Source organism: Chenopodium album, chromosome 6, assembly GCF_948465745.1.
Source record: "Chenopodium album chromosome 6, dcCheAlbu1.1, whole genome shotgun sequence".
NCBI lineage: Eukaryota > Viridiplantae > Streptophyta > Magnoliopsida > Caryophyllales > Amaranthaceae > Chenopodium > Chenopodium album.
The window spans coordinates 6,971,780-7,038,725 of NC_137839.1; the positions used below are offsets into that span (position 1 = coordinate 6,971,780).

The following is a 66,946-nucleotide window of genomic DNA, read 5'->3' on the forward strand; positions in this document are numbered from 1 at the left end:
TCACAATGATTTACTCCGTAGGAACATACACTTGTATTGTCGTACATGTTGGGCTTAGATTAGATCAAGTCAAATTGTGTATGTAACTACGTCATCATATAATTAACTTTCAATCTTCAAAGTGTTGTACTACTTAACCTCTGAATTGCACCATTATGTTGAGATACACTTATAAACTTCGTAGTTAATAACATGTTTATGTCAAGGTAATAAGGTGATTAAGGTCTAATTTAAGATGACTTCGGTTTGGGTCATCAACAGCTGGGCCATATTTGCATTGGTTTGGCATACTTAAATGTAGCCAATTTCAAGTTCACTAAAGGCTTATTTTAATTTGGGCTCCCAATATTATCAATTTAAATCATTATATTCGAGCGAAAATCAAATAAAATGGAAAGTAATTTAACTCTCGCGATTTATATGTATTAATTTTGACAGGTCTAATTTTCACATTTAATTCGTCCTGTTATATTATTATTATTATTATTATTATTATTATTATTATTATTATTATTATTATTATTATTATTATTATTATTATTATTATTATTATTATTATTATTATTATTATTATTATTATTATTATTATTATTATTATTATTATTATTATTATTATTATTATTATTATTATTATTATTATTATTATTATTATTATTATTAATAAAAAAAAAAAAAAAAACGTACAGAGTCAATCAATTTACAAGAAATTGGTAGGGAGCCGAGATACAATCTGGGCCCCCACCCCTCTAGCTATAGCGAACCCGATCCTGCTGAAGATGTGAGCAGCTGCACGAGCACCAATATCCTGAGTCTTAGCGAACGCCTGAACCCGCTTCAGCAACGCAATAGCATCCTTCTCTAATTCCCCCAACGAAGAAAAGGAGAAAGGAAGAAAACCATAGCCAATAGCCCTGCAACGCGCCCCATACTTGTCCCGCTTCCGCTGAGCCGCCGCCGACACAACACGACCAGGAACGAAGTCAGACAACCCTGATTGTGTTAATTATTATTATTATTATTATTATTATTATTATTATTATTATTATTATTATTATTATTATTATTATTATTATTATTTTATTATTTTATTATTATTATTATTATTATTATTATTATTATTATTATTATTATTATTATTATTATTATTATTATTATTATTATTATTATTATTATTATTATTATTATTATTATTATTATTATTATTATTATTATTATTATTATTTTCTTTTCTTTTGGATTATAGAGGTAATAGTTCAAAAAACTTGAAAAAGAAGCCTAGTTGGAAACAAAGGCTAAAACTTGATAAGTGATATTACTCTTTCATCACCAACATAATTGGTCCCCCTATATGAGCCTAGAGGGAATGCCTTGCCTAGCATTTACGTAACACACTTCACACTTCAGAGTATGTTTATGCATTGGTCCCAAATCAACGTTACAAATTTCATTTTTTTTGGAGTTGTATAATGAGGCTTAATTTGGTGAAGGATAACGATCGAATGAACTGTTCTATCTTAACGGTAATTTTGTCTAAAAATAATGATAGATAAATTAGTAAAGATTTCAAGCAAACATAGTATTTTGGGACGCGCTTTAAAGAATACGTGCATTATATTATGAGACGGAAGAAGTATGTATGATTTATAGAATCAAATTGAAGTTTTTTCTCATTGTTTTAGACTTTTTTAAAACCTAAACCCTTTTATGATTATGCATGAGATTTTTAGCAAGAGATGCAAAATTAGGAAAAAAATAAATAAATAAAGAGAAAAAAAAAATTTTTAAAAAAAAAAACAAACAAACAAACTAACCTATTAAGAAGATGAATAATAGTGGTCCACATACATGCACAAGAAGATTGCTGGCTTATTTTTGTTTGAAAATCATTAGGCATGGAACTGATACAAGTGTGAAGCGTGAATGTGATTGTTTTCTAGTCTTTTGCTCTTGTCTATTAACTCTATTTGAGATGTTTGTCTATGTAGTAGGTATTGAATTGGTAGGATTTGGATAAGAAATCATTAGGAAACTAGCTAGTAGTTAGATTTTAATTATAAATTGTATCCCTCAATAAATAGAGAAAAAAAAAAAAATTACGTCCATTCTTCTTGTTATTACATTAAAGGTGATATATATTCACCTAATTTACACTTATAAATTTACTTATATGGAGTATATTTGAATGTAATTAAAATTATATAAATTTACTTGATACCGCTTAAAACTTTATACAAATATGAACTTGTGTAGTTAGTATAGGTGCAAATTTTTTATTTGAATTTTTTAACCCTTGTCATAACTACTTATTTGAGCTTATAGAGTCATAGCTATAATTAAATGGAAATAAAGGTTAATTCAATGTTACTGATCTTACAAGATTCATGGTCCTGGGATGGAGATTGGTATGATATGGCGCCGAGTGCAGTAAGTAGTGCATTAGTGTTGGATAAATATAAATTGGATCAAAGTCATCAAACAATATGACAGTAAGCATAAGAACAACTAAGGCACGGCGACTAGTTCTCTTAAGAACAAATTTACAACCTCCGTTAATTATTATATGCAATAAAGGAATATTTTATGTCTCAGGTAGTACTTCTCCTTAAGTATTGTGTTTTATGAGACAGAACAATGAAGACTGATCACTTAGCAGGATAGTGTACTGTTTTTATAGGATCAAATTAAGGATTGAACATATTTACTTGTGCCTTGCGGCTTGGGCTGAGGTCCTTTTTTTTTTTTTTTTAAACTTTTCGGATGTTTTGGGCGAAAGGAATTGGGCCTTGAGGCACAACAATGTGATGCATGCTTTGCTTAGGAACTTGGAGACTTTTTTATGAAACTGCATGAGTAGTTCACTATCTCACTAGTCATATAGTTCTTTGACTTGCAGACTTGAGCTGATCAAAATGGCTTGATTAGGCTCTTTGTAAGATAGTCGAGAATATGTTTTATACGTACTCTTATCACATGAGAGGCTATTGGGCTTGAAGTGTAGATGGAGCATGGGACCTCATCATGCCCTGCGCAAAATATTCTACTTGAAAGTAGGGGGTGGATAAGATTTGAACCCTTGACTTTTTTGTCACGCTGGTTCTGATACCATATTAAAGGATTATCTCAACCAAAAGTTTAAGTTGATGGTTGAGGGTTTGAGGCGTAGGAATATGTTTTATAACCCCTAAGGATTTCACTAACTTTATCCGTATTTGTGAGCTAACAAATATATATTCGAACTTGGGGAAAAAACAAACAATTACTCCAGATCATTTTGTTACATTTGCTTAATGTGCGTATTTTTCATATACTTGTACTAAACAATTGACAAAGTAAGGGTATGTTTTCATACGATTATTTTCAGTTCAGTTCAGCTCTAATAAGTTCAGTTCAGTTCAACTCTAATAAGTTCAGTTCAGTTCAGCTCCTGATTTCCTTCTCTTATTAAATATTCATTTCATTTCAGTTCAGCTCTAATAAGTTCAATTCAATTCAGCTTTTATCAGTTCAGTTCAGCTCATTTCAGTCAATGAGAACATGCCCTAAGTAAGTAACCCAACGCAATAACCTGAATCTGATACTTCCTCCGTTTCCTTTTAATTGACACGTTTCTTTAGTCACGTTTGTCAATGCACAAATTCAATGATTAATATCTTTAATTACCAATAAGCAAAAATTATAAAAAGTTGATATTTTGTAAATATATATTATAAGTTTATAACGAATCTATCAAGATCCCACTTGAGTACTTAACTATATTTTTCTTCACATAAAAATCACAAAACATGGTCAAATGAAAGTGTATAAATAGTGCTAAAATAAAAACGTGTCAACTACGCTGCCATTCTTCAATCGGCTACTGTGGGTTTTGGTGGGGTAATGCGCGACCATATAGGTGATGTTGTGGTTGCTATGTGTATGAAGATGGATGGCTGCTTTGAGGTTGATGTCATGGAAGCAATGGCTATGAGGAACGCATTGCAAGTCACACTAGAGGCGGGTTTCTCGAGTGTTTGTTTGGAGACTGACTGTCTCAAGCTCTACTCGCACCTATCGAAGGCAATAGTCACCTCCACTGCTTTTGGGAGGATAGTCAACGACATTCTTATGTTAACTCGCTCATGCCAGGCATGCTCTTTCTCATTTGTGAAGCGTTCAGGCAACAAGGTGGCACATAGCTTAGCCAAATTGTGTTCTATTTATTTTGATTTTAGAGTTTGGTTGGAGGATTATCCTCATGATGTAGCTGAACTTGTGTTGGCTGATTTAAGCCAAATGTTTGATTAATAAAGTTGCCTAAGCTTCCCGTCAAAAAAAAAAAAAAAAAAAAAAAAACGTGTCAACTAATAACTAATAAAAAACGAAAGTAGTATAACACTATTACATGAATCATCTACTTCGTAGTTTCAACCTGAAAACGACCTAATGACCCAATTAACATCCAAGTGGCCCTAACCGGCTAGGAGCATAGGAGGGACCGAGGGAGTACTAAGTTAGTAGTTACAGTTTGCACGATAGCCGTTTAAAGCCCTTGTTCATAAATAAACAATTAAAATATTTATCACAGTTCATCAAGCTCCAAAAAAGAATATCCAATTTCATTCTATACAAAATTAAATTGTGATAATTCTCATTTATAGGAATTTCACAGAAGCATCACCACCCAATCAGGCAATCAGCAAGAACTCAGAAGCAGCACCCGCTATCACCGACACATAGGTAAAGAATTGTACTTTGAAAACCCTTCTTTCTCTCTCTTCTTGTTGCTAAATTTTGCTTGAATCTGTAGAAACCCAGATTTGAAATCTTGATTATAATGTAATTTTATGTAATTCCCACAAAATTTGGAAGTGAAAGTAAAATCTGGGTCTTTGAGACATAATGTCGAACAGGTAATGTGCATATTGTATTAGATGATTTAGATCAATGGGGTCTGATCTATTCTCCAAAAGGGTAGTTTTTTGGCATCATGATTTCTCTATTCTTTTCTATGATCTGCTAGTAATATGAATTATTGTTTTTTGGGTGGATTGATGAAATTAGATTACTTAAATGGTTGAGTAGTCTGAATGCAGATCAAATGTGATGAAATGTAGTGATTTGAAATATGATTGTTTGGGTAGATTGATGAAACTATCAAATGGGATGAATAGAAGTCAATATTGACTGCAAAATTGCTGTCAAATGGGATGAATAGAAGTGAATATTGAATGCAAACATGTTGTTTATTAGTATTGTAATTATTAAGAAGTGGGAAATGAACACTGAAATCTTCTTCCATGGTTGCAATTTGCAAACAAAGGTTTTGACTTGGGACCAAAATCTTCATTTTGGATTGAGATTACAAGATTTTATCATGTAGGTTCTTCGATATCATAGGCGATTTTCATTAGTGTTTGTGCAATTGTTAGTAAAAAGATTTCTTATGACATAACATTATTATTTTTCCCTGTGTTTTAACATCAACTATAGATTACAGTAACATTGATTTGTGCCGCCTGAAAATTGAAATGTCTGGATCTTCCACTGATAAACTGATTGTTGGGTGTCTGCAGATTTGGAAGTTGCCCTTTTATGCATTAAACATTATCTAAATCAGAGTTGAAGCTCTATCTGTGGTTGCTTCGATTCTGCCTCTTCCGTAATCATGGTTGACACCAATGCTGGTAATTTCACGCTTCATCCTTTCCTCCTTGATCTCTCATATTTTCTGTATGATTTGAATGATTTGATCTATATCGTCTTATTATCTTGATTTTGTTTCAGGTTCCTTCTTCTCTGAAAAATCGGCGAAGATTTTTGTAGCAGGTCATCGAGGGTTAGTGGGATCTGCCATAGTTCGCAAGCTGCAATCTTTTGGATTCTCCAACCTTGTTCTCCAGACACATTCTGAACTTGACCTCACTGTCCAATCTGCTGTTGATACTTTTTTCGCTTCTGAGAAGCCTAAATATGTTATACTTGCTGCTGCTAAAGTTGGGGGAATCCATGCTAATAACACTTACCCTGCCGATTTCATTGCCATTAACCTTCAGATTCAAACCAATGTCATCCACTCATCTTTCACCCATGGTGTCGAAAAACTCCTCTTTCTTGGCTCCTCCTGCATTTACCCTAAGTTTGCTCCTCAACCAATCACGGAATCTGCACTTTTAACTGGTCCTTTGGAACCCACCAATGAGTGGTATGCCATTGCTAAAATTGCAGGAATCAAGATGTGCCAAGCTTATCGAATTCAACATAATTGGGATGCAGTTTCTGGTATGCCCACTAATTTATATGGCCCTAATGACAATTTCCATCCTGAGAATTCCCATGTTTTGCCTGCGTTGATTCGGAGGTTTCATGAGGCGAAGGTGAGGGGTGATAAGGAGGTGGTTGTGTGGGGAAGTGGGTCTCCTTTGAGGGAGTTCTTGCATGTCGATGATCTTGCTGATGCTGTAGTGTTTATGATGGACAAGTATAGTGGGTTGAGCCACTTGAATGTCGGGAGTGGCAAGGAGGTGAGTATTAAGGAGTTGGCTGAGCTTGTGAAGGAGGTGGTTGGATTTGAAGGGGAGCTTGTTTGGGATAAGACTAAGCCTGATGGAACCCCAAGGAAGCTTATGGACAGCTCAAAGTTGATGGAATTGGGTTGGGAACCCAAAATTTCTCTTAAAGATGGTCTTGTAGATACTTACAAATGGTATCTGGAGAATTACGCTGCCAAGCATTAATGCTTGCATTACTCAGGTGAAGACTGTTCCCCAGCTTGGCAGATATTAGTTGCTTGTTTTGATACTGTTAATTTGTATCCATTACATGATAAAGCTATTTGTAGTACCTTTTTTGTTTAAAATTGTACCATTTCATATCATAAGTATTCTGAAAACCTTAATCTTATAAATGAATTATGTGACCATCCTTTTTTGAGCTAATTGCCATATTGATCAAACTGTTTCATTGAAAAAGGATTCTTTTCTGTTTATGCTTATGTCTTTTCTTTCTCCATTGAATAGATTTTGGCTTGAAGTTTTTTAGTTGATTTGACTTGTAGTTCACTAAATTTGATGCAAGGTAACCTACTTGTGCAAACTTTTTCTTGTTTGTTGATGTAGAACTATAAATGTTAATGTTGAAATCATTACAAACATGGGGATGCAGATTTATGATTATGATGTTGTGCATTGTAAGATGCCATAGTAATCGGTTATTTCATCTCATATTAATTAAAGAGTACCTGTTTAAAGGTCTCATGGGTTGGTTATTTGTTAGCTTCATAGTCTTGTTAGATGTTGTGTCAATCCTACTAAGTAATTTGGCTATTTTGGTGCATAGTAGAATTCTCAGGCACGTAGAAGAATATGAGCAAATGGCTAAGTAGTGAAGGCATGGGATGGCACATATATGTAGTAGACTAGTAGTATTAGTGTTGTGTACAAATGAGAACTCATAACCTCTTTTATAGGCTAGTTGTTCCTAATCTTCCTATACAAAGACCTTCTACCTAGAGCCTTTCTAGGCAAAATGATAGACAATCTTGCGAGAATTTTTTTTCAAATTATTACTGTTATTAAAAGGTTACACAAAAGTATCTTCACTAACCCCCAATAACGTCTGTTATGGAATTAAGTTCTTCTAGAGGTTTCCACAAAAACATCTTGAGGAACTACAGAAATGATAATAACACCTGTATCTGATTACCTATTTGGATTCACTATGCCCCAAATTCCGGATAGAAAATGCCACAAAAGCCTAAATTTCAAAACTATGCAAGTATTTGTTCCTAATTTCCTATGTTTCTGCAGTCCATGATAATCAAATGAGTGTTGTTACAGACTTATGGGTGAAATGGCTGCTTAGAGGCAGCAGAGGCAGCTTGGGGTTGCCCGCATGAGCTGCGATTGACATTGATGTCTTTTGTTATAATCTAAAGATTTAGCCTTGACGTGGTGGCTGCTACCTCATAATTTGATGACAAGATAGTTGCTTCCTAAATTGGTGCATTGTTTCAGGAGTTTATACACTGCAAGTACAGGTAGAGACAGGGACAAGGATTTCTGTGATTAGTTCTTTGATTGATAAACAAGAATTTTTTGGGTAAGGTTGTCTGGATACAATAATGCAGGTACTCTAATGTGAAAATTATTGCTGGTGTCAAGTGACTAGTCTATGAATTTCTGCAGGATAATGGGGATGAGGAATCAATTGTCTACATTTCTGCGTCCTTTCAAGTTATTCTGTTTAATTTTGTGAAGTATATATTTACAAGATTGCAAACGATTGGTAGAATGTCCAAGTTCTCGGTCTTCCCACTTCTTGTTAAGCTAGTTCAGTGTTTCCTAAAAAATGCAGTTTACAGGTGTAACTGGTTTAAGGTGTTGGGGTTGAATTTAAGTTTCATTGTGTACTTCCATGTTTCTACCTGACTGTTTTGTTGAAAAGAAGGCAATGGGAGTGTATCTTTAGACCGAAGAAGGCTCGGCAAAGGCCTTGCCCGATTGCGCCTGCTGTTGGTTTAATTGTTAACTTGCTTTATTTTTGGTTATGTGCTACAGAACAGTACTTACCAGAGTTACCACTTCGTATTTCGTATTACGCGAGTATTTTGGTGATATAGACTGGGCAAAGGATGCCTCCATTTCATAGTGTAGATTCATTTCCTCCCAGAAATAGGCCTGCTTATGCTAACATAATTCAAAAGAATTGAACTGGATCATCCTCCAGGATATCCAAGTGTGATCCTTAAGAGTCTAAGAGATCTGTTTCAATTCTCGACTAATTATTGAATGTACTTCGAGAACGATTAAACTAAACTAAGTCGGACACCCCTTGGAGCTGATCGAATTGGCCCAGGCTGGCTCCATTTAAGGCGGGTGTGGGCTGAGAATGCTTGGTAGTCAGGGAATCTAGCTCAAGAGTCTAGTTTGGCCTTAGATTCGTTTGGCTTGGCATGAATAATGCGGATTCAGGCAGAAATTTTAAGGCTGATGCCTGGACCCATAATGAGCCTGGACCATTAAAACAGAAGCTTTAGATTGGGAAATATGGGAAAATTTGAGGCATTATGGCTATATTTAGTTCATCAAGTCATCATGAAGTTTAGAATATCATTTCTAATGTCTATATTGCTTTGGATTCTGCTAATTTTTTACATGAAACATGTTGGAAAATGTTTTACACCCCTTTTTTATTTTTATTTTTATTTTTGAAGTTTTGTAGTTTGACAACCACAAAACTGTTTGATCGACTCTTTGGAAGGTATAACAAGATGCAAGTGAAGTAGACAATTAGTTGGGTTATAAAAGATGCATGTGGAGGAATTTTGAACTTGTGGTATCAAAAAATTACTAAAAGAAAATATAGTAGAGTTAATAGTACGTTTAAAATTTAAATATTATACTGCGTATGTAGTATGTTAGGGTAAAGAAAAATGTAGTAAATTGTTAAAATAAAAGTGTAACACTAAAAAAAATACTACCTAGTACCTACTGATTAACATTTTTTTTTTTTTGACAATAGCAACTGATTAACAATTGTAACAATTAAAAGAAATAGGCATTCTTATATGTATACAATTCCACATAAAGTTTTTTTACATAAGGATATTTTTTGGCTCATTCTCATTTTAAGATTTTGAAATTAGCAAAAGGTTAACCCGAGCATATGTAGAACTTTCAATTGAAAAATAGTGGAAATAATTTACTGATAGATGTTTTTTTACTTGTATTAGCAAATTGTACAAGCTCAGTTAACTTTCTAATGAGTTGCCAATCACTCTAATTTCGATTTTTAATATGAAGAATAGAATAATGGGTTATTCGTGATAAATAATGGATTATTCTTATATATTAAGTCTGATTTTAAGCAAATTCAAGTGATTTTTTAGGGAATACTGCCATTGAATAGTCTCAATACTTATTTTGTCAAAACTTATCTGGCTTTATTTTGTCTAGAAAAGAGACATATTTGTTGAACCATAAAACCCCTTTATAAATCAAATTAAAGGCCTATTTAATTCAGCTTATATTCAATTCAGTTCAGCTGCATCAGTTCAGTTTAGCTCTTAATTTCCTTCTCTCATAAATTATTCATTTCAGCCCTATTCAGTTCAGTTCAATAAATGTTAACAAGCCCTAAGCCAATATCAGATCTATTGTCAATTAATTTATTACGTAAAAAATAATTTTTAAGCCATGTTAGGTTACGACTTACAAGAAGGTTTAATAACTTGTTTATTTGTTAAAAGCATTATACTCCTTAATAAAAACAACTTATGACACCTACATTAACCTTAAAGTATGATAAAGGTGGTCTAACCCTAGCAATTAGGAGTAATATACTAGTCATAGCATATAATTTTATACCCTATATAAATTAGGATTTAGGAGTGATCTCTAACTTAAAAAATAAATTAATCATGAGATTATGATAAACTAAAGGGGAGTACTACTGTACTAGACTACTATAGTGTCCATTGTCCAACATCAAAACAAATATCGAGCCAAGTGAGACACTTGAAAGGACCCCACTAAAAATAAAAATTGAACAGTAGCACTATCACTAAAGATTTTTAAGTAAGTGCAAAAATACTTGTAATTATTTTGACATCAAAGGAAGAAGGAAAGAAAGAAAGGTTTCACGTGCACAGAAAAAACCGAAATATAGGAGCAACCCAATGTCCAACAGTTCCTGCTTTGTGCTTTGATTTGATAGGACACTTCTATGGCTGCTCCCTCCACATTTTTTCTTGTCCTTCTTTTTGTTCTTATTTTCATGCCTCATTCTGTAGAGACGTAAACGGAATTTGATCTCATGTCTTTCGGCAAAAATCAGTTAGAGTACGAATTAAGGGTCATGATTTACTAAACTGAACTGATTAAAGCTGAACTGAACTGGTTGGAGCTGAACTGAGCTGAAATTAAGCTAAAGAGAATAGGTCATAATCTTGTTTTTGTGTCTTGCTAATTGTATTATTACTCTATAAGTAATACTATACTCCGTATATACTTAAAATTGCTCTACATTGGGTTCCGACTTACGGAGTACTGTATGAGGGAGTAGAGTATATACGGAGTATAGTAAAATTTGGAACCCAATGTACGAGTAATTTTTAAAATTAAATAGAAATTGCATGTGGTCTAATTGGAAAAAAACTCTCCTCTCTGATATTATATTTTTTTTAACCATTTACTGACTAGTGACGAGTCATTGCCATCAATGTACGGAGTACTATTGCTACCAAATTTCAAAGACATTATGAGAAACCAATCAATGCAACATACATAAAAGCCAAAGGTTATAAATTATTTTTAAAAATAATTAGGAAAAATATCTAACAATGTACATAATAATAGAAAGATCGGGTTCGCTATAACTAGAGGGGTGGGGCCCAAATTGTATCTCGGCTCCCTACTAATTTTTTGTAAATTGATTGGATTTGTAGATTTTAATGATAATAATAATAATAATAATAATAGCAATTAAAAGAAAAAATGTATAACCCAATATTACTTAAACAATGTGCATATGTAAGATGTAACAATATAAATGTAACTAGTTCCAATGAACAAGAAAAGATACAAGAATGGTAAAAAAGACTAAAAGCCAAATAGAAAAATGACAATGGTTTTTTAGACTATGCTGCTCCACTGCTCAGAACATTGGACTCTGAATCCAACATTTTGAATCAACCATTTTTCAAACATACCTTTTTAAACCATACTTAATTAATTATAATTAATAATTCAATTTTTAATAATGAGATATTAACTTATTAAGAGTGTATGACCGATACATTAAACATTAATTTAACATTTATAACACTGATTGACGTATGATTTTGTAGTACTAAAGATATGGCGTAATCCCTTTGGTTGTGAATAACTAAAGTACTAAACCGTATTCTAATTAAGAGAATGGGTAATAATAATTTGCTAAATGAAGCTCAAATTAAGTGCAAAAAATGTTATGAAATCGGATCAAGAAAAGGGTACAAAAGTAAATAAAGGAAAATAGAAAAACACAGCAAATAATTATATCCAAATCAACTTCATATGAACAAGATTAAAATAATTAAAAACAAGGGAAAAAATAAAATTAAAAAAAAAAAGGTGGGAAATTTTACTAACAAATCATAGATTGAGCCGTCCCGCCAATATCACAACAAACACCAACCAGTAAATCAGCTATCCGCCATTAACATGGTGATGAGAGAGAAACAGGGACAAAAGAAGCTTAAGCTTATAGCGGTTACAACAAATGGGTTTTTCATAAACATGATTTTTACACAAAACCCATTTTACAAAATACTTAAAGATTGCTTCTTTTTTTTTCATTGTAATCATCTTCATTCTTCAAAATGAACAAAATCCAAGCTTTTTCTTCTTCAAATTGTGTATATATCTGCCCTTTTTTTATTAGCCAAATCTTGTTTTTCTCTCTCCACCATTTACTATCAACAACCCCAAAAACAATTAGAAATTACCATTATTGGGTTTTTTGGAATTGGTAAAATGGTAAAGTTTAGATCTTGAGAATTTGGTTCAAGATTTAAAGTGCAAATTTGATGCATTTTGTAGTGAAAATGGGGGTGTGAAACAAGGGAGAAGAGGCAGAGGAAGGGAGAAAATTGGGTGTAAAAAAGAAGTTAAGTTTTTATAAAATGAATGATAGAGTAAAAAAAGAGTACAAGAAAAGTCATTTATTTCTTGCTTTGTTGGAGAGGAAGGGCTTTCATGGGATTATCTTGTTCTTATGTCTTTTGTCTTGGAAAACTAAAAACTAGTCTCAAAAAAGAGAAGTGAATATTTAATGCCCTCTCCAATGTGAGGGGAGTTAATTGTTATTGTTGAATTGGATTATTTTAAAGGATTTTGCTAACGAACGTCCTCGGGACGTTGGATAAGTATTTAAAATCTTACCTAAAGTGGTATTAATTTGGAAAAGCATGACAAAATTACGCGTCGATCGGTGTAATTAATGTTAATTTTAATTTAATTTTTCTACTTTTACCTAGCTTATTCAACGCCCCCGGAACATTCGTTAGCATTTTCCTATATTAATTTACTATCACATCATATCATATACTAAGAAAATTGGATTAGGGTAAATGAGTTGTGACCAGGAGATTAAAAACCTTACAGTAGAAGTTTTCATAATCATATTAATCAATAATATGTGTGGTGTAGCTAGAGAAATGTACATTTTACCGCATAAGGTTTAACTCAATTGGTAAATTTCTTGTATGGGATGGTGCAGATGCCGGTATGATTGGACAGAACTAGGCCAAGTCATCACATTTTTACCAATTCTGTTATCGGTCTTCTGTCCATAGCAATCTATTGCCTTGGTCACATGGAGAACTGCTTTCGACCACGTGGACACCCATCGCTCACTTGACATACTTGCCACCTAAACCAATACGTGGCACCGACTTGGTTATCTTTCTATAAATACCAAGCATAATTCACTTTTAAGATACTCTCTCTCTCTCTCTCTCCCCCCCCCCCCCTCCAAATAATCCTCCGAATTAACTAATCTACGTTGATTGTGCAGGTATCCAATTGGATGATGAACATTTACCGACCCCAAACATCAGTCACCAAAGCTCACACGAAATATTTTTTATTTCACTTACTAGAAATCTGATGTTTAAACATTGTCTTTTTAATGATATTGGATAGTTTTTTTTTTTTTTTTTTTTTTTTTATATCAAGTGAGTGAAATTGAAACATTCATTGTGGACTAATATGGATGGCCACATGGATTAGGTGATGGATTTTCTTACCTATTTAATGAATAGGTAAATACAAATCTATCACTACTCAGAAGTTAGGACATGTACTAATTTTAGCCTATAATAAGCCTTTTGGGTGTAATTCAATCTCACCATTAATAACCAAGCAAATATAGTGTTAGTGGAAAACTCACCTTGTAACTTTGATGCCACATGTTTGAGTCTAATAATTACATTTGCTTGGGGGTAAGGGGAGTAGGGGGATTTCCTTACCCCCCCCCCCCCCCCTCCTTCCCGATCACGGTGATCGGGTGATGGTATGGACTGACTAAATTTGTGAGAGGTGCTGATCAGTAGGGTATTTCACTATTTCACCTTAAAAAAACTCATCATTAATACATTTGGTAGGACATACATTTATTTAATCATCTACCTTTATTAAAAGCCATTTTTTATTTCACTAGATGGTTACAATTGATGTTTTGATTAATTGATTGTATTTGTTGTTTGCATAATTATTTAGGGCCTGTTCTCATTTACTGAACTGAACTGAAATGAATATTTTATAAGAGAAGGAAATTAGGAGCTGAACTGAACTGAATTTCAACGTATGAGAACAGGCCCTTAGTACGAGTAAAATTAACTGTAACTTTAAAATTGTCAATTGGCTAAAACAAATTCGCAATTAATCCCGTCAAAGCTAATGAGTGCTTCTAGGACATTGGATAAGAGAACTAAAAGTGTAAATATTGTTAGAACAATGTAAATAAACATTTATTACACTAATTTACGCTTGATTTTGATATGAATTTCAAACTTTGAGTACTATTTCAAGTTATCTAATAATTCAAGGACGCTCATTAGCAGAGTCTATATAAAATAGCTTAATTTTTCACCCTTGTACTACATTACTATGTACTGGTATGAATTAGTGGTTTTAGCTCAGTTAGTTTGTGAAAAGTTGTTTTATTTTACTAAACGAAATACAAAGTACAATAGTTATTTATGTAGTCAATGTTCTACGAGTAATTATTTTCGTATCCAAATTCTCTTTACTAAGGGTATGTTCTCTTAAGCTTAATTACAATTCAGCTTCTAATTTCCTTCTCTTGTAAAATATTCAGTTCAATTCAATTCAGCTCACTTCAGTAAATCAGAATAGACCCTAAATTACCACATTTACATACTACGGGGTGCATACTTTGTACTGTATGTTTTATAATATTAGATGTGTTTGTAATATTCAAAATTAAGGGTTTATTTTTTTTTTTTTTTATTTTTTTTTTTTTTTACCATGTTCTCACATTTTCACCCTTATATCAACATGAGGATAATAAGGACAGTGTGCTAACTTTAATAGTAGATGAATATATAATGCACAATTAATTTTAACAACAACAACAACAACAAAAAAAAAAAAAAAAATATACGGAGTACATAGCTAGTAAAGTACAGTACTAAAAAGTCTAGTGCGCGTATAATTAATGTTTGATGGAAGGTAGTTCAATACTTTCTACGTGACAAAATTCTATACTTCCCCACCAGGCATCCGCTAGATTTGCGCAAGCAATCTATGTCCTCTTTCTTCTGAGATTTTACCATTTTGCCCCTATATTTCCTTCTAATCTCATTTCACTCCCTTCTTCTTTACTCCCTCCGTGTTTTTTTAAGTGTTACACTTCCCATTTCCGGACGCCTTTTTCTAAGTGTTACACTTCCTTTTTTGACAAAAAGTTACATTAAAATATTACTACCTCCGTTACATATTATTTGCAACGATTTGACATAAAGTAGAGAGGAAAAATGTCTAATTGTTGCATATAATATGTAACTGAGTTAGTATATATCTATCTTCTCATGGTCCTCACTCAAACCTACTACTACTTTTTTATTATATCTTTCCTATCACATTCATTACTTTTCAATAAACTATTAACTGTACTACCTTTCTTTTACAATTTTTTAATACTCCAATTACCCCACTTACCTTTTATTTTATTTAAGTCAATTAAATTGCCTAAAACTATGTGTCGATCAAAGTGTAACACTTATAAAAATACGAAGGGAGTAACAAAAAGTATTTCCTCCATTTGTTATTAATAGTCTCTTATGGCCAATTTTTAAGCCCAAAATGATAGTCTCATTTGCTTTTTTTTCAAGCACCATTAATATGAGTATTAATTTTTTTTACCAAAATTCTCTATGATTTGCAATAATATTTGTGCAAATTTAACTTTTTCATATAAATTTTGATTTTTCAGTAGGTACTTTTATTACATGTTCTTTCCACTTTTTTGCATAACAAATATAAATTACCTTTTTAATATATTTAGGGCATGTTCTCATTGACTGAACTCAGCTGAGCTGAGCTGAACTGAGCTGGACTGAATTGAGATGAACTGAACTGAAATGAATATTTTATAAGAGAAGGAAATTAGGAGCTCAACTGAACTGAATTGAACAAAGCTGAACTGAATTTCAACGTAAGAGAATAGTACTCTTTTTTTATGTTTATTAATTCCCGTAAAATTGTTCATAAAATACTACTCCCTCCGTCCCTAAATTACATTTCTTTTTCTCTCTATTATGTGAGGAATAAATGCTAGAAAGAGGAATGTAATTTAGGGACGGAGGGAGTACTACGAATTACTCAATAAGGGGAGGGACTTAGGGACAGAGTAATAAATACAGGTTTTTTTTTCCTTTCTAAATGCTGACGTGTTAATTAAATAAATGTAGAGATCTGAGTTTTCCCCTGACCCAAAAAAAGGGAGAAAAAGGAAGTTAAGTTTTCATCAAAAACGAGGTGTTTTCATCGAGAAGATAACCCATGTAGTTACACCTCCTATTCATTTGCAAAGTTATACGGAGTAGATTTATTACTGGTATATAACACAAATGGGTGCTTATTGGCCTAACATTCGTTGGTGGATTCAAGGTTTTAGTGTCTCCATTTCTTTCTCTTTCTTCACACTTCTTAATTAATCTATATTTCTACGCCATTATAACCAAGAATAATGGGATTGCACATCTTATAACATTAAAAGTTTGGTAATGATGGCTTAGGTACTATTCCTTTGAGCTTCTAAGCAGTGCAGAACAGAACAGAGAAGAGAAGAGCACAACAAATTATTATTATTATTATTGAAAAATAACAAAAAAAAACCTACAAAGTCAATCGATTTACAAAAAACTAGTGGAGAGTTGAGATACAATCTGGGCCCCACCCCTCTAGCTATTGCAAACCGGATCGGGTTGAGAATGTGAGCAGCTGCACGAACACCAATATCTTGAAAACTAGCGAACGTCTAAACTAGCTCCAACAACGCAACAATATCCATCTCTAATTCCCCCACTGAAGAAAAAGAGAAAGGAAGAAAACTATAGCCAATAGCCCTACAACGCGCCCCATACTTATCTCGCTTCCGTTGTGCCGCAACCGACACAACACGACCAGGAACGATGTCTGACAACCCATATTGAGTCAAAGGAGAAGACCTTGTTATCAAAGCCTTTATCCTAGAAATAAAGCAACACATCTGCTGATCGAAGAGCCCCTTAGTTTATTATTATTATTATTGTTGTTGTTGTTGTTGTTGTTGTTGTTGTTGTTGTTGTTGTTGTTATTATTATTATTATTATTATTATTATCATCATCATCATCTTGCATTTGTTTTGTTTACCTTATTTTCACTAGTTACGTACATGTTTAATAAATAAATTTATATATGATAAATAAGAGTTAATAAGTTCAAATAATCATCAATAACTACACTAAAAGCAAAAACCAGGAATGTCAAATGTCATGTGGTTAAAAATTTTCCCGCCCATTTTACTTTCCGTTTTTACACAAGTTCTTTAACGAAATTATTTTATAATAATCCAAAATATCTTTCTTCCAATCAAAATTCTTATCAATAATAATATTCCTTATATACATATACATAGTATTTTAGATTTTTTATTTTTTTTTATTTTTAAATGAACGTTCATTACGTAAATATTACAAGTATTAAACTATACTGATCTATATTATTATAGTTTTCAATAATATTGCAAAGTATTTACTTTTTTTTTCCCTCCAATTGTGTTACCTTTTGTAATAATGTTTCATTCAATTAAAAATAAAGTTATTTTGTTAACACACACACATATATATTTCTACTCTTAAAAAGTTAAAAGTCGTATCAATAATAACACAACATGCGCGGGTACCATCCTTAAAATTTTAATTTTAAAATAAAACCTAAAGACCCTAGAAAAAAAAAATTAGGTCTAAGTGTCACTAATCTTGACATTGACAACCTAAGTATAAAATTAGAGTTATATTTATTTTTGTTTTAGTATTATAAGTATATTTTTTATAAAATTCACTACAATAACTCTTTGTAAAATTTAATAACTTAGGGCCTGTTCACTTCATCTTAATTTCAGTTCAGTTCAGCTCCTAATTTCCTTCTCTCATAAAATATTCATTTCAGCTCCAATCAGTTCATCAGTTCAGTAAATATGAACAGATATACCCTTAAACTAGTATTTTATAAGGGCTAATAAGTTTGGTTAATACTCTCTTCGCTCCTAAATGATTTTTCCAATTATGAAAAAAATACGGGATTTAAGAAAGGGAAAGAAAAAGTATTTAAAGTATATGTAAAAACTAAATTGACAATAAAGTAAATAGATAAATACATAGGAAATGTAAATTGACAATAAAGTTAAGAGAAGAAATATTTCTTATTTTTTCTCTTATTTTTTCCAAGGACCAGTGAAATCATCAATCAATAACTATATACTAAAAGACACACCAGCAATGACACGTGTCATCTCCTGGTGTGTCCTTAGATTTTTTTTTTTTTTTAAAAAAAAAAACTATTTAAGAAAAAAATCTTTTTAAATATATAAAGTATTATATTAATTTCCTACAAAGTGTAAGAAAAGATTTTGATGAATCTTTCCAAAATAAAACAGATTGAGAATCATAAACTTAAGCAAAAAAATTAAGTATAAATTCTTAAATCTTAACATAATTTGTTATGGACTATTTTTGGTAGGAAAGACATATTAGGTACTATGTACGTTTATTAAAACAAGATTATATATTTTTTCTTGATTTTGTTTTAAATTATGTAATAGAATGAATTGAAGCTACAAGCTTAAATAATGAAATGCGAATATCAAATCATCAAATGATACTTTATTTATTTATTTTTATTTCCTTGAATGATTTATGATTAGAATTTCAATCCATTAGTACTGTATAGATACTTCAATAATACATGCCAAGAACAACACATATTGATTATTCTTAGTGTCATTTTTCCTGTCATTTTTTTTTTTTTTTGTAGATTATCAATATTCAATTGATATGAATATAACATATGGAAGTTAAAAAAAATATAATACAGTGTTACTTTTAAAAATATTTATTGAAAATTACCGTGCATGGCACGGGACCTAACCTAGTTAAAATATAAAAGGGAGTAATCCATGTGGTTTATTGACAACCAATAGAATTGGAGAATAAAATTACCCATAAAGGGCATAAACGGTAAAAATAAGAAATGGGAAGATCACTTGGTGACTAAGGTCGTGGTATATTTATAATTGGTTTAAAATACGTACTTCTGTTCCACAAATATTACATCATGATGACTTTTTACGATTACCTCGCATAACTTTTTTTATCGTTAACCTGTTCAGCTTTCAATAAATTACTGTAATTTTTAATTTAATTTTCTATTTAGTCAACTGTAAAAAATCTTATTATCCTTGGTAATTTAGAATTTTTTAATATTAAAATCAAAGGGCTACATATAAGCATTAAAAATAATCTTGAAAATTGTTTAAATTTAGAAAATCAGGACAAATTCACACTAATTACACTGATCTACGCGTGTTTTTGTCATGAATTCCTAATTTTATACAATTTCCAAGAGTGTTTTTAATGCTTATATATAGCCCTAAGGGTTATGTATAGCATTACCTAATTATAGGTTTTTTTAAAAAAAAAATCATTGATTTTAGAAATATTTTTTTTAAATCATTAATTCCCCTAACCGACCATCCACCTCTCCCTCGCCCCCACCTATGCTAACGCCAAACCCTTTCCCTTGTTGGTGTTAGGCCACCCCTACCGCGCTTCTCCTTCCACCTGAACCACCACCCCCTTCCCCGAAACCAGCTCCCTCAGTCCTAAAACCCCCTTCCCCGAAAAATTCCTTAAGTTCTCAATCTCTACTCTCCAAACAAAATCAACTCATGGGCAGCTGATAATTCTTTGTTCAAATAATTATGGCTCAAAATCTCCCCAATTTGTCCCTCTAAAACACTAATTTCTTCCGCGTGATTTCGCTTCAATGATTTCACAATTTTTCGATGATGATTTGCTGATTAATTTTTGCATTTTCCTTTGAATTGTTACGTTGTAGATAGGGTTTGGAGATAATGAAGGTTGAAAATCATGGGTTTCTTTAATTTTTGAAGATTTAGGGTTTGATTTCGCTCGAGGTTGATTTCGTTTGATTTAGGGTTTGAAAGAAGCGCTTCAGGGTGTGGGAAGGAAAGGGGGTCGATTCGGGTTTAGAGTGCCACAAGGGCGGTTAATGAGAATGAATTCCAGGGTCTATATCTTGGAACTAGGAGTACCACTTGAGTTATCCTTTACTCTCAATATATAAATGTTTATTAAGGTGAGAAACCTACTTTTCCTCATAAAATATGGATATTATTCATCCTTTTCTTATGGCTTGTGACACACATTATTGTCTCTCGATATTTAATAAAAGCGGTCAATTCTCACTAGATATACAAATTAATACATGTTCTTAAAAAGAGGTTGAGATATTTTAATGAGTATGTATGTGAATCATATTTTTTGTAAATAAAAAGGTAATAGTACAACTCTTACCAAAAAAAATAAAATAAAAAAAAATAAAAAAAATTGCCGTAAGTATTAATGCACTCAATAAATTTTATACATCTATACTTAATATTTAAAAAAAAAAAACTCAAACTTGAAAAGACACACGTCACAATTTTATTACACTTCCCAATCTTCTTCTCATTTCAATCTATTTTACGTGTCACATGTTTTCTTACATTATACTTCTATTTACTTGACTATTTCATTACACTATCTTATCTTCCACCTCCCCCTTAAATCCAACCTTCTCATTTGCCTTTACGACCCCTTCATTATCAGTCGCCTATTTTTGAATTTAACTCTCAATGTTTAAATTTCTTTAATCATGTTTCGATTACACATTACACTAGGCCATAATGATTTATTGGTATTTTCACCCTCACCTAATTCTTTTTAGCAAAAAATACCTCCATCAAATTCGCATGCATATTCAAATTCAAAAATACAAAAAAAAAAAGCTCGTTCGTCGTACAGGCCAAAACTTATTTATTTAGAAAGGGGGGTGTTAGGTGTTGTTATTTTGAACTTATCAGTCCATTTGAATCAATTATACAAGTGGGGGAGAATACAAGGGAAAGAAACTCGAAAGCCCACAAAGCAAAGTCTACAATGAGGTTCCATCTTAAAACCAATAAGCAATAGGAGGAGTAGCCTGATAATGTTATAAACTAAAAATCCTTTTTATTTTTTTTTCCCAATGTGAGACAAACACTATTACACTCAAGGGTGTTCCTCGGTCCACCTAGATCAGACCGATGATCTAAAATTTTAATTTCAAGAACCAAACCGAAGCTAGGTTCGGATCTGGATTGGACCGATTTAATTTTTTTTTTAAGAAAATTTTCAAAATTTAAAACAATTTGATGAAAAACTTGAAAAAAAGTAATGGAAATCAATTATTTAACGTCTTTTTTTTGTAAGGTTAGTACAATAGAACTCATACGATTAAAGTTTTCTAAACTTATTAATAATACTCCCTCTCTGTTTTTTTTTTAAATGCAATAGTTTGACTTTTGCACCATTCACATACCATGTTTCACTCTTTTTTTTTTTTTTTTTTGCTATAATAAAATAAATAAATGTTATTATAAAATATATCATTAGATTAGTCACAATGTTTACTTTCATAATATAATTTTGTTACGGAGTATAACTTTTACTAATAAACAATTAAATATATTAATAGTCTAAGTTATGTTTTGTCATATGTGCCGGTCAGACTAATGCAATTAAAAAAAAAAAACAGAGGAAGTAGTAATAATCATTACTAAAGGTTTTGTGTATAATTTTAAGCAAATAACCGGTTTGATGCAAAAAGTTGGACTGGTCCAAGACCAGTTTTTAAAGGATCGAGTTTAGGACCAAATCGAAAAATAAATTTAATTTCTCGACCTGAAGATTAGACCAGTTGATTCGATCTGATCCGGTTGAGGGTCGGTTCAATCTGATCCGATCTATTTACTAGTCTAGACCAGTTTGTGCACCTAGCAAAATTAGATCAATTTATCTTTCACGTTAATTCAATTCAATATAACTCAATTTAGTTCTTTTCAATTCGACCTAATTCCGTTTAAAAATAACATAAATCAATTTAGGGTGAGTTTATCCCCAGACTCGGACCCAGACTTCAGACTCTGCCACATCAGCTTTCCATTAACTTTAAAATACTTTTATATTATTTAGATTCATACAAGACTTTCTCCAAATTTACACATTATCCCAAGACTAACTCCAAACTTATTTAATCCTTTTCAAAATGTTTTTATTTTTTTGTAAAATATCTTTTTTTTATTTTTTAAAAATTATTGTAAACTTTTGGTTGGTGAGGTGGCTAATTTTCATTGGCCTTGCAAAGTCTTGACATGGGTTTGGATTTTCCAAACTCCATGTAAGACTCACATGAGTCTTTGATGAGTTTATTGCAAGAATCTTGAGTAAGACTCATGTTGAGACTTTGCTCAAAACTTGCAATAAACTTACCCTTAAGGGTGAGTTTATTGGTGAGTCTTGAGTGGAGTCTTAACTCAAGACTCACATACAAGACTATATAATTTTTGCAATAAAGTGGTGCAAAATTATGGGGAGTCTTGAGATGAGTTTTGGATACTAAAACTCATCTTAAGACTCTACAAATTTACAAAAGGCAATCTGATTTTTTTGTTGGCCAATAAAGAGCTGCCAACTCATCAGCTCAAAAAAGTTGTTGATTTTTATAAAACAAATAGATATATAAATAGTGAATCTGGAGTGAGTCTTGGAATAATGCGTTAAAATGGAGAAAGTTTGGTATGAGTCTTATAATTAAAAATAATTTAACCTTAGTGAAAAGCTGACATGGTAGAGTCTGAATTAAGAGTCTCAGTGTGGGGATAATACATTAAGAGTAATGTTTTATTTTATTTTTCGGCTAATAACTTTAACACCAGTCGTGTAGTCATAGAAGTCCATGTAATAAATGATTGCTCAATAACTAATGGTGTCCCAAATACAGTGGAAGAAAAAAAGTCTAATGAAATTGGAGCACAACCTTTTTTTTATTATTTTTTTTTACAGTATTTTATTTTTTTAAAGAAAAGAGAGAAAGAAAGAAAAGTGGTCATGTTTTAAATAGGAGGGGAAAAACAGCAAGCGACAGAGCTTTCTGACAAAATATGTCAGAGAAAAACTGAACAAGAGAGAGAATTCACTTTTTATTTTTCCTCTGGAAGAAAGAGAAATCGAAGAGGGGTAAAATTGTAAAAGAGCAGAGTAAAATCCTGAAATTGGAAAAGGATAGCTCAAAGTGGAAGGCATGCATCCTCTTTTGCTCTGCCCTTTTCTTAGTCTAACGCTTCTTCCTTCACCCTCTCATAGTCTCATAATCTCATTCCACAAATCATATCTAAATTAAGCAAATAATAATAATAATAATAATAATAATAATAATAAAATGGAGTACTTTGTATTTTGAATAATCGATAATGAGAAAGAAAATACAATATAATGAGGCGTCAATTTAGGTCGTAAGTTGGGTTTGAGTCGGTTTCAGTTCGGTCATTTAGGTCCTTTTCTTTTCAGCTTAATTTCAGTTCAGCTTCAATCATTTCCTGATTTCCTTCTCTCATAAACAATTCAGTTCAGCTCAATTCAATTCACTTCTGTTTTGTTCAGCTCTAATCAGTTCATTTCGGTTCAGTTCGGTAAGTCAGAACAGATCCTTAGGGGCTATTCACATTTACTGAACTGAACTATTGGAGCTGACTGAACTGAACTAAGTTGAAATAAATATTTTATGAGAGAGGAAAATTAAGAGTTGAATTGAACTAACTGAACTGATTAGAGCTGAACTAAACTAAACCGAACTGATTGAAGCTGAACTAATTTGAGCTAAACTGAACTGCAATTAAGTAAATGTGAACAGACCCTTAGTTTAGTTTTTTTTTCCCCTCTCAATATTTTTAAGTATACCATTTTAAATGGATATGTATGCGACATGAAACTTTGACCTAGCTATACTATCTTAAGTATCTTTAATTATTAGCACCTCTATAGATCAAAGTGTAGTAGATGGATAGTGAAAAAAGTCTGATTAGAACACTTAGAAGAATATAGGGAGGGTAATTATTGTTCCATACAAATTGAATTTAGATCTGGTCACTTTCGATTAGATTGGGTTGTTTCGGTCCGCTTTATCCTATACTACCTAATTTGGCCATTTGTAGAGTTGACTAGAACAATTACACATTTTAAAAAGTGATGATAGCTAGTATAATATGACATGGATTATTTTGGTAGATAATTTTTATAAAATATATATAATTTACTTTGTACAACATTTGTATTTCTACCATTTGTACAAGTATGATGTATATGGAATACAGAAACAATTTAATGTGTAGTCTTAAGTTAAATATTCTCCTTGTAGGGTATATTCACTTCAGCTTAATTTCAGTTCAGTTTAGTTTAGTTTCAATCAGTTCAATTCAGCTCCTAATTTCCTTCTCTCATAAAATATTCATTTCAGCTCTATTTAGTTCAGTCTAGTTCAGTTCAGTTCAGTTTCAATCAGTTCATTTCAGCTCAGCTCATTTCAATAAGGGTCTGTTCTCTTCAGCTTACTTTTAGTTTAGTTTAGTTCAGTTTCAATAAGTTCAATTCAGTCAATCAGAACAAACCCTAAATGTGAACAGACTATAGTCCCGTAGTCTTGAGTATGTTGGGGGCTAGCCTCCATTTTGGACCGTTGAAAAAAATATTTAAAAAAATCCAATTTAATGAATTATGCATAAAAATAAAAATCCAAGAGGTATTAAACTCAAATAATTAAGCTTAAATAATACGAAGTACTATATTTGTTAATTTATTTTATACATATAGATGACCTATTTGATGTTTTTCATTTTTCACACAAGTTAGGGCCTATTGACATTTACTAAATTGAATTGAGATGAAATGAATATTTTATGAGAGAAGAAAATTAAGAGCTGAACTGAACCGAACTGATTGGAGTTGAGCTGAACTAAACTGAACTGAACTGAAATTAGGCTGAAGTGAAGATGCCCTTTCTTTGACTATATCATCTTTACTTGTTGTTTATACATAAGTTAAATATAATACATGATTGATATCTTGTTAATTAGATTCATCTCAATATATGTACTTGAATAATAAGGGTTATTAAGATATTAATAGCTATGTGTATGACATTGCATGTTTTCTACTAATTGGTTGTTGGTGTAGTGGTGATTGAGGGCCTGTTCTGTTCCGTTGAAATTCAGTTCAGTTCAGTTCAGTTCAGTTCAGCTCAGTTCAGTTCAGTTCAGTTCAGTTCAGTTCAGTTCAGTTCAGTTCAGCTCTTAATAATCGTTGCTCCATGACTTCAACTTGGTGCGTGATTGGAATCCCTAGTTCATGTAAACGAATAAAATTGTGTAGAGTACAACAAGCAACGATTATTTGCAACTGAAAACGTAATTCCATTTGCGGCATCAATTTAGGTTGTAGAACCTTCCACCTATTTTTCAGAATCGCAAAAATCCGCTCAATTACATTTCGACAAGACGAGTGTAGGTAATTGAAATGCTCAAACATTCCTTGTGGAGAACCTGATCTCTTGAAATCAGGCAAATGATACCTCAAATCTTGTTGGTTTTTTTTTTTTTATTTTATTTATTTTTTATTTTTATATATATATATATATATATATATATATTATTTTATTTAAAATTTGTTTAAATGGGTTAGATACATAAGTGTTTTGTGTTCTTTTGTCCTAATACTATTTTATTTTTAAATTAAATAGTATATGTGTTTAAAATGTTTAGAGGTTTTAAGTTTTTAATATATTTTCCATACATTTTATAATTATAATTATATAGTATATTTTTCGTAAATATTTTAATATGTACATTTGTATATACACATATGTATAGTAATAAATATCAATAAATAATCAAAGATCACTAATCCGTAGTTAACAATCACTAATTAATAAGTTCAGTTCAGTTCAGTTCAGTTCAGTTCAGTTCAGTTCAGTTCAGCTGAGTTCAGTCAATCGGAACAGGCCCTGAGGCTACATTTGGTAGAAAGGACCGCGTGTTCAATCTCCTACAACAACAATTGAAAGGGGACTGAAACCTATCCACCCAAAACTGATTCTTGAATCTGAATTAGCCTAAAAGATGAACCGTGTGGAACACCGTACCAAAAAAAAGTGACCATAAAAATAAAAATAATAGTGATGCATAAATGCGTAATATTTTATACTTAAGTGCGATACAATATAATTATTTGTAACATCAATGAAAATTTTACAGTAGTCGTTTGAAATATGACTATCATAAATTCATAATGTTTTAATAATTATACAATTTATAATTGGCATATTTTTTTTCAAGTAATTAAATATATTACTTTAGTAATGGTATTAAATAGTATTATCAACATTTTTTTTAATTTATCGAATTTTTAGTTTGATTTATGTAATTTTTATTCTTATTTTATAGTTTCTCAAAATATATTTATTTTATGTTGGACTAAATTTTTTTAAATTTATATTTACATTGTAAATATTATAAGATTGATTGTGGCCTTTTTATAATGTGAAAAAATAATTCGATCATATTATATATCACTAAAAAAATATCGTAGTCATTTTTCAAATGACCGCTAACGGAAGAAGTCCTTGTGATACTAATTATGTGGCCTGTGACAATCTTTCATTGAGCCCCCAATTCTTTTAATTAATTAGTTAATGCACTAATCAACTTAATTAATTTATAAGTTATCACCATTTCCATTATGAGCAAACTACTCGTACATGATAACATAAGAAAAGGAAAGGATAGCATGCATGCTCTTCTAGTCTTCTTACAGGATTACACAGTACTGCACGATGAGAAACATCGTTTTCTTGAGATTTTTTCAGATTTTATCTACAATTATTCCCCCTTATTTTTCTTTTTTGATATTCTCTAATTTCATACATACATTACTTAATATGTTCACTATTACATTGAAATTTTAGATCTAATACACTTTGATTTATGATTGATTTATATTGTTATTTTATGCATCGTTTGATTTTCTTTAATACCCCGTACGATGGTATCAATTATATCCCTCAATACACAAAACAAAAATTAAGACATTATTAAATCCCTCAATCAAATTTACTCCGTAATTTTTTACAAGTATCTGTATTAATTAGGAAAAAAAAACATGGAGTAAATGTTAAAAGGTTATCTTTTTTTTTTTTTTCTTTAAAATTAAAGGCTTATGGAGGTTCTCATTAAATGCATGCATGAGTTTAATTAACTTTGAATTTTGTGAAAAACTACCCTAAAAACAAAATGTTGTAACTAACTACCTTATAAAGTATAAAATGTTGAAATTAACTACCTTATAAAGTATAAAATAATGTTGTAATTGACTACCTCCTATCGAAATAACACATTTGATTTTTATTTTCCGGTGTTGACCAAGTCATGTGAGGGTCACTTGACCCTTTAATGACTTAATTCCCCCCTTTCTCCCTAATTTTCCCGCTTTATACCAACTTTTTTCCTTAACAATACGATTATTCATATTTTATATTGTTTATTTGCAACCCCTTTAATAATTATATGGGCTGAATTGGTGTAAAGCGGGAAATTTTGGGAAAAATAGGGAAATTAAGTCATTAAAGGGTCACGTGACCCTCACGTGACATGGTCAACGTCGGGAAATAAAAGTCAAATGTGTCATTCCGATAGAAGGTAGTCAATTACAACGTTTTATATTTTATAAGATAGTTAATGACAACATTTTGTTTTTAGGGTAGTTTTTTGCAAAATCTGGATTTTAAAAGGTAGTTTTTCACAAAAAATCCATTAAAGTAATTATATACAGAGTACTCAGTGTTCTTGAACTAAGAGTGTGTTTTGTTATAGCTTATTTCGATTGATTATATATATGTATTTCAACAAAATAAATTTCAAATAATTTAAAGCACAAATAAATTTCAATAAGTTCAAAACATACAGAAGTTTTTGTTTTTTGATAAAACAAAACACACACATACGTTGATCATATCAGTCAATTAAATCACAAGTTCATATATGCATAAAAGGTAAGTTTAGATGTTACATTAAAAAAGTAAAAGGAATAAACCATAAACACAAATAATAAGTAAATTTTGTCGTAAATAGATGTTTTTGTTCCTCGTAATTTTATTTATTTATTTATTTATAGATTTTTTTTTTTTTTGCAAAGTGAATTTTGAGAATCGGATATCTATCGGTTTATTTGTTATGATTGTTTTTAGGGTAAATCATTTTTCAATTCATTTATGTATTACATTTTGGGACGAAACACGAAATATTACTTAGTATTTATCAAACCCCTAAAAATTATCCTATAGTAATTTACGATCAAGGACTCGAGGTGGAAGTAATTACGGAGTAGTTAAAAAGGGTGTACGTTAACATCAAAAGGCCAAAATGAGTAAGAACTTTTCATAGGATAGAAGAGACTTGAGAGAGAGGTGCAATAAAAATGCTATTTGTACCACTTTGGAAGTTTATGACATGATGACATGCATTATACATGCTATACAAAGAGGAAGAAGACAAGGAAGATAATGTACATTTGATAGCAAAGATAGTGTCTTAATTGTTAAAAGTTGCAAAGGAAGATCTTATGTTCAAAAGAAACCTTTTATTTTTATTTTTATATTTATTTTATAGTATGTAGTAGTATAAATAATAACCAAATAATATTAAAGTAACAAAAAAAAAAAAAGGCTAAAGTGAATGTTCACTTTTTTTCATCTCTCTATTTCTGCTTTTTAATTTTCAATTTCTATTATCCTTTTTATGTTATTTAAAAAAAAAAAAATAATAAAAAAAAAAGATATTAGTCATTAGTTTGGTCATATGATATGCTTGAAAAACTTTATTTTAATTTCAGAATTTTACACTTTGTCGATATAATAGAGCAAAGGTTATAACTTTTCCTGATGAATGGCAAAAGAAGCCGTTATTTTTTCACTTTACTCAACTTTTTTTGTTCTTTAATTTTCTTATCTCCAGAAAAAGCAAAGTGTATATATCCCATTTTTGCAAATGAATTGGGGAATCCATAGGGGACAATGCATACATGTTTTTACTTTTGTACCCTAACATAACAATTAAAATTGGCAGCTCAATCGCCTTTCCCTCAACATAGCGATCCTAGGTAGAGGTACAAGATACACGAGTTTTAGCTACTTATATAAAACGATTGTAGACTTCATTACTTAAAAATTTTGTACAACACAATCGATATTATACGATATTGACGTATAAGTGATTTTGTAGTTAAAAAAGAAGAAGATGTATGAGCGATTTGTTGATAGTGTATTAATTGATACAAAATCCAATCATAATACAATAATCTTAGTATTCGTTTGGTTACAACTACATAATTTGAACATATAAGTAAAAGATACGATATATAAAAGAGTAGGGAGATTTGTAGTAAGGACGTGTATAAATATATTGTGGGTAACATGTAGCAATTTTTATAACATAAAAAACTATTAAGTGTAAAATGTACAATATTTCTATGAGTTCCCCCCCTCTCTTATCTTAAGCCAACTATGTTATTTATACAAAGGGGTAAAAAAGCAGGTAACCATACATAAACACGTACTTAATATATACGAGTATTTAAGAGTGATGTCAATTTAAGTATGCAAGAAAAATCATGTTGATCAATGTCTCCTTATATATATGTAACGTATATGAAGATCACATATATCTATTCGGAAGAAAACCGTGTAATAGTTTAGTTCACCAACCAAAAAATGACTCAAGTTGGGTTTTTTTTTTTTTTTTTTATTTTTATTTTTTATTAATTAATTAATTAATTAATTTATTTATTTTCGTGTTTAGAGAGTCAAAAGAGCGGGAGTGAAAATCGATTCTAAAATCTTCTGAAACTTGGAGAAAAGCTCTGACCACTTCAGCTATCTCTAACTTTCATCCTTTTTTTTTTTTTTTTTGGCTTGTGAAGTTTTTTTTTGTTCTAACTTGCTTCTCATTTTTTCTTAAAAAACAAAAACTGTACTCCGTATTACTCAAGGCCCAATGCACAAAATGTTGAAATGAAGTGATATTGAGTTTAAAATAAAGCTAATCCATGGGCCACAGTCCATTTCATGAATGCGGATACAAGACCTAATCTAAGAATTCAATATTTGTCCACTAAAAACCATTTGACTTGATTGTTGATACACAAAGGTTTTATTTTATGATTAAGACATGACGTCCAACTGTCTAAATCTAACTGATTATATGCGTGATTGAACATTTGAAGAAACATGAAAATGATATGTTTACCTCTTAACAAACTCTCATATTATCTTTAGTACCATACTACGAGTAGTATACACTAGCTTGATTGTAAAGCAACATCCTATCATATAAATTTTAACGTGCAAGTATTGAACACTAGGACAACAAGATTTTGAGTTGTTTTGGCAATACTAGTTGTTTTAGTAACCGTAAGCTGTGGAGATTAACTGCCAATTACGTTGTAGAATTATTAAAGGTGGTTGTCAAATTGAATGAACGATCATAAGTGTTTGGTACAAAATACATGCTATTATGCTAAAACAGTACTCGTAATGTAAATTTAAAAAACACTAAAAGTTGTTGTAGAACACTTAAGATCACATTTATTGGAGGTAGTGACAAACAATGTATTGAATACCTCAATCAATAAGCCAATAATTTGGTAGTTAAGATAATACATCAAGAGACAATTTGGCAATAAAACCAACTTCGGCTACAATTAGGTCAAAAAATCGAACAAAGGTTTCTCAGTTGACAAAATCAAATGCAAATATATAATGAAAAAGAGTATGATAATGATCATGTATAATTTGTTAAATAGCTAGTCGCAATCATCACATTAAAGTGATAATAAATTTCTTTCTCCTTTCAAATTTTTTCAATGTGTATTCTAGGTCTTTGACGTGTTTGTGATTGAAGCTTCTTTGTAAATGAAGTGAGTAAAGTGTTCTCCAAAAAAAAAAAAAAAAAAAAAAAGTGAGTAAAGGAGGGAAGATGAATATAAAAGGAAAAGTATGAAAATAGAAATAACTAATATTAAGTCCAAAATGTAAAAGGGTCTAAGGGTAATAACAATTCTCCATATTAAAAGGAAAAATACACTTTAATAATTCCAACTATGGACGATTTACCTACAATAATCCCAACTATCGTTTATTCTACAATAATCCCAACTATTAGGTGAGTTTTCCTCCAGCAGTCCCAAACCGGTCAACAAAAGTCAATAACCTGTTATTGTAGGTTGTTTGACACGTGTCAGCGTGTGAGTGGTTCCAAAATAAAAAAAAAAAAAAAAAAAAGAAAAGAAATTCTGGCAGCCACCATGCCAGCCATAACCACCACCTCCACCTCCTGCCACAACCCTAAAACACCACCTTCACCAGCCACCCAAGTCGGAAACGACTCCCAAGACCAGCCGCACCCCCCGAAACCGGCCAAAACACCTAACCCTTGCCCGAGAAACCACCACCAAAGGCACCAAAATCGCAGCCCCAAATCGCACCAAAATCGCACCCAAATCGTCAGCGTGGGTGTTTGTGAGAATCCGGTGAGTATTTGTGGGTGTTCGTGAGAATTCGATGGTGGTGTTCGTCAGCGTGGGTGTTTGTAGGTGTTCGTCAGCGGAGGAGAGAGAAAGTCGTACGTGGTTGCGTAGGCGTTGCTGGCCGTGCGGGAGGAGCAATAGGGGTTGGGGTGGATCGTGGTTGGTGCTTTTGGGGATCGGGAGGGCCCGCCGGCTGTTTTCCGGTGGTCTGCGGGTTCGCCGACCATTTTTCGGTGGTCTGGAGGTTTGGCTAAGGGTTGGTGGCGGTTTCCGGTGGGCTAGGGGCGGTTGGGATGGTTTTTGGTTTTTTTTTTCCTTTTTTTTAATTGTAATATTAGGCCACTCATGTACTGACATTTGTCATTTAAGAAAAAAAAAAAAAAAGTTTACCCTTTCAGCAGGTAACTGGTTTTGGGGACTGCTGGAGGAAAACTCACCTAATAGTTGGGATTATTGTAGAATAAACGATAGTTGGGATTATTATAGGTAAATCGCCCATAGTTGGGATTATTAAAGTGTATTTTTCCTATTAAGTATGGTAGGTTGGTAGCTCATTAAGCTAGATTGACACTGTAACTTGTATGTTTTGTTGGCTCTAAAATACTAGTTAAATGATCAATTTAATAAAAAAGTAAAGTAGACGATTGAGGCTAAAATTAATATATTATATACTCTATCAAACAAACACAATCCAAATTTTATTTGAAGTCCAGTTATCATCCAAGTAATTTTTTTAATAAATAATAATAATAATAATAATAATAATAATAATAAATCATTGTTGTTACCAAATTGTCATGACTCTTGAGCAACTTTTATCATCTAAAAATTGTCGCTTATTTACAATTTTTTCTACCAACTTTATCAATTATCCCTCTTAGCTTTTTAGTCTTTCATCATTGGGCTTAATCTCTCCCCCCCCCCCCCCCCCCCCCAAAAAAAAAAAAAAAATAAATAAATAAATCATTGGGTTTAAATTATTGGTGGTAGTGATACAATGCAAAAGGGCTTATTTTCTCATTGTCTTGGAGTATAGAACTGAATTTTGCTATACTAACATAATTGTTTTAGTCGTTTACTTATCATCTCCCAAACAATAATTAGGAGGGAAAAGGAACCAATCCATTCAAAATCGAACCCTAAATTCAGATTAATCTAAAAGATGAACCAAAAGATGAAGTTATTTGTATTTTGTTTTATTCAGTTTTTAGTTTTTACACCGTGTTTTTTTTTACCCAAATTATGCGCACATCTCGGTTAATCATAACGACAATTTTTAATGTCCTATTATTACACTGAGCGTTTATTTTGACATGAGGGGCTACATTTGAGGAAATTAGTTGATTAAAAAAACATCTTAATACAAAAATAATTGAGAAAAGATCTCTCATAGCCAAATTATAACAGAAGTTTAAATTTAAGAGCAAAATTGATGAGATTTTTTCTCTTCATGTTCATTTCTAACAAGAGATCTTAAAATTAAGAAAGAAAAAACTAATTAAACGCAAATAAACTTTATTTCTTCCAGCTTTCGTAGCTATCTTAGCTTGAAGTTCTAATATAATATCCGAGTCTAGTAACCGGGAGAAACCTTAATTAAGGGTTTCCGCAAGAGATTTGTGATTGTGTTGGTCACGTTGCATTTGCGTGCTTCAAACGTCAAAATAAAAGGAAAATCAATATGTCACGGCGTAGTAAAATTGAGTTTTATGGTACGTATTTTCTAATTTTTTACCATTCTTTGATTTGGGGTAGTTATGAGAGTAAGGGATTCTTTAACTGGTTAGAGCTTTTCTTCCGATTTTGGGCGAGATCATATCAATTCTCACCTCGCTCTTGTGGCTATTTAAACACACACACAACAAAAAAAAAAAAAATAAAAATTATTGATGTTGATAATAACTATTTCTTATGAATGTTACGACTTACCAAATTATTGGTCATTACTCGTGAAAATGTTGATGCACAAACAATAGCACAACGTGTTATTTCAAAAACAATTATCGATCAAATAGCTTGTATTAGAGATTTTAGCTAGTTAAACTTCCTTAGATCGAAGCTTATTTTTGTGATTTTAATTTACAACATGCAATGGGAATGGGATTTCTAACTAGAATTTGGAGAGCCAATAATATTGTGGAGCAAATGCCAATTTACATAAATGTGTGGTTGACAGGCTTAATTATTATTGTTTTAATCATTTTCATGGCTAATCCTCAAGGGTAATCCTAAATTTAACAATTCAATTAGATATGCAACATGTTTATGATGCTTAATATGATATACTTCGTATTAAAGGATTTGAATTTGAATCATGTCGGTTTAATTGGTTAATAACTTAAAATGTACGACTCCTTATCAAAGGTAATTTATACTACGTACAATTTAGTCAATATATATAGACTTAATTAAGCAATAACTTCCTTTCATAAACCCTAGATATAATTTATATAGGCCAAGTCGTTGTCGTCGTAATTAAAACATAATTATAAGTGCTTTGTAAACTAACACATAACAACCTGTTGAAGATAACCACAGTAAATAACTCTTTTATTATATGATTATACTTGTTATATTATAACTCTTGATCAATATATACAAGCCTTTAAATAGGCATATTGATAACTTCAAGTTAAGCTAATGAGTAGTTAATAGCCTAGAGATAATTACAAAACTAGCTAAAAGTTATCTACAGCTAACAAACTAATAACAAAGTGATATAATTTTGAGATATAACAACATTTAATTTGACTAAGCTAGCTAAATTGCATGATAAAAACTATTTACTTTAATAATTATCATCACCATAATGTAACTAATCTCTCCACTCGTTATACACAGTGTTTACTTGTACAGTTATACCCCATCTTTATCTTTTAATCGTTAGATTTACTTTTTGCGCTATTATTGTCTATACGTGCATTCATATGTACATACGTAAATATCTTTAATATTTGAGAACTACACATTTGAGGCGAATAAGATTCCATAATTATGATTTTCCTTTTATTGATATTTAAGAAATTAGTATGAAATACCATTTGTAATGGAAGGTATAAAAATTCTAAATGATAAAATGTAGTATAAGAGAGTATGTTTTTCCAAGCTCTATTGAGCATCATGCTAGTAATTATATTATTTCGACACTAGATCCATGTAATATTATTAGAGTTAAGCTAGACTTAAGAGTGGTGAATGAGGTAGAGGCAATTTGTCAGAGGCAGGGTTACGTTGTTTTAACTAATTGCGCTATATGGTAGCCGGGTAGGCATTAGGCAATGAAAACAAATATTTACTGAAAGAGTCATGTCTTGCTAGTTGATATTTAAATTCTTAACCATTTTCTTGTAAGTGTTTTCTTGAATATTTCTACCTTTTCATTTAACTTATAATCATCAAACTACTTAAAAATTCCTTGTTATTATATTATATATATATATATAATCTTGTGTATTGCAATTACTCTTTATATACATTTATTTTCATACTTATAACATAGTTGATGATTAACTTAGATCATTAATAACCATCATTCTGATCCTCATGTTTTTATACCGAGTAATATCGGTTGAGACTTGAGAGGGTGATAGATGTGGCATAATGGTTAAGCTAGGCTAATTGAGTGATGACGTGGCATAATAAGAAGTTAAGTAGGATGTGGCATAATGAAAAAGGGTCTACGTTTTCTCAAAAAAAAAAAAAAAAAAAAAAAAAAGAAGAGGGTCTACGTGACACATAGACATTTTTAAGAACACGTTTTTGATATATTAGTATAGAAAGATTGTTGACACCTTAATTATAAACATAAAGAAATTAGGGTCAGATACCTTAAGATCATCTTTTAATAGATTAATATACTACGTAGAAAGATTATATGTACCTATATTATTAGTATATAGGTCTGTATGTTACAACCAATTGTTTCTTTGTTCACATGCAAATACCCCATCACCCATAACGGATATGGTTTTTATCCCATCCCCCTACCACCCATCAAACCGAGACCCGTCCTCGCCCCACTGACATCCCCTTCTTAATGATACAACCAATTCTATTTCTTTGTTCACATGCAAATCCCGTGTGAAAGGAGTACCTCGAAAAACTAAATATCCTCATATGATCATATCACTTTGTATTATTATTTCCTCTAACACAAAAGTAACCGAATGAACAATTAAGTGACGTCCCATCTCAAATATACAATATCTCATCCCATAACAAAACAAAACAATAAATGCCTTATTCATGAAGAAAGAAGAAACCTCCCATTTCTAAATTCTAACAGGATCAACGACAAAAGCAACAATTGAAGGATTACTTTAGATTGAAAGCGTGGCAATCAAACTTCGCTTACAGCTCACAAAAGCAGTTATATAAACGTTACATAATGTAAAAGCAACGTGTAATTTCATACATAAAGCAAGTTTAAAAGGCATGACAGATTATTTGTTACATATACTTATATAGTTATATATATATATAAATAACATACCGTATTTCCCTCACTTTCATATATTCTTAACTTTACTAATTTATTGTTTATTTAACCACCTTTCTAAACGTTTCCTTCAATATTACTGTCTTCTTTTTGCAACTTTCAAACGACATAAATCACCATAAAACGTAGAAGAAAATAAACCACTAAATTTGCATCTAATTCTTTTGTTAAATCATGGATGCTTCAAGAGGAATTACTACTAATCAAACTGAAGGTAAGTTATTTTTCGATGTTAATTCAAACAGGAAGAAGTTTTAGAAACAGAGGGAGTACTACTGCTAATCATGCTTGTATATTTGCGGGTTTTTCATGGATTAGTAAAGTTTGTTATGTGATTATGCAGTTGAAGGAGCAGGAGATAATGTGCTTGCTAAACATGTAGCCTTCTTTGATAGGAATCATGATGGTGTTATTTATCCATGGGAAACTTTCCAAGGTTTGTTAATAATTTTCTTATATATTGGTCAAATTTACTTAAATTTTTTTGATGAATTTGAGTTGGGTTTTTGGTTAATTTAATGGGTTTTTGGTTAATTTTGTTAAAATTTAATGGGATTTATTGTTGTTGTTATAGGATTTCGTGCCATTGGAAGTGGGTTTCTGTTATCCACAGTAGCAGCCTTCTTCATCAACATGGGCCTAAGTGGCAAAACCCGCCCTGTATGTCACTATTGCATGATTTGCATCCCTTAATTATTATGTTACGTGCTACTATACGTCCGTTTACAATTTCACTAAAATAGAAACTCGGTTTTTCTGATGAGGTTTACTTCGATGCATTCCCTTGGTTTCATAATAATTAACACAATAGTATGTCATTGTTTTCTGTTTTTGTTTTACAAGTGCCATCGTTTTCTTGCTCTATGTGTTTTTTCTAGTTTTCTTTCACTTTCAATCTCACTTTCTCGATTTTATTTGTTTATACATTTTATAGAAGACATCCATTATACTACCTCCGTTAACATTTAGTTTCAACTTTGAAATATTTTATATCTCTCAAATGATACCCTAAAGTTGCAAGTAAATATTAATGGAGGTAGTATAACGAAATTTGTGTGTATAATTTGCATATTGTACAAAAAGGACACATACGGTCATACCACACATTGTTGAAGGCTTCATTGTTAATTTTTGGAATATGGATTTTTTTTTTCCTTCCAATTTTGTGGTGTGTGTGTATGCTAATAAATAGTCTTTTGCTTTCCAATATTCACCACATATTGGTTATGAGATATCTAAAATTCTAAAGACATTATTGGGTTTTTTTTGTTTAAATAATAATTAAAAAAAAGAAAAGTTAAAAATCAAATAAAAGAAGACAATATAAAGTGGGTTGATGGGCCAGGGTGGGACTGAACAATCAATACCAATTCAAGAAAAATGAACCGGATCGAGCAAGGCCTAGTGTTTTGCTAATCTTTACAAAGTTGTGTAGTGTGTATTCTTCTGGAAATCAATATGGTCCACAAATAATTGGGGAAACAGAAAAAAGAAAGTAATGAAAGCATTTCATAAAAGTACAGAACAAATTAGCTTTATATGCATGTGTTGCATACTTGCATGTGAATATAGAAGATGAGATAAATTCACATAAAATAAGATAAGATAAGTTCAGGACAAATAAGTTCAGATTAATTGTGATAAGAGTTAATCAGGGCTACTCAAGTTTAATTTATAACTATAATAAGTTCTACTTCGTAGTTAATAAGGGCTAATAAGTTCAGCAAAGTTAAGAGAAGATCAGATAATTTCAAATAAGACATCAAATTAATTATTTTTCAATTAATTTAAATTCATCAATCACTTGTTTTCTTTTACTTACAAGACAACAACAAGACAAGCATTTTTAGTTGGTGAGTAGGGAAGGTTATTGCATGACCTTATCAAATTAATTCTAACACATTTTTTAGGGTTGTATATAGGCTTTAAACTCTTTCTTTTTTTTTTTTTTTTTTTTTTTTTTTTTTTTTTTTTTTTTTAAAGTGACTAAAACGGTACTTGTATTATTTACAAATCAATGGTTATTGGCATTTGATTTACACGAGGTCCATGACTCCATGAGTATTATTTATGGGTATGTATGCAACAAACTAAAGCCCGCTTTACGACTTGCATAATGTATATCCAAGCAATTTTGCAAAAATAAGTATTTATCGCGTATTATTGAGACAAGGGTCCCTAAGTACCATTTATACACTTGTAAAATGAAAAAAATAAAAAATAAAATTGCATTTTAATCTATTAAGCTAGGAGAGTTTCCATCTATGAATACTTGCAAAATGAGACTAAAATTTATATGAAACATATTAGCATGCAATGGTTTTATTTTTCACATGTTAAACACTACAAATTTCAAGAAAATAAAATTTGACATCTGATTTTATTTGTATTTTTGGCGTGAATATAGGGGAAATTTCCTAATTTGCTCTTCCCAATAGAGATAAAGAATATCACCAAAGCCAAACATGGGAGTGATACCGATGTCTACGACACACAAGGAAGGTATGTTGTTAACTTTAACTTAACTTCTACGTTTGTCTTTCATGAACCTTAGCTTATTCACCATCCAATGAAGACTAAACTACATTTGTTATCTTTGAGTTACGACGAAACCTTATCATGAAATTTGTTTCTAATCAACATATATATTGATTTAATATTGTAATTGATCTTGACCTTAACATTACCCGTTGAGTGACATTCAAATTTACAGTAAGTAGTATTACGTTTATCACTTTCATTAAAGGGGCGCATGGTAGAATATGGTAAAGGCAAACGTGTAACATTGAAATGATCAAACAAAAGGAACATTTAAATGTGTCATACCTTTCTTATGCTAGCTAAGTTTTGTACTTATGATCATTTAATTTTTTGTAATGGAAAGGTTTGTAGAATCGAAGTTTGAAGATATCTTTAAGCAGCATGCTCATACATGTGCGAATGCTCTTACTTCTGATGAACTTAATGAAATGCTCAAGGCAAACAGAGAACCTAAAGATTATGGAGGATGGTTAGCAACACTCACTTTCGTAAATTTAATTTCATATTAATGTGCATATGTATCAACATATGTTAAATGGTTCAAACTAGATATATAATTGTCGAATTCTTTCTTTTTTTCACAGGATTGCTGCCTATTCTGAATGGAAGATTCTATATTATCTGTGCAAGGACAAGAATGGTTATTTGCCAAAACAAACCATTCGAGGAGTGTACGATGGAAGCTTATTCGAGCAGATGGAGAAGGATGCACAATCTAAGAAACACAAACAAGGGTAAACTTTCAAGAAGCTAGTTGGAATTATTGAAGCATATATATATATACGTATTATGTGATTCAAATATATCAATTGTAAAGTATTTTAAACTAGTAAATAATTCTGATTATTTTCCTTCCTTTTCTTCTCTTCTCAAGTGTTCATGGAGGAGATAAATAAGTTAATTGCAGTTGATCTTCACTGTCAGCATCAAATCGTTGTTGTGGCTATATATGTATCTAATAGACTAATAGTTGGGTTTGAATCTATACATTGTTGTTCATTGTAGTGATTGTGTGATGTTGATTGTAATTTTATGTACATTACAAGGATGTATTATGTCACATATTTGTGTTTGTGTGTGTCGGGGGTGAATATTACTACCAATCTAGTCTTGGTCTCGTGATAGGAATGTGAGCTTGTAAATTTTAAGGTCACGAGTTTAATTTCTACTAGACTTTGGGAAAGAAACGGTATTTTCTTTCCTATGTCATCTACTCTTTAAGCTAGATGTACTATTGGTTTTGATTTGTAGCACCTTACAATTGGGCCTATGGCCAAATTTGATTGATTTTCATATGATGTGTTTAATTTAGGTAAATTTTCAAAATATTATCACGCGTTACCATTAAGTTTTAAATAAGTATTTCCTATGATTAATTAATTACTTACTTGTTTGTTATGCGTTTTCACTCTACGCCTGCTAAATTATTTATGAGAGAATAGCTTTTGTATTTGTTAGAGATATCGGAAAATATATGTGACAGTATTGCTTGATTATTATTCATCAATAGGTTGAGTATTTATACAAAACCTACGCTCATAAGATAGGAAACAATATTCCTAAAAGATATACCATATATCCTAATGATATATTATCAAAATAATATCTTAACATAAATATCCTAAATATATTATTCTCTTAAATGATATATACGGAAAATATATCACACATATATTTTCCGATATCTCTAACACCCTCCCTCAATCGTAACGGCAGTAACACGAACGTTGCGATTGGAAATTCTTCACTTTGTTAAAGCCGAGATGCACACTCTTGTGATGTCGCCTTCAATTTTTGTCTCTTCTTTTCAACGATGAGAACGTTCATCTTTTCGAACTCATCACTCATCAATCAAACAGGAACGTCATTCTTTTCGAACATGCAAATATAAATTTTTTTTGGTTTTTCCAGAGCAAAACCGAGCTCCAATCAAATATTGGTTTGTCAGAGTAAACCACACTCAAATTTCTTATTGGTCTTTTAGAGTAAACCACACTCAAATTTCTTATTGGTCTTTCAGAGTAAACCACACTCAAATCCAAAGAAGCAAAATTATGCTCTAATCAACTCACAAACCTCGTCTCACGGTACAAGGAGAACCAAATATATCTTGTCTCACGACACAAGAGAGCCGATTTTTTTTTTTTTTTTCATCTTTGAGAGTCAAAGACACACCAACAACTTTATTTTAATCTCAATGCTTAGAAAAGCCATGCATGATGTAATGTATACATCAAGTAATCAACTCAAACTCTGCACGAACACTAACTTGCACAACGGAATAAACTAAAAAAAAAAAAAAATTGGTAATTTTTGCTAAAGGATCATCCCACCGGTGGGTTTAATTTCTAACCCACCGGTAGGGGGAAAATTTTTTATGAACGGTCCCAAGATTTAACCTGCTCTTGATACCATGCTAAAATATAGAGAGAATTTGATAAATTGAATAAACTCAATCACTTGAATTACAATCATGATGGCCATGGCCAATAAATAATACATCGTTCCCAAACCCGATAGAATTAGGAAATAGTCAAAGATATCAAAAAGATATTATGCTAGGCATAAAATATATACTAAGCATAAAATATGGAAACTAAATATATCCTAATAATTTCCCAAAATATATCCAAAATATATCCTCCAATACCCCCCCTCAAGTTGGAGCATGAGGATTGTAAATGCCCAACTTGGAAAGAAGGTGATCAAACTGAGACTTCCCTAGCGCCTTAGTGAAAATATCTGCAAGTTGCTCCTTAGTGGAGACATAGGAAGGAGCAATTAAGCCCTCTGTAATAGCATCACGAACAATGTGACAATCAATCTCAATGTGTTTTGTACGTTCATGAAAAACTGGATTTCGAGCTATATGTAAAGCATATTGATTATCACAAAACAACTTGATCACCTTAGGGTGTTGGACACCCAAACTCAAAAGCAATGCCTTCAACCATTTCAACTCATGTGTGGTTGAAGCCATGCACCGATACTCAGCCTCGGAAGAAGAGAAAGATACCGTGGGTTGCTTCTTGGTTTTCCACGAAATAGGAGATTTACCAAGAAAAACTAGCCAACCAGTCAACGAACGACGGGTAAGAGGACACGCCGCCCAATCTGAATCACACCAACCCTGCAAAGTCAGGTCACTATCTGCACTTAACAAAATACCCTGTCCTGGAGTACCCTTTCAAAGCTGTAGTGAGCTTTGCAAACCAACATCTCGGAGCTTGTTTCAACCCATACAAAGACTTTCTCAAACGACACACCAAACTCGAATCCGAGCTCTCAAAACCTGGAGGTAATTTCATGTACACCTTTTCTTCAAGATCACCATGTAAGAAAGCATTATGAACATCCATCTGTTGAATCTCCCAGTTTTTTGAAACTGCTATAGCAAGAAAAGCGCGAACAGTAGTCATTTTTGCAACCGGAGCAAAGGTCTCACCATAATCAATACCTTCTCTTTGATGATTACCAAAAACAACCAAACGTGACTTGAGACGTTCAATATCACCATTAGACAAAAATTTCGTCTTATACACCCAATGACAACCTAGTGCTTTCTTGCCGGGAGGAAGATGCTCCAATGTCCAAGTTCCATTATCTTCCAATGCCCTTATTTCTTCTTTCATAGAACGTCGCCAACCTTCGGATTTCATTGCTTCTTTAAAGGATTTTGGATCCTTTCCCAAAACAACGGCTGCAAGAAATTTGCGATAATTCACAGAAAACATGTCACAATTTATATAGTGTGCTAGAGGGTAAGGCGTACCTGAAGGAGGGATTGGAGACGGAGTGGACGGAGACGGATTTTTAGCAAAAACTAAGTGAGTCACATAATCACGATGACGGACATTGGGAATTTTTTCACGGAACCCCCTACCTAAGGGTTCTACACTCGATCGGTGGTCACTCGACCCATCGCCCGATGAAAATCCATCGGGGAAGGCAGAACTAACGGGCTGCTGCTGGGAAGCCGACCCCGCGCCCGCAACCTCACCTCCCGCGCCCGCGGCTTCACCGCCCGCGCCCGCGGCATCTTCCTGCGGGGAGACAGGCTGCTGGGCAGCAGACTCCGCGGCCTGCCTGCGAGATGGCCCCTGCTGCCGCGGGTAGGCTGCGGCATGGTCTGTCTCGGGCTGCTGCGTGTGTTGGACAATATTTTCGACACTCGTGGCAGCTTGTTCATTGATCTGTAAAATGCTCTCGTCTCCCATAACTACCTCATTATCATCAAACACCTCATACTCCATGAAATCCGTATGAACATCATTATTTTGATCAAAATTCGTGGACTCTATATTCACAACTTCCGGACTACAAAAAGGAAACACTTCCTCAACAAATTTCACATCACGTGACACAAAAAAAACTTTTGACTCAAGGTCATACAATCTCCATCCTTTCTTCCCAAAGGGATATCCCACAAAAATACATTTCCTACTTCGACTTGCAAATTTGTCCCCATTTGTTTTCTGATTATGAGCAAAGCACAAACATCCAAAAGTACGAAGGGCATCGAATAAGGGAGGTTTATGGAACAAAATTTCAAATGGAGTTTTATTTTGTAACAAGGGAGTGGGTGTACGATTAATTAGGTGAGCAGCGGCAAGAACACATTCCCCCCAAAAATAAATAGGCAAATTGGCTTGAAACCTTAAAGCTCTCCCAACTTCAAGAATGTGTTTGTGTTTTCTCTCAACTCTCCCATTCTGTTGTGGAGTCCCCACACAAGAGGTTTGAAAAATAATTCCAGTAGCACTAAAATAATCATGCAAACAATTAAATTCAGTGCCATTGTCACTTTGCACAACCTTAATGGTTTGAGAAAATTGTCTATCAACCATAGCAACAAATGCTAAAAACATTCGAAAAACCTCAGTTTTATCAACCAATAAGTAAATCCAAACAGCTCGGGAATAATCATCAACAATAGTTAAAAAATAACGAGCTCCACACGAAGAAACATGTCGATACGGACCCCACAAATCACAATGTATTTTCTCAAAAATCCTAGAAGCTCTACTATCACTCAAAGGAAATTTATCTCTAGGATGTTTAGCACGCATACATACCTCACACCCTTTAGAAAGATTATGTTTATTGCCACTAGCATGAGGAAGTAACTTAACCACTTTTTCTGAGGGATGACCCATTCGACGATGCCACAACTCCAAGGTCGTCCTTGCTTCACCCACATCAACGTGATTCACCGAATCTGAATTGCTAAAATAGAATAATCCGTCTCTCCTAACTCCCGTTCCAATCAGCTCCTTCGTTTGTTCTAACAACACCACAAAGTCTCAAATTAGAGTTTCCGGATAGTTTCATATTGACGATGAAACTACGTTAGCATTTAAGATGCACGTCAACAAGACCTACGTTCATGGAGGATAAGCAAGAGATATAACAAAAGGTGATATAACACTTTCCATCTCATACAAAATCTCTCAAGGAGTACCATAACGACTTGCATTGGCTGGGCTAATCAATCAATATTTAGCATTTCTAGTTGTCCACCCAACGGTTCCTTATGTAACATAAGGAAACCCTAAAAAAAATCCTAAATTATTCCCTAAGTATATTCAAATAGCTGTCAAAGAAAAGATATAATTTTAGAAAATATCCCATAAATTATCCTAAAAGAATCAAACTACCAAGCTATAGCTCGGAAGCTAGCTCAAGCATGCCACAAGTCCTCATAGGGCCGAGCTATAGCTTGCTTGTCGCAATTTTCCAACTTCGTCAGGTTTTGTACGTAAAACAACCATAACTTTCTCGTTTCTTATTGGAATTGGGCATATTACCTATCGTAGGAAAGATCTTGAAACAAGCTATCACCTCCAACTTAAATCACCTCAAGATCACTTTGTATTGAGAGATACGAGCGTTGAAGTTAACCCTTTGCCATTGCACTAGATTTCAAGTCAACAATTAACAAGTATAATGTTTTGTTTCTCTTTAAGTTCTCTTTTTGATAACTAGCGTTTCAGTACTCAGTAGGTCACCCACTAGACACAATTCTTGAATATCATACCCAAAAGTATAGCTTAAGATAGTTTTAATTGAACCATGGACCAGCCAATGCATTTTAATTTGTCATTGATCTTATTGAGATTTATTTATAATTATATTTATTTTGTAATGAGGTGCTTTGTATTAGGAATAATCTACTTATATCTGCATTAAAGCATGTTAATTATTCTAAAATAAACTAATTTGGTTGATAATGCCATGCCATTTTGCCAACTTGAACGTTGAATAATAGTGAGTGTAGTGACATTAGTACGCACGTTGTTACTTTTTATCTGTTTAGTTCAAAAGCTGTTGTTGTGAGTTGTATCAAAGGTTTAAGAATCTCCAAAATTATTCCAACGACCCACTTATATAAAACAATTGAACTCGTGTTTACTTGTTCGAATCATACTTTATTTTCATACCCTAATCAGTTCAGTTCAGTTCAGCTCAGCTCTTAATTTTCCTCTCTCATAAAATATTCATTTCAGCTCATTTCAGTTCAGTTCAGTTCAGCTCCAATCAGTTCAGTTCAGTGCAACTCAGTTCAGTAAATGTGAACAGACCCTTAGTATTTTAAAAACACAAACCACAAATTTTTCATATGACACATGTCATCACAAGTCGCTCATTACCCCATATGCCACATGTAACCTTCCTTAATATTTGTGTTTAAGTCTTTATGCATTATATAACTTGCAAATTCAAGTAAGAAAATGAAATGTTTCATTTCCACCATAATTAGTACACATTACATAAACATTATTACATATGAATTATAATAAAAACGTCTTCTCCTAGACTAAAAATGTAACTTAAACTAATATATCGTTTCATATTCCACAATATAGTCAATATTCATGTGTATAAGGACATACGGTATACCTAACCAAATTCCTTTGTCTTGTTTCACAGTTCTACTCTAACCTTTTTTTTTTTTTTTTTAAAGTTTTAATAATGAAACAACTACGGAGTACTTTGTATATTATATATCAAAAGTTTCAACTTTTGAAAAGCATACCTCTATGTGAAAATAATTAACCCGGCCAAAAGGCTAGTTAAAATAATAAAATATGAGAAATTTTCTACTGATATGATGAGTTTTATCAGGTTACTTTTTATATACAAAGTACGATTAACAAGTATTAAATCAAGAACCAACTAATTAACATTGCCATAAGTATTGCCTTTTCTCATTAGCAAACTCTCCTACAATTCTCTTCCAACGTTTCCGGCCTCCATTACCAAAGTATTAGAGCAAGCATCTAATTACTTGGATAACATGGATGTTACAAATGGATTTAATAATCAAAATAAAGGTATGTATATGTTCGTTTCAAATAAATATAATTACTACTAATCATACTTAACTAATGCTTTTTTCTTACGAGTTTTTTTTTTTTTTTTTTTTTTTTAATAATTAAATTTCATTATATTGATAATGAAGTTGAAGGAACAGGAGAAAATGTGCTTGCTAAACATGTAGCATTCTTTGATAGGAATCATGATGGTGTTATTTATCCATGGGAAACTTTCCAAGGTTAAATTTTGATTAACTTTGCTTAATTTTGGTGAATTTGAGTTGGATTTTTGGTTACCTTAAATAGGGTTTTGGTATAATTAGTGTTAAAATGAATGAAATTTGTTGTAGGATTTCGTGCCATTGGAAGTGGTCTTCTGTTATCCACCATTGCAGCCTTCTTCATCAACATGGGCCTCAGTAGAAAAACTCGCTCGGTATGTCTGTTGCATACTTGCATTGCATCCCATAATTATGATTTTACGTGGTTTCTATTTCGCAAAATTTATTTACGCTCGTGTCCATCATCTAGGGGTGTATCCGATTATGATTGTTATGTAGAATGGATAATCTTTTTTCGAATAAAATGTGAATATTAGTATGTTTCATACTGGAGTTAACTATTAATGAAAAATTGTGAATTAAAGATGGCATATCATATCATATCACTAATAAATAAAGCCGGTCTTACAACCAAGTTACAAGACAACAATACTGGACATTTAAGTTTTTCGTCAAATAGGATCTAAATAATTTAATCATAACTTTAAATAAAAAATTAATAACTCAGTTCTATATCCATTATAAAATTCGTTTTAAAAAGTTCTTTGAAATAAGATCCATTTATAACATACATAGTGGAGGTTTTGTGTGAATCTGTTTCACGTGAGTCCGGTTTATAATCATACTCCCATCCCATCCCCTAACCACTGTCACTACCCAGCCCTTGCCGGCGACCCTCTCCCTCCCAAGTCCCAACCCCTGGTGCCGGCGACCCTCCCCTACCTTTTTTGGCTTTTCAAACTTATCGTCACTCTAAATTCTAAAACAGAACATTTGAAGTTACCCCAGAAAAGCTTGGATTATCTCAAACCCGCATTAGGACCTATTCACATTTACTTAATTTTAGTTCAGTTCAGTTCAGCTCTAATTAGTTCAGTTCAATTCAGTTCAGCTCAAACCAGTTCAGTTCAGTTCCTAATTTCCCTCTCATAAAATATTCATTTCATTTCAGTTCAGTTCAATTCAGTTCAGTTCAGCTCCAATCAGTTCAGTTCAATTCAGCTCAGTTCAGTAAATGTGAACAGACCCTTACTCTCTAAATTCAATAAGATTTCAAGAACCCTAATTCTTCGTGTTCTTCATTCATCAATTTCTCATAATTTAATCAAAATGACAACCTCCTACAATCATAAAGGCGAATCAAACGATTATGAAGAAACCCAATTCACAGACCCCCAACTTTCTCTCTCTTGTCTTCCGAATCTTACATGGTGTGTTATGTCATCGTAAAAATCGTCAGCGTGCAATACTACACCAGACAAATTAGAGGCCGAGAAATGGAGGGTCTGTTCTTTGGCAACAACGAACTAACCTAATGTATATTTAACCTAATATTTGATATATATATATACCTAATTTCTGACAATTATAATATAATTTCTGATATTTATAATCTAATATCTGACCATTATAATCAAATTTCTGACAATTAAAACCTAATATCTAACAATTATAATATAATATCTGACCATTATTATCTAATTTCTAACACTTAAAATCTAATATCTAACTATTATTATCTAATTTCTGACAATTTTTTTTCTCCTCATTTTATTTTTTTCCCCTATTTGTATGATCGGACTCACGTGAGTCTCTTCTACACAATACTTTGTGTATATACGTAAAAGTAGTAAAAATAAGTTTTAATCGATAAAAATACTTTTAGTTTAATTTATAAGTATGATATCGTATGTCTAAATATCCTGCATTTATCTAAAGAGATTATATGGCCTTATTTAACATTCAAGCCAAAAGGTTTATCCTAAAATTCAATAACAATCCGAACATTGCTCATAACACAAAACTAATATAAATATATAGACGAGATTTAATTTCAAGTCTATCTCAGAACTTTAGCTAACTAAGCTAAGTACTGTAACTAATCATAGACTTTTGGACATAAACAACCATTCGCTTTAATAAAGTTTCCCGAACATGAATACATGATAGTTAGACACAATCTTGGGTAGGCTGATGGGCCCAGTGGAATAAAATAGTCCAATAATAAAATTGAATATTCGGGCCAGTACAATCTTGGGTAAGCTAATGGGTTAGTGTTTAACCACTTCACTAAAAAAAAAAAAAAAAAACGTGTGCAATTAAAACCCCATTTGGTGAGTTGTATGATTTGTATTAAGCAATTTTGCAAAGTACGTATAAAAAAAAATTAATTAAGGTATATGTAGTTGCGGAACTAGAAATTTTACATTAAGGGGGGTCCAGATTAAATATAATTGAATGAAAAAAAAAAAAGCTAAATACTACCAAAATAAATAATGGATTTTTTGTTTAATTTAATTTTAAGACAACAACTTAATAGGATCCAAAATAAAATCTCACATCTTAACCAACTTAGCTATGGAGAATTTATATCTTACTATGATATATAATTAATTCTTAAATCAAATCAAGGGGGTGGCCAGTGGCGGATCTTGAAACTCTTTCTATCAGGGGCCAAATTTTTATAGTATTAATGTAAGTATGTAATGTAACTATGTAAATTCCATAACAACAATCAAACAAATGACAAAATTACACTAATTGATATAGAACATGACTCAACTTAAATTATTGACATAAAATTGTCTGCATTTTTAAATTAATTTGAGAATGGACACTACGGACACCAATGACATGAATTTAATAAAAAAAAAAAAAAAAAGTTAATGATGTTATTAAAATGATTTTTTATTATCAAATTTGTGTCGTTAATTGTCTTTAGTATATCACTGATATTAATTCAATGAGTGTTTTTAACTACTCCCTTCGTTTTTTTATTTGCATTAATTCCCTTTTATGGGTGTTTTTTTTTTAAATGCATCACTTTTATATTTGGTAACTTTATACTATATTTTATCATTTCTCTCTTACTTCAAATCTCATTCAAATTATTTTATCATTTATCTCTCTTCATGGTCTCCACTTAAATAATAAAAAATATTTATCCCCTCTCAAATATTTTTTTCTTTATATTAGTCTCCTAAAACTCCGTGCAATCCCAAGTGATGCAAATAAAAAAACAGAGGGAGCACCTATCAAGTTAATGTCAATCTGTTTATGATGAAATTTCATGTTAATGGTTATAGTTCGATCTTAGTTCATGAGTGTAAATCTTACGGAGTAGAGTTGTGTAATTAACATTTGCCATACTATAAAAAATGAGAAACACAATGTCACAATATCATTATCTAGCTTGCCAAAGTAAGACTTGTAGACTGTAGGCCTTTTAATAATTAGAAATCATCAATTAAAACTCTAAGAAATTTATATTTTAAATATGCACATTCAAATTGATTTATAAAATACAAAATAATTTTTCACGTCCTTATTAGAGCTTAGTGTTGTCACATATCTTTTATTCTTATCCTCTTTGATAGCTTAGTTTAAGTTTAGCAAATATTTATACAAAATATGGTCAACTCAAATTTTTTTCACAAAAGGTCCGCCTCTGGGGGTGGCCATGGCTTACCCTAACCCCCTTAGGTGTACGTATGCATTTTATATTGTCAATTAGTATGTGATCCGAGTGATGCTTGGTTTGCTAGTTTGTATTATTTAATTTGATGATTAGTATGTGGTCCGAGTGATGCTTGGTTCGACTGTTTATATAGCTAGTGTGTGGTGGTCAAGGCGTTTTTTTGGATGTCACTGTTTTGTGTTGTTTTTTTTTTTTAATGTCTCATGTGTATTTATCTTCTAATCTTGTGAAACATAAATAAATTATATAACCTCTAATTTACTTAATAATAAAAGGAATGTATAATGTTATGTAAATTTAAAACATTAATAAAAGTTGGTAGAGATGGTAAATGTATGACCTTTATGTGTTTGAGGTTACGAGTTCAAATCTAATTTAATGCATAATTTATTTTGTTAAATGAAGTGGCAATCTTATGTAGTGTATATACTTTGGATAATGTCGTGACATTGGGACATGACGCATATACTTTGAAGAGTGCAACATGACACCCTTCCTTTGAAGGGAACGAGTTTTATTAATACAACGTATATAGTACTCCGTATATGTTAAAGCTCCTATAATATAGTGCACGTTTCAAATATATATCTTGACATTTTATTTTCTATGAATTGTTGGGAATGATAAATTTTGGGACTAAGACTTTGTTGTTGTGGTTAATACAGGGTAAATTTTCTTCTTTGCTCTTCCCTATAGAGATAGAGAACATAGCCAAAGCCAAACATGGGAGTGCTTCCGGTGTCTATGACTCACAAGGAAGGTAACGAGTGTTTTTCATGACCTTATTGCCTTTATTGTGACTTATGCAAGAAACTAAGGGTCTGTTTTGATTGACTGAACTGAGTAGAACTGAACTGAACCGAGGGCCTGTTCTCTTCAGCTTATTTTCAGTTCAGTTCTTAATTTCCTTCTCTCATAAAATATTTAGTTTAATTCAGTCAATCAGAACAGACCCTAAAATGTGTCATCCCTTTTTTATATAACAAATACGAAGTACAAATACATTTTGTGTTTGCGCTTATGATCCTTTAATGTGTCATCCCTTTTTTATATAACAAATATAAAGTAGAAATACATTTTGTGTTTGCGCTTATGATCCTTTTATTTATTTAACTAAAGGTTTGTAGAGTCGAAGTTTGAAGATATCTTTAAGAAGCATGCTTGCACAAATTCGAATGCTCTCACTTCCGAAGAACTTAGTAAAATGCTCAAGGCAAATAGAGAACCAAAGGACTTTGGAGGATGGTTAGCAACAACTTCTTTTATTTCATATACTAGTTCAAAACCCGTGCTATGCACGGTTTTACAATAATATTTTACTATTTGTTTATTAGAAACTGTACAAAACAAATCATTAGAAGTACAAAAAAAAAAAAAAAAAAAAAAAACGTAGTATAAAAAAGTACAATAAACATTGTGATATACCATAAGATTAATCTCATTGTGAGACGGAAGAATTAATTAGATTTTAGTATTCGTAATATGAAAGCTACTCTTTTCTTAATAAAAAAAATTTACTAATTATTCATGTTATTTTGGTTGATAACCAAAAAAAAAAAAAAACTCTTTGATGATATCCTAATAGTACTCGTATTTTATAATTTTACCTAACATTCATTCAATACCACTATATTTTTTAATTTTATTTAAATTATTATTGTTGGATATCACTCCCTAAATATAAGGCAAAAACTTCTCCTTTAGATTTAGTAACAAACTTATATCAATAAAAATAAAAATAAAAATAAAATAAAATAAAAAAAAGAAAAAAGTAACAAAATATTTTGGCAGGAAAATTTTTTATATGGTGATGACACGTGTACTTAGGGGATAACTACGGGGATTACTTTAGTATATAAGTATAGATAGATATGTACATATCGACTTATGTTTTATCGTTCAAACTAGATAATTAATTATTGTTGTGTTCTATCAATTTTTATTATAAGGATTGGAGCCTATTCGGAATGGAAAATTATATACTATCTTTGCAAGGATAAGAATGGCTTCTTGCAAAAAGATACGCTTCGAGGAGCATATGATGGAAGCTTATTTGAGAAGATGGAGATGGAGGCTAAGAGACGTCAAGGTCATAAACAAGGGTAATATTTCAAAGAAGCTACTTGGGAATATATCTACATTGTGTGTGATTCAAATGTATGAAATGTAAAGCATTTTCAATTAGTTAATATGGGCCGACCAACCGGCCGGAAGGATTATATCACCAAATCTAATCTCACTTTTTCGAGCTTGTGATTTTGAGGTTACATGTTTGATATTGTGTTGTGCTTTGTGAAATGGAGCGATATTTTTTTTTTCATAAGTCCGCTTTTAAGCTAGACTAGACTATCAATTTTGATTTGCCTAGGTGTCCTTGCATTTGGGCGTAGGGACATTTGCATGAAATAATTATGTTGGTGTCTAATTTAGGTACATTTTCAAAATAAAAATATTTCAAAATCATTAAAATCTAAACAACTTCTTTGTATTTGTGTTTCTCATTTTCCGTTTTCATGTAATCCAAACAACTACAGTAATATATTATTATAAAAAAAAATAGGCAGTAATGTATTATTATAAAAAAAATTAGGCAAAATTCTTTAGTACTCCGTGTATCTAGGGATGTCAGTGGAGCGGGGATGGGTCTCGGTTTGACAGGTGGTGGGGCGGGATGGGGATAAAAACCATACCCGCCATGGGTGATGGGGCGGGGGTGGATTTTAAGTTGTACCCACCCCATCCCTGCCCCGCCCCGCCCCGCCCCATCCCCACCTCATGCCCACATCTATATATCTTTTAAAGCAAAATTACATACTTTTATTCTATTTATAAAATAATTACATGAAATACAATATTAATTATAATACTTTGTACGACACTTATATTATAACACAAAAATGTGTATAGAATGTTTTATTTTATAATTCGTATTAATTATGTAAGATTGTGTATTTGAGGTACGGATATTGGGTGGGGATTAGGCGGGTCTTTGGTGGGGATTAGATGGGGATAGATATCCAAGTGGGGGGTGAGGCGGGGATGGTTTTGGAGTTGTATCCGGTGGGGCGGGGATGGGGATGAAAATTGGACCCGCCGCGGGGATGGGGATGAAAATATTAGGTGGGGATGGGAAGGCCAACATCCGCCCCGCCCCGCCCCGCCCCATTGACATCCCTACATATATCTTTATGACAGGGGATTCTTGAAACTTATTGATGCAAGCTCATCTTAAGAAATTATTAATCTCATTGATTGAATTGATCCTAATAAGTTTTGTTCACTATTAGATTTTTGTCGTCAGGTGCTGTTTATTAGGAATACTCTTCATAAATCATGCAAATAATTCAGGAATAATTTAATTTTTCTTTGATATTGCCATCTGCAACGGTGACTAATTTAACGACTTTAGTTTGTCATCGTCATTGTTTATTACCAAAAGTTCAAAACCTCAACATTATATTAGTCCAATCTATTCATTATTACTCCCTCGATTTCTTTTTATGTATGTACACAATTAAACTAGGAAATCAAAGTTAAACTAAAGAATTAAACTAGGATATCAAAGTTAAATATGGAAGAATTAAACCAATACAACTATACGAGTATATATTCATGCTGATCTGCTTAAATAAATGGGTCAAAATACCTAAAACAATAACTTCATACTTTGTTTGGAGTCCTACTAAACTAGCACCTTTTTCAAGTCAATCAACCCAACTACACAAATCAAAGTTTGAGTAAAAAGGACATGTAAGAAAACTGGCCCTTCTAACTCTCAAGCATATGTGGATGGTGGGTCTCGAATTAGTGACTTTAACCTTGTTTGGTAAGAACTTTTCAGAAAGATATTAGCTTATTGAGGTCTATTAGAGATTTAAACATTCTAAAAAAGTTTAAGTGTTTGATAAACAACTTATTAAAAGATCATTTTAAACTCAAATAATTTTTTTTAAAAAAAAAAACAAAAGTCATAGTAATTGCTTTTGAATATTTAGCTTTATTAATAACAGTTAACAGTTAAAGTCTATCCGTCAAACCCTTTTATACAACCAGCTAATACAACTAATTATATGAATTAGCTACAAACTAATTACCAAACAGGGTCTATGTGAGCTCTCAAATTCCAATGATATAAAGTAGTACATTCCCACATACCACTAAAGTATTATACAAGTCTCCCCCCCCCCACCAAACAAACAAAAAAAAAAACACCCCATCACTAATAAATAAATATGGGAGTACCATAAATACTGTTTTCTCTCATTCACATTCTCTTTATTTATATCCTATAGTTTCCTCCATTCCTAAAGTGAAAAATAACTCATAGAATTAGCGTCAAATAACTTGTATAACATGGAAGCTTCAAATGGAATTATCAATCATAATGAAGGTATGTATAAAGTAGTTCATTTACAATAATTTTCACTAATAATCATACTCAATTAATGCATTTTTATTCGGGTTTTTTTTTAATAATTAAATTTGTTATTATGTGATTATGTAGTTGAAGGAAGAGGAGAAAATGTGCTCATGAAACATGCTGCTTTCTTTGATAGAAATCATGATGGTTTTGTTTATCCTTGGGAAACCTTCAAAGGTTAGATTAAAAACCAAGTATCTCCTTAAACTTTTTGATTAATTTTTGTTATTACATTTTAAGGAATTTTGGTTATTGATGATATGGGGTATACATACTGTGTTGTAGGAATGCGTGCCATTGGATGCGGGTTGTTTATATCCACCGCTGCCGCCATCGTCGTAAACATGAGCCTCAGCCAGAAAACTCGCCCGGTATCTCTCTCATATCTCTAGTCAACTACGGAGTATAGATCTTACACCGCAATATCACATGTTATCGCTTATTAATGACATTTTCGTAATTTTGTGACTTTTCAAATTTGTTATAGCGTATTATACGTATTATGTTGTATTTCTTATTTTCTTTACTTGTAGAGTCTATTTCTATTACTACTTTTTTTTTAAAACAAAGATTTATTACTACTTCGTACAAGATAGTTTCGATGTATAATTAATCAATTTTACCCATCTTGTTGTCATTAGGGGTATATGATAAATTTTTGTAACAACTCAATGGTATATGATGAATTTAAAAAATTTAATAAGTATTTTAGTAAATAAACAAAATACTCCGGGTATATGGTTAAAAAACCGTTTAATGTTAAATATTACAAAAAAAATAAAAAAAAGAATTTTTTTATATAAATCTGTAAGACTCACTTTAATACAAAGTATTCACTTTATATGTTTAGCCTTGGTTTCTTTACCGATATATATGCGGCCACCACTAGCTAATATTTTCATTTGTGTAATATTGCAACAATCACTGTGATTTTGGTGCGGCCAGGCAGGATGCCAAATCAACAAATGACAAAGTAATCCCTTACTGACTTAGTAACCCCTGACTGACCTAGTAATCCCTAACCTAGTAACCCTTAATAACCCCAAGTAACCCCTAATCAACCTAGTAACCCCAAGTAACCCCTAACTGACCTAGTAACCCCCGACTTAGTAATCCTTAGTAACCTCAAGTAACCCCTAACCGACCTAGTAACCCCAAGTAATACCTAACCGACCTAGTAACCCCCGACTTAGTAACCCCTAATAACCCCTAACTGACCTAGTAATCCCCGACTAACCTACACCACTTGTTGCACATTCACTCCCGTACCCACTGCCCCACGTCGCCAACAACCACGCCACCACCTGACCACCAACTGCAATTAGTGTGACAAAGAAGCAAAAAAACGATGTAAATTAAAAAGGTGAAATTCCTCAAAAAAAAATAAAAAATAAAAATCAAATGAAAAGGCGAAAAGAGAGGAGTATCAAAGAAGATGGAGAATGAAGAATGTTAAGTGTTGGGTTTGGAAAAGATGGGTTGTTGAACACCCCATAAAAGCATGATTTCCTCTTCGATTAACTTCACAAATCCACCATAACACCCTAATTTTACTTTAACATCATCCTAATCTCACCTTCAAATCTGCAATTCACCACAAAGATGAAGACGACGGCGGAGGTGAAGGTCCGATTTGGCTAATTTGTTGGCAAAGATGAAGACAAAGTCGACGGCGACGGAGGTATGGTTCGTTTGGAGCTTTTGCCTTCAAAGATGAAGACGAAGTCGACGACAACGGAGGTATGAGTTGGTCTGGAGCTTCGATGACAACAAAGACGGCGCCGACGATCTAGGTTGGAGCTTGGAGGAGAGGGGAGGAGAGAGAGAGGAGAGAGAAAATGAAAAAAATTAAAAAAAATTATGGCTGGCTGCACAGTAAAGGCATATCAATATATATATTAAAACTCAAAGGCAAGCATTGTAATCTTGCCACGTGTTGTCAATCTCGCCACGTGTTGCCATGTCACATACTATTACCAATCATCAATGTTTCCACACAAAAATTAATAATATAGTATTTAAACCCATGACTTCATCTTCATTAAAGTTAAACTCTAACCATTACTCCAACAACAAATCTTATGATAATAAAGTTGTATTAAAAAGAGTTATTCATGTTCATAAATACAAAAATTTTAATAGCCAACTTATATGTGTATATTTTGACAACAATATAATTATAAAATTAATTTCATTTTTTTCCATTACTCAACCTTTAGTATAAGTTATACACTTATATTTAAGTATTAAAATGTGTAACTCAAATTTAAATAAAGGTTTTTTTTTTTAACTAAGAAATTTGTTACTAGAAGAAATTTTAATGATACGATATAATATTTAATTACTTCATATTAATTAATAATTAACAAATGGTCGATATTGTTTTTATAAAACCACCAATGTATGTAGGTGGCTGGCATGGGCGGTTGCCGGATTGGCTAGGTGGTTGGGCTTTGGCTGGTGGGTTTTGTTCTTAATTTGTTTTTAAATTTTTTAGCCAGTTAAAAAAATAAATAAATAACTCATTCAACCGGTAACCGGTATTTGGGATTGAAGAAAAAGAAGACCCCCCAAAGTTCGGATTATTCCCGAATAAATGAAAGTAGGGATTATTTTTTCTAATTTTTCCTTTTTAATATAGTATTTTTATATGCATACAATGACCCGGGGCAGCGCCCGGGCCAAAAAACTAGTTGTTATATTATTACTTTATATGGTTGTATACCACTAAGAGCACACTTTCATAAACTTCTTTACGTTTGGAAAATTTCTATCATAAATATGAATAGAACAATAAAAGTTGGGATTATTTTTTCTAATTTTTCCTTTTTAATATAGTATTTTTACTAGGATAGATCCCGTGCCATGCACGGTAATTTCAATATTTATCATTTATCATTAGTTTAATACAATTATTTTATTATAAAAAATAATATCAAATTGCAAAATAGGATGAAAGTTCTGTAATTACAATTTTTTTAAATCATTAAAGAAAACGGAGGAAGAAATGTAATAAAAATAACTATGGATTACATTACAAAGTTATAGATAAGATTACATTATTATATTATATGACTTTGTTCCCGTCAAAAAATAAATAAATAAATAAATCTTTGTTGAATGTGTAAAAATGAATATACTTGCCAAATAGAAAAGAAATATTATTGTAAAGTAAATATTAAATTAAATACTTCTCTAAGAAGCTTTGGAAAAAAAAAATTAAAAAAAAAAAAAAAAAAAAACTCCTTTTGGAGGGAAAATTTTTAACCAGGTTATGACAAGTGTCATTTCTGGTTTCGCCTTTAGTATAAGTATATTGATATGCATACAATGACCCGGGGCAGCGCCCGGGCCAAAAAACTAGTTTCATATGTTAAATATTTATAATAGTATAAGTGTAAAAATGATACTCCGAAAAAGTTAATATTGGTAAAAATATTTTATATGGCGAATCTAATAAGATTCCACATGATTATATTTTATTTAATTTATAAATCATATATATATGGTCAAATTAAACAAGAGTGTTGAATAGTGCAATAGTCCATTGTTGCAATTAGGGGTGTTCAAATCCAGGTACCCGGGTTTTCGGGTACCCGAAAACCCGGGTACCCGGAGATTCGGGTACTTGTTAATTTGTCCATGTCCCGACCCGAATATCTCGGGTATCCGGAATTATTCGGGTCGGGACATAGGGTACCCGAATTTTCCAATATGGTATTTTAAATCTCGAGTATCACAACCAAAGAGAAAAGCAGATTTGATGAACAAAGAGGGTGAATCAATAATTTCAATGCTAGAATAATTAAAATGAGAATTATATATAAAACAAATTCTGGAAAAATGAGAAAATCATAACATTCATCAAAATTTGTAATTTACTTCCTTTAATTTTTTTTTATGGGTCAGAACTTACAAGCAATAAATTTTTAATCAAGTATCAATTAAATCATCAAGGTATCAAACTAACTACTATTTGTAATACACCAAAATAGTGGCCTTTTCAATTGGGAATTGAAGACATACTTAGCTTTATTTACACATACAAATTTAATATTAACCCATCATCAACAACCACCTTCTTCACCAGATTGTCATCCACACCAGAGAATTTGAAGAAATTTCCTTGCAGAATATGGATGAAGAAGAATTAGGCTAGCAAATGTGAGGAGAGAAAGAGCACTACGATGTAGTGACTAAAAGCCGATCTACCATCGAATAAGAGGGGGCTGAGCGGCTGACAGCTTAGTCAATGTAGTAGGGTACGGTGCAGTTAGCGTGCGGCGGTGGGATGGAGTGGAGAGGAGAGAGACTGAGCAAGCAAGTGTGAGACTGAGAAAGAGGCTTAAAGAGAAATGACTGCGGGAAAGAGAATGGGAATAAGCTAAAAAGTAAAAACCCTAACTTATTTCAGAAAAATAAATATTTAAAAAAATAACTTCGGGACAGCGGGTACCCGCCTGAGTCAGAATACGGCCCATGCCTCGACCCGAAATTTCAAGTTTTTAGCGGGTCGGGTACCCGACCCGAACAAATGGCAAATATTTTTTCAATTACCCGGTAGTTTTTTTGCGGGTCATCGGGTTTTCGGGACAGGTCAAGCGGGTCGGGTATTTTTGAACACCCCTAGTTGCAATATTATTGAAAGGGAGGAAGCCAAGTATAGTATTAGATCAATCAATATTGATTAATCAATGTGTAATTAACACATGCAAATAATTTAGTGATTTGTTTGAGTAGAAATGTCGGTACACCATACATGAAAGCGCCAAAGCGTGTTGTGAGTTGTATCATGCATGATTTGTTTCAAAGTATTTTGTAGCATACCAATCGTCCTTTAATTTAGGGTACGTTTACATTTACTCAATTTCTTAGTTTAGTTAAGCTCCAATTAGTTTAGTTCAGTTCAGCTCTTAATTTCTCTCTCTCACAGAATATTTAGTTTAGCTCTAATCAGTTCAGTTCAACTCCAATCAATTCAGTTCAGTTCAGTTCAGTTCAGTTCAATTCAGCTCAGTTCAGTAAATGTGAATAGACCCTTAATGTTCAAATATATATTTCAATTCTATCCTCTATTTGTTATGTAATTATAAGTACATTTCATCAAAAATATTCAATGATAAGTATAGTTTCGAAAATTAATTTAGACATTTTAATCTCTATGTAATTGTTGGTTTGTATCAGGGGAAATTTCCTTCTCTGCTTTTCCCTATAGAGGTAAAGAATATAGCCAAAGCCAAACATGGAAGTGATACTGGTGTCTATGATACACAAGGAAGGTATGCCTAAAAAATTCAACTTTTCTTGGCTGTTTTGTTGCATCATTATTTTTTAAGTTAGATAATCGACAATAATATTAATTGAGATGGTAACGAGGAGATTGCCTACAGGAGACTCCATATTAAAACCAATTGTTGATAATTTTTCAATAATCAGGAAAAACTCCCCCTCTACACCTCTAGGTTATAACGTGTTTTTTTTTTTTTTTTCGTCGTTCTTCAATGTGGGACAACTTACATGTAGACAATAATATTGGGTTTTGACATGTATTTATTAAGACCAAAATAGAACATAGCTCCATTTCTCACAATAAATAAGTGTGTGTTGATCTTTTTTGTGTTTTATTCAAAGGTTTGTAGAATCGAAGTTTGAAGATATTTTTAAAACGCATGCAAGGGAAAATTCAAGTGCTCTCACTTCTAAAGAACTTAGTGAAATGCTGAAGGCAAACAGAGAATCAAAGGACTTTGGAGGATGGTTAGCACAACATATCTTAAACTTCTCTGCTCTTAAGTTTTGTATAGAATTGAAATCATATTATATTCGTTCTTTATTATTCTATTCATTCTTTATTTTCATGGGCTCGTTATATTATATTCGTCTACATTCATTTTATTTATATTGGAATATAAATTCTCTCTTTTGAACTAGTATCTCTAGGGGTCTTGGCCAATTAATAATTATATTCCACGTGTGATTGTGAATGGTCTACTAGTACGTCCCTCCTCTTTTCCTTGGTCGTCTAAGATAATTGGGTAGAACAAAAAAAAAATGCACGAAGGTACTTGATATATTTTATGATTCGGATTAGAATAAAAGTAATTCTGTGTTTTTAATTTTTGAAGGTTTGGGGCCTTTGTAGAATGGAAGATTTTGTTTTCGCTATGCAAGGACAAGGATGGGTTGATGCAAAAAGATAAAGTTAGAGGAGTATATGATGGAACCATATTTGAGAAGTTGGAGATGGATAGACAATCATCTTCTAAGAAACATAAACAAGGGTAAAACTTCAAGAAATCATTTGTGTGATTCAATATACAAGTATATATTAAAAAAAATGTAAAGAGCTTTCAATAATTAGTTTATTCTGATTTTTTTTCTTTTTCTTCTTGTTCTTCTCTTCTCTAGTGTTCATGGAGGAGATAAATAAGTTAGCAATGCAGTTGATCTTCAAGTGGTGTACACCAATTCATTGTTGTTGTTATGTATCTAATAGTTGGTTTTGAGTTTATACAATGTTCCTTTTAATAATTATGTGACACTTGTAATTTTATGCACATTATTAGAAGGATTTTGAGATAAATTTCAGCTTCTGACTTTTGAGACCGCTATTTTATTATCAGATGGTAGGGCTTTTTTTTAGAAAGGAACTGATACATAAGTCTAACTCATTACTCTAATAACAATGCCTCTAATTTACGATGCCTGACTATCTATGACCTATAAGCCCTAGCCCATGATCTTAAAATGCAAGGCCCAACTATAAATGGCCCAACTATCTATGGCCCATAATCCCCAGCCCATGGTTTAAATTATAACATATATATGCATGCTAAATTATTATAAATACACCTGCATGCTTGGCATTAAGGAAAACTTCCTTCCTCAAGCGCTTTCTAGGGCCTCATAGTTAGACACAAACAAATTAAAGGACGATTGGTATATTCGGATCGGATCGGTTTCGGATTTACTTAAAACTTCCTTCCTCAAGCGCTTTCTGGGGTTCGGTTTTTATACGGGATGCTATATTCGGATCGGATCAGTTTCGGGTTTACTTAAATACGGTTCGGGTCGGTTTTCGGTTTTACAAAATCGGTTTTTAATCGGTTCGGTTCTCATTTGGGTCGGTCGGTTTCGGACAGTTAAATGAGAACCGAACCGATTAAAAACCGATTTTGTAAAACCGAAAACCGACCCGAACCGTATTTAAGTAAACCCGAAACCGATCCGATCCGAATAATGTCAAACCGTATAAAAACCGAACCCGTTAACAAACCGAACCAGTTCTAAACCGAACTGATATCAAACCAAACCGAAAAAGAACCGAACCGTTTCTAACCCGAAACCGTTTCCAACCCGAAACCGTTTGAACCGAGGTAAAAACTGTTTACACCGAATCGTTAACAAACTGCAACCCGTTTGCACCGAACCACTTACAAACCAAACCGTCTATAAATCAAACTGTAATTTCGATGTCACAATAACTCGTCAAATCATGATTATGACACATCAATTAGATGATTGAATAAGAAGCAGCTAATAATGTGATAGTAAAACAATAATAATTCATTAATACACTAAACTTTTATAATCTACGTTACTTCGTAATAAACTAGTAAGATCAGTATGACTAAACTTGAAATAAAATGATATGTATTTTTGAAATCGATGAGAATTTGTTTATAATATAATGCCTAACGCCTAAATATGAAGTGATGAAGTCTCGTCTTGATATAAAACTTGTTAACCAGCAAAAGGTTAGCAAGTACTATGAAATTTCAAACCAAAATCGTTTAACTGTCCGAATCCAAACGACCCGATTAAAAACCGACTTTTTGAAATAATAAACCGTTCCGAACCATAATTTAATAAACGTGAAATGGAACTGATCCGAATGACGTTAAACCGTATAAAAGGCAAACCCGTTAACAAACCGACCCAAAATAAAATTGAACCGAAAAAGAACCGAACCGTTTCTAACTCAAAACTGTTTCCATCCCGAAACTGTTTGAACCGGTATAAAAACCGTTTACACCGAACCGTTAACAAACTGCAACCCGGCTGCACCGAATCGTTTACTTCCCGAACCGGTTACAACCCGAACCGAATTAAAACCGCTCAAGAATAAACCAAAACCGAATCGAACCGATAACTATTTAAACCGAACTGAAACCGACCCGCGAGACACTTAAACCGATTTCAAACCGACCCGATTTAATACCGAACCAATTTCAAACCGAACCGAACCCAAACTGTGAAACCGTTTTGACAGTGCTACTGTATTGATGTTCATGAACTCATGGTGCATGTGAGTCTATGATTCGAATCGAAATTGTATTACTCGTATATTACATTGTCCTTGAACTTATTGTCTAAGGTGGTCTTTATTTTAATTTTGTAAAATAAAATAAAAACTCTGTAAAAAAATGAAATAATACAGAAATTTAATCAATACTCGTATTGCTTAAAGATGCCAACTGGAATGTTGACTAGCGGCATTACTACGTGTTACGTGCATTGTCATTGCTATCTTATTCAGCATCTAAAATTGTTGTTGTGAGTTGTTTCTAAAATATACTTTTTTTTTTTAATTGTAACGTATCCATCAAAATCAAATAGTCACAGGCTCACAGCAAATCTTAATTATGCTTCTTAAAATTAATTAATTATCAAATAGTTTTCCTGAAAGTGTGGTTTACTTCTACGATTAGCTCTTCGCAATTCCAATTTAGAATATATATTTTGTAGCCTGCTAACTTGGGAACAAAAATCTTTCCCAAAAAGGCGGTAGCTAGGTCATTTCTCCAATTGACTGTCAAATATGCATAATAGGTGTATCTGTTGAATTTCATTGTATCCCGCTTGTAAATGTCCCGTATTGAAGAAAGAGAAGAGATGGTTCCACTTTATAACGTAGAAAAGTTTTTTCTAATATTGCCAATTGGTTTTAATATAGAATCTTCATAACCTTGTTTGTGGATTGAACTTTTCTCATTCTCGTTTGAGTTGCTCATTTCGTATTATCTCAAAATTTTAACATGGTACCAGAGCTTGCGGATCCCTTCTAAATTAAGTTGGGCATTGAATCAACCAAACTCTCCTTGTTCGGATTGCCTAATATTGTCGTAATCTTAAGATCCTAATGAGGAAATGAGATGGAAAGGATCTTAACATGTTAGAATGATATTTTTTTCCCCATGTTTGATGCGACGTATAAGCAACTTTCTTATGTTAGCTAGGTAAGCGGATAATATTGTCGTCTCTAGCTAATTGCATTATTGCACAAATCCATTTGACTTTTCTTTCCTTTTGGAGAAAAATTAAGTATTACTCGTATGAAGTATTGAAGACATGTAAATATGTAATCTAAATATTTCTATAATTTTGTAACTTTCTTGTACGAAGTAAAATAGATAGTTGGATGCTAAAATTGCAAATGATAAGTCTTCCATATTTATAAACACGCTCTATATAGAAAATATATAAATAAAAGTTGCTATATATACTCGATTATACATTTATACCATTTTGGCAGCATAAACTTAAAAAAAAAAATCTGGTGTACAATAATTATTGTACATCCATTATAAAGATAACTTAAAGTGATTAAAAGTTACCTCTGAAATGAATAAAAGTTATCCCAATATGCGTAAAAGTAACTCAATTCAAATAAAAATTATCTACACTTTATTAGTAAAGATTCACATTTTAAATGACTAAAAATCAATTATTAATGATTGAATGTAATTAAAATACCTTTATAAAACTTTTCTTGTCTATTTATATAAAAATTGTATTATGTTTAAAGTTACCCAAAAACAGACAAAAAGTTACCCTAAAATTAGCTAAAAGTTATCCTTATACTGCTCGATGTACACTAATATTAGTGTAAACCGGATGTATACAAATTTTTTGTTTTGGCAGATGAAAATATGAAAAGTTACATCAATTATCCCGTGTGTGAGTATGTCATAGAGAGGCTAGAGAGCGCGCCACCATTACCAAAGGTAAACAATTTAAACAAAATTCAATTTCAAGTCTTGAGACCAACATAACTAATAGAATATATATGCAAATCTATCCTGAACTTTAATTTAACCACTAGCTTAAACCTTTTGGTTTTTTTTTTTTTTTTTTTTTTTTTTTTTTTTTTTTGTTTTTTTTTTGTTTTTTTTTTGTAATAATAACCAATTAAAATAGATAACATCCCCTATATATTAAGTTCTTTACGTGCACATAAAAATCTATGTTGCAATCTTCATTTGACAAGCAATTTGAAAGTTAAACTATTTTTTTTATTTTTTATTCAAAATCAGACTAATTTGGACTTTTAGTTTATTATCGACATATAGAAGTCACAAGAACAACAAATATATTATTTAACAGTTAGAGTATATGATTTAAAATTAATGCAGAAATTATTGCATGGATAGAAAGCTGGTTATTTAAGAAGCAACACCCCATCACAAATTCTCAACGCCATAAAAGTATTATTATTGCTTTCTCTCATTCACAAATTTTTCTTTCCCAAATTTTCCTCCATTTCAAACTGATTGAAGAAAGAACTCATTGAATTTGATCACCATTTTACTTGTATAACATGGATGCTTCAAGTAGTATTACTAATCAAAATGAAGGTATGTACAATTAACTTTCAATAGAGATGCTACTTGTGTTATATATGCTCGTTCCAAATTATTCGTCCATTTTTTTAGTTTAGGGTGTCCCAATTTGTTAAAAAGTAAAATAAAAAAAAAAGGTGTCTCATTTCAATTTTTAATGTGAAGTAAAATTTATTTCTTTACAAATTTTCATGAGTTGGGTCCCATGATCATATACGGAATACTCAAGTTATTCTCTATATATTTAAACTTGCATAAAATTATGTGTAAATGGTCATGGACGAGTAAATTGAGATGATAAATACTATTACAGTATTGTCTATATTTAATTAACGTATTATTATTGTGTTTTTATGAATGACTCCATATTAAATTTGCTATGTGGTCATGTAGTTGAAGGAACAGGAGAAAACGTGCTTGCTAAACATGCTGCTTTCTTCGATAGGAATCATGATGGTGTTATTTATCCATGGGAGACCTTCAAAGGTTATATCATAATTATAAACCATATATTTCTCCTAAACTTTAGTTAATTTTTCATATTTATATTTAGAAATTTTGTGAAAAACTACCTATTATAATCCAGAATTTGTGAGAAACTACCTATTAAAAAAAATGTTGTAATTGACTACCTAATTTTTTAAAAATGTTGTAATTTACTACCTTTATGCCGGATTATGAATGAGTTTAACCAAAATTCTCTGGCGTTGACTTGGTCACGTGACACTTGGTGAAAGAAAATGGTCATTAAGTGTCACGTGACCAAGTCAACACCGGAGAACTTTGGTCAAACTCCTTCATAATCCGGCGTAAGGTAGTAAATTACAACATTTTTCGAAAATTAGGTAGTAAATTACAACATTTTTTTTAATAGGTAGTTTCTCGCAAATTCTGGACTATAATAGGTAGTTTTTCACAAAATTTCCTTTATATTTTAAGGGTTTTTGGTTCAATTGTAAACCAAATAATTCCTCTAAATATATGATTTGATTTTTTTTTTTTAATCTTAAGAATTATTGGTAAACTTATTGAGTGTGTACATGTTGTAGGATTGCGTGCCATTGGATGTGGGCTATTTATATCCATCGCCACAACCTTTGTCACCTTGACCATCAGTCCCAAAACTCGCCCGGTACCTCTTTGAATCTTTAAATTTTTGTATAATTAGTCATATATCAATATTTACAATGATGCAATGTTATGATATAGGCTGTGTTTGTTTTGATGGAAAATATTTTTTCATAAAAAATCATTTTTAAAAAAATAATTTTTTTATGGAAAAGTGATTGTGAAATGGGTTAACTTTATGTTTGATTGATTATAAGATAACTTTTGGGATAAAAATATGGAAGTAAAAGTGAAGGGAAGGATAGAAGAGAGAAAATACATAAGTAAATAATGAGTAAAAAGAAATGTGACATAGTGAAAAATGGTTTTTCTTTTTTAAAACTTGTACATAACTTTTACTAATAAGAAAATTGCTTTTTACCATTTAACAAAACAAACAAAGAAAATTCAAATGTTTGTTTGTTTGTTTTCGTTTTTTTTTTTTTTATTATTTTTTATTATTATTATTATTATTATTTTTAATGAATCAGTATATTTATTGAACAATGATTTTTGACAATTTATTTTCTATTTATTTTTGGCATGGGTACAGGGGAAATTCCCTTCTTTGCTTTTCCCAATTGAAATAAAGAACATAGCCAAGGGCAAACATGGGAGTGATACTGGTACCTATGACACACAAGGAAGGTATGTTTCATAGTGTTATTGCATCATTTTTTTAATTTTAATTCGAAAATGGGAACCATCTATTACCCTTAAAAAAATCATCTCTATGGAGTAGTGCTAGTATATTTGTGTAGGCCAAGATACAACTTATTAATGAAACTTGTTTATAGTCAAAATTAGTTATTCTATAGATCTCGCCAATGTCTTGGATTATTGCATAAATAACAACAGTCAACTCATGCGTGAAAGAAATTCATGTTTGAATCCCTTTATTATCAATAAACTTAAGTGAATATTTCTAA

At 31.8% G+C, this 66,946-nt stretch overlaps 7 protein-coding genes across 7 annotated transcripts in view; 6 read left to right on the forward strand and 1 right to left on the reverse strand.

Annotated features, from left to right (window-relative positions):
* Positions 1–3,921: 3,921 nt before the first annotated feature.
* LOC145636594 (uncharacterized) lies at positions 3,922–4,716 on the forward strand. Its single transcript, XM_081688170.1, has 2 exons — positions 3,922–4,274; positions 4,638–4,716. The coding sequence occupies exons 1-2, from the start codon at positions 3,922–3,924 to the stop codon at positions 4,714–4,716; spliced, it is 432 nt and encodes a 143-aa protein (XP_081544296.1).
* On the forward strand, positions 4,516–6,900 carry LOC145634446 (putative GDP-L-fucose synthase 2). Its single transcript, XM_081685871.1, has 3 exons — positions 4,516–4,716; positions 5,553–5,663; positions 5,764–6,900. Exons 2-3 carry the CDS (start codon positions 5,645–5,647, stop codon positions 6,711–6,713), a joined length of 969 nt encoding a protein of 322 aa, XP_081541997.1. The 5' UTR covers positions 4,516–4,716; positions 5,553–5,644; the 3' UTR covers positions 6,714–6,900.
* A 29,400-nt stretch (positions 6,901–36,300) lies between these two features.
* On the forward strand, positions 36,301–39,747 carry LOC145635770 (putative peroxygenase 4). Its single transcript, XM_081687121.1, has 7 exons — positions 36,301–36,466; positions 36,596–36,688; positions 36,827–36,912; positions 38,660–38,754; positions 39,137–39,262; positions 39,378–39,527; positions 39,668–39,747. The coding sequence occupies exons 1-7, from the start codon at positions 36,427–36,429 to the stop codon at positions 39,687–39,689; spliced, it is 612 nt and encodes a 203-aa protein (XP_081543247.1). The 5' UTR covers positions 36,301–36,426; the 3' UTR covers positions 39,690–39,747.
* A 1,827-nt stretch (positions 39,748–41,574) lies between these two features.
* LOC145636595 (uncharacterized) lies at positions 41,575–43,949 on the reverse strand. Its single transcript, XM_081688171.1, has 6 exons — positions 43,869–43,949; positions 42,566–43,268; positions 42,347–42,493; positions 42,086–42,250; positions 41,702–41,907; positions 41,575–41,583 (listed from the first exon to the last, which is right to left on the reverse strand). Exons 1-6 carry the CDS (start codon positions 43,947–43,949, stop codon positions 41,575–41,577), a joined length of 1,311 nt encoding a protein of 436 aa, XP_081544297.1.
* Positions 43,950–46,018: 2,069 nt separating this feature from the next.
* LOC145634447 (putative peroxygenase 4) lies at positions 46,019–52,012 on the forward strand. Its single transcript, XM_081685872.1, has 6 exons — positions 46,019–46,127; positions 46,256–46,348; positions 46,460–46,545; positions 50,534–50,628; positions 50,988–51,113; positions 51,818–52,012. The coding sequence occupies exons 1-6, from the start codon at positions 46,091–46,093 to the stop codon at positions 51,972–51,974; spliced, it is 594 nt and encodes a 197-aa protein (XP_081541998.1). The 5' UTR covers positions 46,019–46,090; the 3' UTR covers positions 51,975–52,012.
* Positions 52,013–54,072: 2,060 nt separating this feature from the next.
* Positions 54,073–60,748, forward strand: LOC145634448 (putative peroxygenase 5). Its single transcript, XM_081685873.1, has 7 exons — positions 54,073–54,258; positions 54,373–54,465; positions 54,574–54,659; positions 59,473–59,567; positions 59,920–60,045; positions 60,414–60,569; positions 60,697–60,748. Exons 1-7 carry the CDS (start codon positions 54,222–54,224, stop codon positions 60,716–60,718), a joined length of 615 nt encoding a protein of 204 aa, XP_081541999.1. The 5' UTR covers positions 54,073–54,221; the 3' UTR covers positions 60,719–60,748.
* Positions 60,749–64,712: 3,964 nt separating this feature from the next.
* LOC145635771 (putative peroxygenase 5) overlaps positions 64,713–66,946 on the forward strand; it is a 3,389-nt gene continuing 1,155 nt past the window's right edge. The window contains exons 1-4 of the mRNA XM_081687122.1: positions 64,713–64,925; positions 65,304–65,396; positions 65,960–66,042; positions 66,571–66,665. Coding sequence (XP_081543248.1) covers positions 64,889–64,925; positions 65,304–65,396; positions 65,960–66,042; positions 66,571–66,665 — 308 coding nt within the window. The 5' untranslated portion in view covers positions 64,713–64,888. The remainder of the gene's footprint in view (positions 64,926–65,303; positions 65,397–65,959; positions 66,043–66,570; positions 66,666–66,946) is intronic.

Coding starts and splice junctions, on each gene's coding strand:
- LOC145636594 (XM_081688170.1), top strand. CDS start 3,922: ATGGATGGCTGCTTTGAGGTTGATGTCATGGAAGCAATGGCTATGAGG. Junction 4,275..4,637: donor TTGGCTGATTTAAGCCAAAT/GTTTGATTAATA, acceptor TCTCATTTATAG/GAATTTCACAGAAGCATCAC.
- LOC145635770 (XM_081687121.1), top strand. CDS start 36,427: ATGGATGCTTCAAGAGGAATTACTACTAATCAAACTGAAG. Junction 36,689..36,826: donor TCCATGGGAAACTTTCCAAG/GTTTGTTAATAA, acceptor TTGTTGTTATAG/GATTTCGTGCCATTGGAAGT. Junction 36,913..38,659: donor TAAGTGGCAAAACCCGCCCT/GTATGTCACTAT, acceptor GCGTGAATATAG/GGGAAATTTCCTAATTTGCT.
- LOC145636595 (XM_081688171.1), bottom strand. CDS start 43,949: ATGGGTCATCCCTCAGAAAAAGTGGTTAAGTTACTTCCTCATGCTAGT. Junction 42,251..42,346: donor TCCCGGCAAGAAAGCACTAG/GTTGTCATTGGG, acceptor ATCAAAGAGAAG/GTATTGATTATGGTGAGACC. Junction 41,908..42,085: donor GTACATGAAATTACCTCCAG/GTTTTGAGAGCT, acceptor GGTGTGATTCAG/ATTGGGCGGCGTGTCCTCTT.
- LOC145634447 (XM_081685872.1), top strand. CDS start 46,091: ATGGATGTTACAAATGGATTTAATAATCAAAATAAAG. Junction 46,546..50,533: donor TCAGTAGAAAAACTCGCTCG/GTATGTCTGTTG, acceptor TGGTTAATACAG/GGTAAATTTTCTTCTTTGCT. Junction 51,114..51,817: donor CCAAAGGACTTTGGAGGATG/GTTAGCAACAAC, acceptor TTTTATTATAAG/GATTGGAGCCTATTCGGAAT.
- LOC145634448 (XM_081685873.1), top strand. CDS start 54,222: ATGGAAGCTTCAAATGGAATTATCAATCATAATGAAG. Junction 54,660..59,472: donor TCAGCCAGAAAACTCGCCCG/GTATCTCTCTCA, acceptor GGTTTGTATCAG/GGGAAATTTCCTTCTCTGCT. Junction 59,568..59,919: donor GTCTATGATACACAAGGAAG/GTATGCCTAAAA, acceptor TTTTATTCAAAG/GTTTGTAGAATCGAAGTTTG.